The sequence below is a fragment of the Podarcis melisellensis genome, assembly GCF_964234715.1.
Source record: "Podarcis melisellensis genome assembly, chromosome: 17".
Lineage (NCBI taxonomy): Eukaryota > Metazoa > Chordata > Lepidosauria > Squamata > Lacertidae > Podarcis > Podarcis melisellensis.
The window spans coordinates 3,539,250-3,598,980 of record NC_138534.1 but is presented as its reverse complement, the minus strand read 5'-3'; the positions used below and the strand labels follow the sequence as shown (position 1 = coordinate 3,598,980).

Here is a 59,731-nt window from a genome sequence, read left to right as displayed (position 1 = left end):
TGTGTCAGAGGGGGCAGGGAGGCAGGGAGACACGCACATCTAAATTTAAAACAGCTCCTAAGGCAGATGGAGACTTGAGTAGTTGGGTCACGTTGCCATGGCAACAAAAGTTTTCTAGTTTGGGATGGTGGGATGGACTGGAGAGATAAGGGATAAAGAGAGAAAGACAGGAAGGAGGCTGATTTGGCACCAAGGAACTTTATCACAAACTATCACCAGAGCTGTGTGGATGCTGTGATTCTGTGAGAGGCTCAGATTTCCTTTCTTTGTCAGATGGGGAAGATGATAAAATTGCTGCAGGTCAAATGGTTCTTAAAAGCATAGCTAAAGGGACCAGTTCAAAAGTTTTACAACCCAGTACAGATGACTGTATTATTTGTATAGCCATCACTAGACTTTGCATACTGAGAGATTATTGTAAGAAGTGTTTACATGCTTATAGATACAGTTTCATTAATAAAGTAAGTAGTTGGTCCTATGTTGATAGCAGCGCTTCAGTTTTATATTATTTATTTATTTGTTACCATCCTAAATTTGTCTTTTTGCAATTAGCCTTTCTTGAATGTGGACGCAAACCTTTGAACCTTGCTGAGTGTCTTGCTCTGACCCCCTTTATGTGCAGCGTGAAGAAGCACTTTCTTTGGTTTGTCCCGAATCTCCTCCGAACCACCCTCAGGGATGACAACACAAGCATCTCTCTAGCCACTATACTCAATCCATGCCTCGTTTTATACACACCACATACACACTGACTCCCCCTCCCCCATTACAATAACCAAAACACCGTAGCCTTCCTAATAAGGTGTTTGCTCCAAGTCCTTTTACATTTTGGTTGCCCTGTCTCCCTTCTCACTTGCCGGGTGGCCTGGAGAAAAAGGTGTCTTGGTGTTACCTGCAGCACTTAGACTTCCCAGACAGTCTCCTTTCCAGGGACCTGCCTGGATTGCCAGATAGGCAGGATGGGGTCCACTCAGAGTTGCAGGTGCTGGAGAATGGACCTCCTCCAGTCACAAAGGTCAGTGGACCAAGTCACACCCCTCGACCTTGACCTTTATATTTGCCTGCCTCATGATCTCCTTCTTAAAGCTCCCAAAATCAAAAGGAATTTTGGAACAGGTGTTCTTGAGGGGAAGTAATGTGCTTTTACTTCTTTGGTATGGATGCAGCCTCAGCATCTTAAAAAGTAGAGACATCACCTTGCCAACAAAGGTGCGTACAGTAAAAAGCTCTGGTTTTCCCAGTAGTGATGTATGGAAGTGAAAGCTGGACCATAAAGAAGGCTGATCACCAAAGAATTGATGCTTTTGAATTATAGTGCTGGAGGAGACTCTTGAGAGTCCCATGGACTGCAAGAAGATCAAACCTCTCCATTCTTAAGGAAATCAGCCCTGAGTGCTCACTGGAAGGACAGACCCTGAAGCTGCGGCTCCAATACTTTGGCCACCTCATGAGAAGAGAAGACTTCCTGGAAAAGACCCTGATGTTGGGAAAGATGGAGGGCACAAGGAGAAGGGGACGACAGAGGACGAGATGGTTGGATAGTGTTCTCGAAGCTACCAGCATGAGTTTGACCAAACTGTGGGAGGCAGTGGAAGACAGGAGTGCCTGGTGTGCTCTGGTCCATGGGGTCACGAAGAGTCGGACACAACTAAAGGACTAAAGAACAAATGGATGCAGCCTAAGTCCTCCTGTCTCCAAAGAAAGGGTGGAGAATCTTTTGCCCTCTAGATGTTGTTGGACTCCAACTCACATTACCCCCAGCAAACATGTCTAATTGTCAGGAATGATGGGAGTTGTAGTTCAGCAACATGGCCTCCCCCCATGATGTAAGGCCCCATAATACCACCATCTTTCTTTGCTCTTTATCCTGTGAGTGGGCAAATCAACACTTACCTTTCCTCTGCACGTTACAGGCACAGCCTGCGCTTTAAAGCACCCTTTTATTTTGCTCCCAAAATGTTGTTCAAAGAGCTGGTTTTCTGGGACAAAAAGAGTGCTCAGACACGAAGCTTTAAAGCACGGAACCAAAGCCAGATTTTGGGAGTGACGGAGGTTCCCTTGCACAGGATGCTGATCTGAGGGGGTAGCCATAATTGAGAAGATCCATTTTGGGGCAGCAAATTTTGGCCTTGCTCAGGGTGCCAAACTACCAAAGATTACCAAAGTCTGTTCCTGGAAAGAGCGGAGCAAGGGAATTGCCAAAATAACCTTGATGCTTCTTCTTAATGTCCCTGGTGAGTTTCCTGCAGAGGTAGAGCCTGAGGGCTTATTCCCCCCCCCCTTCCTCTTCTCCTGAGGTGTTCAATCAGAGCAAGTGGGAACTGGGTTTTCTTCTGTCTGTTTTTAGGAGACTGCTTCCTCGTGTATTTGAAAATTATAAAGGCACCATGATTAAATAACTACAAGTCCTCTCTCCCCCCATTCTCCCCCCCTCTCATATCCAAACTGTAGCCTTGTCCCTAGAACACCTCACCGCTCAGAGAAGTGGGCAGTGTGTACTGATATTCTGTGATGCCCTTTGAAAACTGAGATGCTGCAGTGATAATAAGTCCTGCAGCTTGGCTGCCCCCTCTCCTCCGCACAGAATTCACACAAGGCATCAGAGGTCCTGTTCCACACCCTTGCTGTAATTATACAACCCCCCCCCCCCCGCCTCCAGAATGGCCTCCTGGACCCACATTCCTCCCATTGCTTCATGTCAGCATCATCACTTACTGCTGCTGCTGTCTTTCTTGGTGATGCTGTTAGAGCCACTTTGAGTCCAGGGAGGGGGAGGGGAGAAAACAATTATCCTCTCTCTGTCCTAGAATGGACTGCTCCCAACAATGCTTTTCCCTTTGGCAGGCAATAAAAATCCCCTTCCCCAGCCCTGTGAAGGCATTGGCTCAAATCCTTCCACTTGCTTCTGTCTAAAAAGCACCCTGGAAGGCATTAGCTACATGTTTTAAATTATAGACGCCTCTTCTTGTAAAAGGGAACGTTGGACCAAGTGGACTCACACTGGCAAATTCAGGTTGCACAATTGTAGTTGACTGTAAAGACTTGAGATATTTCTTGTGTGCAAATGTATCTTCAGTCTCTGAGTCTGCCCCCTTGTGACAGACACTACCCAAGCTTTTTGTCTCTAGGCAATAACCCAAGCCATATCCCATCCTAGTCTAGCTAATTTCCCTATTGCAGCTGACACAGTAGAGGCTTTCCTGTCTGGGAGCACGAAAGAGCCAACATTCTCCTGCACAAACTCCACTGGAACAAAAGAGGAGCTGAGCTGATCAAGAGTTCTGCTGTGGACTATGGTCTCTGATAATGCCAGGGCTGGCCCAAGACATTTTGGTACCTGAGGCAAACCACAAAATGGTTTCTTCCCCCCTGCCAGGGAAAAAGGGGTGAGCATACCCTCCAACATTTATTCAATGAAAATAGGGATATCCAATTACATAATGATAATTTTTCTATTTATACCCCACACATCTTACTGGGTTGCCCCAGCCACTCTAGGCAGATTCTAACATACATAAAACATAATAAAACATTAAACATTTAAAAAAAAAGCTTCCCTTCAGATGGCTCAGGGGTCAGATGACTCCATACCCTCCAACATTTCTCCAATGAAAATAGGGACATCCTAAGGAAAAGTGGGACATTTGAGGATCAAATCAGAGACTGGGACGGCTTCTCTAAATCAGGGATGGCTTTGGAAAATAGGGACACTTGGAGGGGCTGAGTGGGTGAAGATCTACATCAGGAACAAGGTGGGAGTAAATATCTACATTGGGACCTGTTGCTCCTGTGGATCCTGCCACCTGAGGTGGTTGCCTCACCTTGCCTCATGGGTGGGCTGGCCCTGGCTAAAGCATATCAAAGAGGCAACCTCAGAATTCAGTTTATGAGAAGCTTTAAGTTCTTTCACCCAGCATTACATGCTGAGCAGGCAAAGTGAACCAGCCTATCCTAACATATCCACATTCAGAATGCTTATTTTGGTTCCAGGTCCAGATAAGGGCAGAACTCCTATTATGTCTTCAAAACTATGCACACAATATGTAAAGCCAGAATGTATCAAACACAGATTTCATATATATTTATAGCAAGGATAATATTTTCATAATCATGATAGAAGAATTGGGTTCCAAGAAAGCAATAATTAATTTGATAATCATAAAGTTAACTGGGATATGTCCATCATAACAGTAAGGGAGAAAATGAAGAAATGAAATTTGACACACGCACATGCCAGTCCCACTCACTGAACACAGTGCACTCCCTGGAAACATAGAAGCCAACTCCTAGGGGCTTGAGGGGTCTTCAGCCCCCCCCCCAGCAAATCATTTGATGGGGCTGTCCTCCCAAAGTTGATGAGCATTGCCTTCAACTAGTGTGTGCGCGCGCACTGTGTCATGTGATTGATTATGCAGGGCAGGGCTTACCTGCCACCCTCGCCTCCAATATTTTATTCAGCTTGGCACCCCTGCCTGGAAATCATTTGTTTGGCAATTGTTCACATAACGAGTTGACCATTTCCATTGATTCCTATGGGGAAATTTCTAATACGTTTCTGACTGTGGCATTTTGTCCCTGAAAAGTCTTCCCAACCGAAGAAAACTTAGGGAAAAAATGCTCATTTTTCCAATCCCTCCCTCCATTCCTCAACCAATCAGTAAAAAGCAAAGAAAAAAGAAAAATAATGCTCTCTGTTTGGATATCTGAATCTCTGGTTACTACCCTGAGGTTTGGGTACTAATTCCTCATGTTTGGATAAGTGAATTTTTGCATAGAAAAAGTTTGTAAAGAGGGACCTGTGTGTATATAGAAGCAGGTGTAACAGATTTGCTTCTAATAAGGAAATGAATACACATATACACATTTTTAGAAGAAAACACTTAAATATTTAAATATTTGATATTGAGATTTTAGTAATAATTTGTACATTTATGGAAGAAAATAGATTTGCATTTAGCAATAATTGTGAAGTCAAAGGTTTTCTATTACGAAATCACAGAAATATTGAATGGGTTCTATAATAGGTGTTACATTAAACATCAGTAAGAACTTTCTGACAGTTTAGCAGTGGATTGGACTCCCTCAGAAGGTGGTGATCTGTACCCAAATCAGTCCAGAACAGACGTTTCCATGTAGGAAAGACTCTATTCACCTCCACAAAATGATCCACAGCCATTAAAGGTTAGCAATTATCACTAATTTTATTGGACACCTTTACAGAAGTTAATATTGCACATGGTTTAAGAGAGCGTTTAAAAAACAACAACCCAAAGAGATGTTTTAAAAAAGAGAGCAAAGACAGTCTTACAAAGACATTCCCTACATCCAGATAGAGAGCCAAAGGCTTAGAAGTCAAATTCACAAGAAGGCCAGAGGTTCCAGCCTCAAGACTCTGAAGGAAATGGGTACCATTATCCATTAAACGGTTTTTATTTTCTACATAGGTCACTGTGGGAATGCAAGTTATCTGTAATAGCAACCACCTTCCCGACATTCCAAGTTTCATCCCCCTCCTCACTTTAACCAAATGGCTAAGCAAAGCAACAGATCCGCCTGCTGACAGTTTAGGAAATGGAATCAAAGGCATTGTGGTGGTGCGAAGTTAATTTTAAGGCACTAGGGAAGACGCCACAGGGGTTGCCAGGTGCTGTGTAAATGGCTGCCAAGTGGCTGTGCATAGGAGAGACACTGCAGTGCTCAGGGAGAGCAAGTGGAACCAAAACTGGAGTTCCTTTAATTAAAGAGAGAACTCCACCATGCAATACTGGACTAAAGGAAGTGAGCGTAAACTGGGGTTTTCATCTCCAAAATTATTCTCCTGTAGCCCCAATCAACTGCCATTCTTTGTATACGCAGGCATCACTTTTGCTGGGTCAAAAACAGATATAAGAAGCCATGCAAAAAAGGTAACTGTGACATAAGTTCCTTCATTGGTGGGGCATATATATATATATATATATATATATATATATATATATATATGCAAGTGCACACACCCTTTCCCTTCTATTCTGGAGCTGCTGGATCTTGCCTTAAAATCTAGTCTTACTCTTCTAAGAACATTCCTTCTATATATATTTAAAAATACAAACGGCTTCAGACAAGCTTTGTTGCCACACACACCCTTTTCTCCAGGGGGTGTCATGTGTTCTCCCACATTGATTTCCTCCCACCCCCTGCAGAACTTGGATGGGGAAATTCATTTGTTTTATTTGTATCTCCAGTCGTCCCTAACCAACTTCAGCATCCTCTCCAGGTGTGCCTAGCCACACCCGGCAGCGATTAGTGCTTGGGCCTGAAATCTGTGCTCTGCATCTGGTTTGGGGTTGCTTGGTGTCTGAGAGTTGACTTGAAATGTCAGGGTCTCCAGCCTCCTTCTCTGGGTCTCTGGGACAGCATTCAGAGAGGGAGGTGGGCTGTCCCCCACCCCCTTCCCTCTTGTCCTTCAGGCTTCCCTCCTGAGGCACCAGGGCTGCACAGGCAAGCGCTGTTGCCCTCTGTGGCCCCAGCAAGCACTACTAGACCTCACCTCCACCGTATCAGGCTACACCCACCTCACGTCTACCTGGCACCACCCTCTGAGCCTCAGGGAGCCTGGACACTGTCCTTGGGGTTTGGGTCTTCAAGGCGATCAGCACTGCCAGCTTCTGCATTTTGGAATGGCTCAGGGAAGTTGGCCTTTGGGAGCCCCTCAGGCACCCAGGTAAGCAAGGGCAAGGCAGAGGAGGGGTTGGGAACTGAGGGAGCACCTCCCTTCCCCCTGCCTCAGACCCCTGGGACCTTCCCCAGGCCGCAGCGTCTTGGTCTGGCTGCAATGTGCCCTGGCTGCAACAGCTCTTGTTTGCCTGGATGGTGGTTGGAGGAGGTGTCTAGCCTACTGTGCAAAGGAAACATTCTGTGCAAAGCATACTGTGCAAAGCATACATGTCTAGTCTACATTCGTTGCTTGGCCGGTTTTTGCCTCTGGCCCCGACTGGCACTGGCATGTGGCCCCCAGAATGGGAAGGCAGCCCCTGGGCTGAAAAGGTTCCTTGCTCCTGCCCTATCCCACCGCAGGGGACTCCAGGGCAGCCTCCCCCTCTATGCAGAGCCTGGGCAGGTTGGAGGCAGCACATGCTGTCACTCACTTGGCTGGGCTTTCCTCATTGCAAAAGGGAGTGAAAATGGGAGCGGTGATGCTCATCCGCTGGCTCCCAGCATCTGCCCAACCCTGCCACAAACGTGGGGCCAGACGTGGCAGTTAGGAGCTAGACTGGAGGAGGAGCTGTGGGTTTGAGCTGAACGATGCTCTGTGGTCACACGGGGTTGGGTCACACTCGTGTTATCCTTTGCATGTCCGCATAGGGCCAAGAAGGCCGCAAAAGGTTTGTTCCGATCTTAACATTCTTGTACACCCGCCATTTTCAGGTGCCATGTGCACCCAGAAGACCCCTATTGTAGATATTTTTCTACAATAAAGATCTCAATGGGAGCAGAATAATGGTTGTCTTGGATCACTCTGATTTGGAAGCCAAATTGCTAGGGGCTGCCACTCAGATTTAAAATGGCTACACTACAGCCTGAAACTGATTTTATGGTCATTTCCTTTCCCCAGAATACCCTGGGAAATGTATAGGAGGAGGGAGCAGAGAATTTTCAGTTTTGCTCACCAAACCTCACTTTCCAGGATTGTGTCAGAGGAAACCACCGTGACTAAGCTGGTATAAAACTGGTAAACATTTGTAACATCAGCAGTGTTTCCCTCTTCTTTCTTTTTTATTACACAGAGGCTGTTTTTGAATTTTGAGCAAATGCAGTAAAAGATATGCAGAATTCACATAGGCACTCAGTTTTCAGCACTTCCTATAATGTGCACAGCTGCCCAGATCTAGAGGTTGGAGTCTGGAAAATGGCATCCCCTCTGGAAACTGGATGGTACAACTGCTTTACGGGGGTGGGGGCGGGGGGTGGGGATATTCTCACATAGATATTTGCCAAGAGCACCCACAGCCATTTGGGTAGTCGGCAAAGGACTAAATCTGTGCATGAAATTCGGGCATCATTCCCATGTTACATTATTGTGCACATACAGCCCTACACTTTTATGTTGAGATACATGCACACTGTAATGTAGGAATGGCTGTAGTGGATTGGGAAAGGTTCACCTCAATGTATGGTGTGTGGGGAATACACTGATGTGGCCATTGCCTTGTTTACCAATACATGTGACCCCATGGATTCATGGACTTGAGAGTGAAAAGCTGTAATTTGTGAATCTGCCTTAAGAGCATCTGATAGAAAGAAGCACAGGAAACTGCCATATACCGAACCAGACCATTGAAGCATCTAGCCAGTGTTGTCTGCACTGACTGGCAGTGGCTCTCCAGTATTTCAGACAGGGGACATGCCTAAACTGACATGGAAGTGCCAGGGGTTGAACCTGGGATCTTCTGGATGCAGAGCATGGGTCCTAAAACCAAGCCGCTGCCCTTCTCCAACGACGGCAACTTCTGGTGGTGGAGAATCCTCTGCATCCCCACATCCTGCCCCACCCCAGGGCAGCAGTAGTGATCCTTCTCAAAGGAACAACCAAGTTTGTCTAGCACAACGAATTCATTGAAAATGCAGCGTTATTGTATGGGCTGAAGGTCTGAAGCTGGTCAAATTGTAAGATCTGTATCTCTTTCCCTCCACATGTCAACTCTTCCCTTCCCTTCCCATCCCATCCCTTTCTCTTCCTTGGGCATTGGCTGGTATTCTGCCAGGTCTCTTTAATTACCCCGACTGGGTCCTCCCCACTGGCTCCCTCCTCCCCAGAATGGCCTTTGCTTTTCCACATTCCCTTGCTCACCCCCCACCCCTACCCCCAGGTTTCCCAATGGCTTTCTCTGTCCCTTCATCCCACCCTCCCTCCCCATCACCCTCCTCTAACTTTTTTATTTCTTGTAGTTTCCGAACTGGATAGCCAAGCGATTCGTAGCGCAGCGGAAAGTAGCTGGTTGGACCTCCCAGTAGGGCACAGGGTTGGAAAAGAGGCTGATGCCGTGGTACGAAGCCCGCTTTACCCCAAAGCCTACGGGACAGAAGTCGTTCACACCAATGTGAGTGATGTTGTTGGAGTGAAGGTACACAACCTGTGGAAGGAGAAGTGAGACTTGGTTACCCAGAGGTGGGAGATTCACTGAGTTTGCGTCTGTCAGCTGGTGAAGCAGCTGAGACCTGGGAAAGAGCTCTCCTTTGATATGACAACTCAGATCCTGCAAGGCTCCTCAAGGTAAGCTCAGCTGTGTGCTGTGGTTTCATAGGACTGCAGACAATATGCTGAATGAGCTGTTGGCGTACATTTTTTTAGCATCTTGGGAATCTCTACTGTTGATTTTCTTTTCTTTTTAAAGAAGTGGATGTGTTTAACTTCAGGACAGCAAAAGAAACCCCCATTTTATTTACCTAGCCATGACGGTGCTGATTTCAATGAGTTTTTAAAATGCAAAAACTTCACATGCTCAAACGGTGTTTTTTAAAAATTATAATTATCAAGGTTGGCAAACTGTATTTGTTTGGAAACCTCTTGCCTTCAGGCCTACGTAGACCCACCAGGCCTCCACATTTGCCTGTTTTGACCAAGCCACGCTCACTTGCCTGACACCATATATAACATCAGTTGGGGGGCAGATAAAGATGCAGTTGGGCCAAAGGGAGCACCAGAGCAGGCATTGGTGACTGGTCTGCAGTCCCTGTAAAGCCTTGTGCTTTGCAAGTCCCAACACTTACCTGATGCGCAGCTGGTGCGCAGTGCTGTGGCTTGCATAGCTCTGTACAAGACACTTTGTGCCAACTTTGTGTCTGCACGGGCAGAAATAGTTCTCCCGATGTCATTGTGAGATCAAGTGATTTAACTGATGGGTGGCCTCGCCCACTGATCAAACTTGACCCACAGGCAGTTGGGAAGAAAAGGATCTGGCCAGATCTAGTTCACCCCTACTGTTAATATATCAGGAATGTAGAGGCGGTTGCAAACCATGAAATGATGGTTGGGGAGAAGAAAAATGTTAATTGTTTGTTTCACAACTCAAGCAAAACACATGCCAGCCTAAAGAGGAAGCTGCAAGATGACCTATCTGCAACACTGATGGTCCTGGTTCTCAGTTGCTGGATACCTTCATGAATGTAGGGTCCTACCAGCTGCCCAAACTTGCCTACTCCTGAAACTGGTCCTGCATTTGCTCACCTCTGCCACAAACCACCCCCGACCCCTCTGGTACCTGCAGAAACTTGAGGCCAGGCAGTCCTGGAGGAACTCGTGACAGCTTGTTGTTATCCAAGTGCAGCTCACGTAGGCTGGGCAGGAAAGCCAGACTGCCGTTCTCAATCATGCGGATGTTGTTGTGTCCCAGGCCCAGCCTAGCGGGAAGAAAGGAAGGGGAGGTGACAAAGAAAACAAAGGGAAAACAACAGTGGCTTCCAAATATCACCAAGGTCAAGTGAATCAAAATCTGTCTCTTGGAAAAGGGCTGGACTCTTGAAGAGTAATGGGGGAGAAAGGAGGGTGTTCAGGGCTACAGCCAAAATTAGGATGGATAGCTTTACACAGGGTGGTCCTCTGTTTTGTAGGGTTGCTAGAGGACAGTCCGTTATTTGAAAGGATCCTCCGTTTTGAGGGCTGACCTCAGTCTGTTTTTTTAAAAAAAGGAACCATAAACGGGGGGGGGGGGGCTAGGGGTTTCTATCAACAGTTAGCAGCACCTGGTCAGCAGACCAAGTAGGCGTACAATACATATGCACATTGTAGGCAAATTGATATTCTTTCTGCCCTCCTTTTTTGGTGATGCATAACTGGCTGCTCTAGCCCAAAGCCCCGTGCATCTGTGACTCAGAAGGTGGGACCCAGCAGAGTCTCATTCAAGCCCCAAAGCGTATGGCTGTGCAACATTGGGTCCCTGTGGTTGGCAGAGAGGCAGCATGAAACCTCAAGCTTAGCCAGGCCTTCTTTCCTTGCCTAATCAACTGAACAGTATCTTCCGTTTGGCCAGTAGGGGCCTGGGGTTGGGAAGCCCCCATTGCCAAGTCTGGATTTGGAATATGGCTGCCTGTCACTCTGCCTCTTTTCTGCTTCCTTAATGCCCTTCCTCCAGTTCTTTCTCTGATTGCTGGAAGCTTCACATTTCAGGTGTGTAGAGAAATCTGTTGCTGATATAAAATGGGGCTTAAACAGTTGCAATTACAAACCATTACAGCTACATGCAGCGGTCAGCCAGTGTCCACCTAACTATAAAACAGGAGAGGATGACGTAGAGAGGAATCAGACAAAAGAAAGCTATCTTGTTTATTGAGCATTCACCCTGGTTTGTTTGCATTTATGGTTTAGGCCAGCAAATGCAAGGCTCAACATTCCGGTCAGAGACAGAGTTTGCCCCTGGCAGCATTCCTTTAAGTGTGGAAGATGGAGATAAAGCTGTCGTGGGACCTCTGCAGATCCTCCTGCCTGATCCCTCCTGCCAACTACCCTGTTCCTACACCTGCTGTGGCAGCAGGTCTCCAGGTGTGGTGATCAGGAGGAAAGTGGCTATAACTAGGCCAGGGCGAGAACAGTCTCTCTTCCTGCTCTGGCCTGCACCCTCTTCCTCCACAGAGTCCTCTGACAGAGAGTGTCCTATGGGAAACAGCCTCAGGTGCAAGAGCCTGGGTCTGGTGGCCTTGGGGTAAACAGTGTGGTTCATGGAGCATCTGTTGTGTGAGAGCCACTTTCAGAATGGTAGTAGAAAAGCAGGATAGAATTGTGCTTAATAAGCAACCAACCAACCTACCAACCAACCAAAAGACGGAAGGTGTATGTATGAGGAGCATCACACTGAAAAGTGGCCTAAGAATCAGGACTAATAAGTATGGCTCTTTCTCCCTCTACTGGCTGAGACTTGAAAGGGGAGGACTATTTAGGAGTTGATGGTTCTGAGTGCAAGTCAATGCTACAAACTCATACCAGCTTCAAACCTGCTTTACAAAAAGCTCCAGCTGCCTCTATTTTCTTGTGTCTATTGCTTATAAAGAACTGTACCTGCCCTGTTTATATATATTTTTTAAAACGGGCAAGGGTTTACACTGGGAAAGAGGCGAACCCTGTCTACTTGCCTGTGAGGTGTGCTCACTCCATCCCGAAATTTTCTGCTCCCCCTCCCCTGTTGAAGACCTCCTACTCTGTTTTTGAATTCATGAATAGGGCTCCCATTTTGTTCCTATTCTATCTTTTGGAGGAAATATTAGATATCTGAAAAGCTAAATGGGAAAGTCATCTATCTGCATGATTTCATGAACAAAATATTTGCCTCAGATGTTTTCCCTCGTTGATTTCTGTCCTCCCTGCATTCCCTGCCACCCACCCACCACATTTTTTACAAAGAAAGCTTTGGAAACTTAACACAATAGTTGTGAAATTTCCGCAGGTGCAGATGGCTTATATTATGCAGCTATTCTGGCTCTTAATGGTCTGTGCATGTTGTTCTAGCCAAGGAGTTATAAACATGGTGCTTGCAGGGACACAGGTGTCCACACCCGGCTCAAATACCTAGTTTGGCACATACCTTCATGCACATTTGCGTACATGCACTAACACACACACAGGCTGGAGTGCCCCTCTGGAGGCTTCACCCGGGGCAAAAATACCAACAACTGTCTAGCCCCCCTGTAGCTAGGGCTCTGGTGGGTGCATGTGATTTTGCCAGTATGCAAATATGCCTGGGGGCTCAAAAAATCTGGTGACTCCATTTCCTAGGTTGCTCTAACTTTATTTCTCTAGAGTCTGTTTATTCTCTCCAGGAATCATTCTATCACCTTTCTGAATAGAGTTGCCTTTATTTTCACCACCCTCTCCCCAAAATTCAGCGGGGAAGGGATCACTCTGGACTGGGAGTGCAGTGAAGGGGGAGGGAATATTTAACAACAAGCCCACCCCCATTTACACTTGCCCCCATCCAACACTTGGGGCTAAGGAAAGGAGGCTATGCTGTGCTAGAAGTCTAGAAGCAGAGTTGCTATTTCACCTCCGACTTAAAGCAGGACAGGAGGTAACAGCTGCTTCCAATTGTCCACCTCTAGAAGAAGCCTCCTTGCCTTTGGCCTTCGGGCTGCTGCCCTCCCAACCTTTGGCCCACCTTCCCTTGCTGAGTACATTATATGAACAATTAGCTCCCTCTAGTATGAATGGCAAGGGGCAAAATACATTTTGTAAATGTTAAACTTCACTATGAATATTTCCCTGTGTTTGTGCTGCATATAGATGCCACAGATCTTTATCCATGCCTGCTGCCTCTCACAGTGCAAACTTAGCTCCAAGACAATATATTGTTGTTGGCGTCTATCCGTCTTGAGAGACAATGGAGTGCACCTCCAGGGGTAAAGCCAAACTGCTGGATTAGCAGCACCAAAGTGGCTTCCCTGGGGGACAAGCCTGGGCAGTGTGTATGGAGGTCCTGGGCTACCCAGATGACAAAGCCACACTCTTGGCCCAAAGGAAAGCAGAGTGATATGTTTGGCCCCAGCTTGGCTGCAGGAGTTGCCAGAAGGAGGCACACAAGGCGCCATCCAACCATCTTAGGAATTCCACTCCAGATCTGTGTAGGGTTTACTCCTAAGCTGTTTCTTCTCCCAAAGAAGGCAGAAGAGGTTCAGGACCAGAGTTTTCCTTCTCCTAGATGGGCGACAAGTACCTCCTTACCTCCTTTCCCTCTCCCATGCACAGACAAAAACATACACACAGTATGTTTTTGTCTGTGCATCTTCTACCTGCTCTCTGTCACACCTGCAAACTCACACAGCCTTCCAGGTCCCACTCGCTCTTCTGGTGCATTGGGAACCCATTGTGCCTCCCCAGCTGGTTGGTGCTGGGAACAACTGGGCAGCAGGCATGTCTGTGCCCTCCTCACCTGTTCCTAGTGCCAGTCAGCTGGGGAAGGGGAGTTGTGTGATGGGACTGCGGAGGAGCAACCTGGTCAGCACACACCTCTGCTATTCCCAGAGCAAATCATCTGGGCAGGACTGGGAAGGCTGTGAGGAGACAGCTGAGTGGCAGCATGCGATTGCTGGTTGGTGCTGGCCATTGTGTTTCTTTCCAACCTCCAAATAGCTGCTTAGCAGACTGAGGGGAATGCAGTTGTGGCAGGGAGGAAGGTGCACAGGTACAGATGTACTCATGTCCCTTACTTCCCATGTAAAACAGACTCCATGTAAGCCCCCATGCAGCTGTTTAGTTAACTGAGGACAGAGAATTGCCAGGGTGGGGGCAGAGTGTGAATTGTTAACCTGCGACAGGTTGCAGGGAAGGCTTGTGAGGGCCCCATGTGTCCTGCAGGCATCTTAGAGGTCTTGGCTTGGCAATGGACTGGATGAGAGCCAACAAACTGAAGCTTGATCCAGAGAAGGCTGAGGCCCTGTTAGTGGGTGGTTCCCTAGACCAGATGGATGGGAGGCTGCCTGCTTTTGTTTTTTCTTTTTCTTTTTTTAAAAAGATTTTTATTGATACAACAAGAAAAAAGAAAAAAAACAAATACCAAATTACACACAAGAATAACCATAGACACATTATTTTCTTAGCAAACAATAAAACATATATTGGTCTTAACACTAAAGACCCAACCTCCCTTCTACTCCATATTTCAATTTCATATTACTTATTGCCAATACACACTTTTATCATAATTAAACTTATTCTTAATAAATCTAATTTCTCATACCTACCTTGCAACTATTACTGAAGTTCCTCGAATGCTGCAACAGAATTTAAACTACTATATTTATTTTTCAGATATTCTTTGAAAACCTCCCATTTTGAAACAAATTCCTGTTTTGATTTATTCTTTATTTTTTCTGACAGACCATCTAATTCGGCATATTCTGTCAGCTTTTGGATCCAATCTTGTACAGAAGGGATGGGAGGCTGCCTGCTTTTGATGGGGTTGCATTCCCTCTGAGGCAGTGGATACATCGCCTGGGGATCCTCCTGGATCCATTGCTGTTGTTTGAGGTTCAGGTAACCTCAGTGGTCCAGAGTGAATGCTGAATAAACCGGTTGGATGCTGAATAAACTGTCTACAATAAGCCTGCAAGTTACACACCTTTAACGTGTGTGCATTTACATGCATGGAAGAAAATAAAAAATAAAAATAAAATTGGGGTGGAGTTCCAAGAAAAATTACTTTGGCAATCCCACCCACCACTGAACCCAATCTCTGTTGACTATACGTGGTTTTGGCTTTAGGCCTGATTCCCGGAAGGCAACTCTTGCATAAGTTGCGGACCTACTGTGCTGTAAACTGTCCTGTGATTCTTAGATGAAGGGTAGTATATAAGTTTAATAAATGATAAAATAAATAATAATACACAAGCCATCTGGAGGAGCCCAGCTCACACTACCTGTAGACTTTGGAGTACCGGATCAGATCCTCTAATTCAATTGCCTGGATCTTGTTGTGGTCCAGATGTAGCTCATTTAGGGTTTCAGGAAGATCTGGTTGTGGAGGCGGAGAGAGATTATTTTTATACATCTATGTATTGTATGGAAAGAGTGGTAGGATTACATTTCTGTACCACTTGCCCATCCCCGCAACCAGTGCTTTTTTCTGGGGGGACACAGGGGTACGCATAGCCCTAAACATTCTGTGAATCTAAGTACTGCCCTCTCATAGAGGGGCAGTATTTCAATGAGAGCAGGAAAATGAGAGTACCCCTAAACATTTTTTTTTAGTAAAAAAGCACCGCCAGCAACAAAATTCCATTTTTTTTTAATGAAATCATGTCCTAAAGCCAGGAGCATGCATTGGTCTTACAGAGCAATTGGCTACCAGAAAATTACATTAATAATAGCCAAGTAAAGCTGTGGCTAGGCATTGCTATAAGCTATGAGAAAGAAGTCACGCACATTACCTTTAGGCACCCCCGTGAGCTTTGCTTCTGAGATCCTCAAGTAGTTCAGCTTCAGACCATCAAAGGCACCAGGTTCAAAACCGCTGTTCTCCAGGGGGTTCCCTCCCATCTCTGTGAGGAGAGAAAACATGTCAGCTAGAACAAAAGCATCCCATTCTTATCAGACCCACATTTAATGCCAACATTTGGCATCTTTTAAATTGTTTTATGTCCATTTCTCTCTAGGGTGGCCAGATGCAAAGGAGTATTGTTAAGCAATTTGTTGATCAGCTTTATGCTCACATTATTTTCTCTGATATATTTAAAATGAATTATTGGATACTTAGTGTTGTATTTTAGTTATAATATAATTTTTATTTAATATGGTTACTGTACTATTGAATGCAAACACATTATTTTCTATAAACTGCTTTGAACACAAATGCGTCTGTAGAAAATATACTGATATCGACCTGGTTTGCAGGTAATGCAAAAGCCAAAACTGTGGCTTAGTGAGAACTAGTGACTGTGAAGACCCCCAGAGGGAAGATCGTGGCCATGGGGCTCTCCCCCCCCCCCCGACCTGCTGGTGGTGCTAGGCTGCTTGGGCTAAGCCATGGCTTGATTTAAGATAGAGTCTAAATCTGGTCTCGTCATATGCCTCACTCCTCTATACAAACCATAAGCTGTAACTAGGGGTGGGGGGGGGAATCCATTTCAGATCACATTTAAAGGCACATCTATCCAATCCACACCTTCCAAAACAGTATGAGAACCTAAACCCAGCCAACCTTCAAAATTTGCACTTATCTGAATTTTGCAATGTAGTTCTCTAACCAACCAACCAACCCACCAACCAACCAACCAACCAGTGTTTACAAAAATGCACATATCAGGGGAAAGTGTGTGTAAAAATGAATATATTGATGAAAAGAACATAAAAAATGCATTCTGTTAGCAGAAATGGCTTGCAAAAATGTGTACATTAGTAAAAACTGCATACAAAATGTGTTTATCAAGAGAAATTTGCACTAAAATGCTGGCAAATTTTGATGAGGATAAAAGAAAATGAAACTGCAAATTGCTGCAGAAACATGGAGGGTTGAATTTAAGATTGGAGAAAGTACAAGAGCCTGATGGAGTCAGGTCCTTCCATCCCTAGCAGTACCAGTGCTTATTCTGACCAGTTTCCTAAGTTCCTCAGAAAACTCATGGAATGGGACAGCTCACAAAGCATGTCTAGGGAGGAACAGCACCCATGTCTCACCAATGCAATTCATGTTGTTGAGCCCATTGAAGACATCCTTGGAGACCTTCTTGATCTTGTTATCATGGATGCGGAGTTCAACCAAGGAGCTGGGAAGGTTAGGAGGGATCTCCACCAGGTTGTTCTTGGAGATGTAGAGTTTCTGCAGCTTGTGCAGTGGGCTAAAGGCCTTTGGGTGGATCTTGGAGATCTTATTGTTCACCAGGACCAAGGCCTGCATCCACAGAAAGAAACTGTGTGAGGGACAGGGTATGTGGGGGGTGGGGGTGGGCACAGAACAGGGAATGGAATCCATCCTCCAGGTAACTTTGCCAGTGGCCAGGAATGGGGCAGTGAGAAAGGAAGAAACCTTCCACCATTTCAGTCCAGAAAGGGATATATTAGGGAAGGGAAACCGAAGCTTGCATATCAGAGGTTCCAGTCTCAATCTGTTGAATTTCACGCTCAAGAATCTTGGGAAAGGGTCCTTGCCTGAGACCTTGGAGAACGGATACCAGTCAAAATAAACAGTACTACCCACCCAGGGGACTTGCTCAGTGCAAGGCAGCTATTTATATCCTTAAGAGTGGGTACTTATGTGGGGAGATCCTGACTCTGATTCTCACAATGAGGGATAAATGCAGGAGGATTGATGGGGCACTGACCTGTTTGTTGAGCATTCATCCTGATTTATTTGTGGGGAAGTAAGATTATGTTGCATTGAAGCAAGTGTTGCCCCACACTTTCTAGTGCATTTCCCCATCAGCGCTTATCCACACTTACCTTTCCTCTGCTTTTCCCAGGCACAGATCCACATTTTAAAGCTTCGTGTCCAAGTGCCCTTTTATTTCCTCCAGAGCTTTCTTTACACAAAACCTACTTTTTTAAAGCTGAATTTAAAACTGGAATTGCTGTTAGCTCTGATTCAGCTTTAAAGAGCAGGTTTTTGTGAGGAAAGCTCCAGAGGAAAAGCAAAAAAAGGGTGTTTGGACACGGGGCTTTAAAGCGCAAGCCATGCTTGGAAAGAGTGGAGGAAAGGTAAGTGTGGCTAAGCCCTGTGTTGACAAGGGTGAAAAATGCAGGTGCACACCCTAATTCTACCAGCAGGGGGTAGTGCACAGATAAGGTCAGGAGGAGGAGATGGAGATCAATGCTGTCTTTTTTAAAATGTGCTTTAAGGGAGTGCAGTGAGAGTTGTGGCGATCTCTCCACAGGCAGAGCAGAGAGACAGGGGCTCAAAGCCTTTGCACAAGCCTCTTTCACAATAAAGGCTGAGGTAATAGGTTGAGCAGAGGAAGCATTTGCCATACTTACATACAAGTGATGCAGCCCCTTAAAGTCATCTTTGCGTAGTTCAGTAATGTGGTTGTTCTGCAGATCCAGCAATTTTGTATCTCGCGAGATCTCCTTAGGCACTTCCTTGAGACCTGGATGAAGCAGGTGAAGAAGGATGGTTAGGAAAAGTTAATAGGGCAGGTTAAAGCATTGTGGCAGTTGCTAAGCAGCCCAGAAGGACAGAGCCAGGACTGGCCCAAGATAATTTACTGCCCAAAGGGATATAGAATGGTGCAAATCAAACAGGCATTTCCCAGAATTCTTTGCACTGTTGCAGAGGATTCTGGGGGTGAAACTCTTGCACTGCAGAGATAAATTAATGACCAATGTAAAGATAAAGGTGAAGGGACCCCTGACAGTTAAGTCCAGTCGCAGACGACTCTGGGGTTGCAGCGCTCATCTCACTTTACAGGCTGAGGGAGCCAGTATTTGTCCGCTCTGCAGACAGTTTCTCTGGGTCATGTGGCCAGCATGACTAAGCCGCTTCTGGCGCAATGGAACACCGACACCAGAGCAGCACACAGAAATGCCATTTATCTTCCCGACGGAGTGTTACCTATTAATCTACTTGCGCTTTTTTTGTGTGCTTTCAAACTGCTAGGTTGGCAGAAGATGGGACCAAGCAATGGGAGCTCACCCCGTCGCAGGGATTCAAACCTCTGACCTTTTGATCGGCAAGCCCAAGGCTCAGTGGTTTAGACCACAATGCCACCCGCATCCCATAATGACCAAAAAGCAAGCCTGCAAAAAGCAAGAGAAATGTCATCTTTGCAGCAAACAGGATTCTAAAATGTGTTGCCACTGCAGGAGGGGAACCGACTAGTCTGGACGCACGTGTTGCCTCTCATCTAGCCAGGCCCTCCCCTTGAAGTAAAAATGCAACGGCCCCTGGCTGCCAGCTCTTCCTACTCAGACGGCATGATTTTAAAAGCACTGCTGAACTGGGAGACGAGGGAGCCAGTTTCTCCTGGGCATTTGGTCTTCCTCTCTTTCACCTGCCATGCAAAACACCTGTACAGGTCTGTACAACATCTATGGAGTGTGGGATGGGAGGTTGACAAAAGAGCCATTGTATGTGTATAGAAGGTGGGAGAAACTGCCTCATATTTTGATTCAGTGGCAGATTTGAGAGTGTGGGGGGATCTCCAGGCCTGCAGAACCATGCCCAGAATCTGTTGAGCTATCAGAGCCACTAGTCCTTTGAGGTATGTGGGGTTCCAGAAGGCTGTGCAGGCTGAGGATGCTGTGCCCACCCATCATGTCCTGCCTGGAAACCCAACAATACCTAGAACCACTTCTGGGTTAAACATGAGTTTGTTAGGCATGGATTGGGAACGCTGCTCTAACTTGTATCCTTCTTCCTGTCACTTCTGCCAACCTAGCAGTTCAAAAGCACGCCAGTGCAAGTAGATAAATAGGTATGGCTGCAGCGGGAAGGTAAATGGCATTTCTGTGTGCTCTGGCTTCCAGCACAGTGTTCCGTTGTGCCAGAAGCCGTTTAGTCATGCTGGCTGCATGACCCGGAAAGCTGTCTGCGGGCAAACGCCAGCTCCCTCGGCCTAAAGCGAGATGAGTGCTGCCACCCCATAGTCGCCTTTGACTGGACTTAACCGTCCAGGGGTCCTTTACCTTTTACCTTTACCTCTACCTCCCTCCTGTTAAAACGCACATGGAGAGTTTCTCTATCTCTCTCATACACAGACCCCTTGGTGCTCTCCAGGTTTGTACCAATATGGGTTGCTAGAAATAATTTGGACCAAAACCAAGTGTAGGTCTCTCTCAAGCATATAATACTGTCATATTCTGACACACAAGTTTGAGAAGAACCCTCAAGTCCAAAACTATAATCACTCCTGATAAATGGGGCCATCAACATACAGCTTTCAAACAATGTCAGGAAATATTCAGTTCCTTTTTTCTTTTCTTTCTTTCTTTTACAATGGTTGATCAGTTACCTTTATTTTATATGTCTTTTTTATATAAGACCTTGCATTTTACTCTTAGTTGGCCTCCTAATTGCTATTTTGCATAACCACCAACAGAGGGTGATAGAGCACCATTAAGACCAGGCATGTGTTGCAAAATATAGGGTAGCCTAAGAGCAGGGGTAGGCAACCTAAGGCCCGGGGGCCGGATGTGGCCCAATTGCCTTCTCAATCTGGCCCACGGATTTTTACATGAGTAGAATGTGTCTTTTTATTTAAAATGTATCTCTGGGTTATTTGTGGCGCATAGGAATTTGTTCATCCCCCCCCAAATATAGTCTGGCGCACCACATGGTCTGAGGGACGGTGGACTGGCCCACGGCTGAGAAATGTTGCTGACCCCTGCCTAAGAGGGTGGAACTGAAGACTGCAAGATGGGGGCGGGCAAAAAACCTGCGGCCCTTCAGTATGGTGTAGTGGTTAGCATGTTGGAATAAGATCTGGGAGACCAGAGTTAAAACTCAGCCATGAAGCTCACTGGGTGACCTTGGACCAGTCACTGCTTCGCAGCCTACCCTGCCTCTCAGGGTTATTGTGGGGATCAAATGAGGAGCCAGAGAACCATGCGTGCCACCTTCAGCTCATTGGAGGAAAAGGTGGGCTATTAAATGCAAGGAATAAGTAAAATAAAATACAGTTTGACCACAACACCCATCATCCCTGACCATGCAAGTTGGAGTCCAATGGGATTTGGAGGCTCCCCTTTCCTTGTGTATAAGAGGCAGTTGGGCCCCGAGTGTGTGACTGAAACTTGGACCACGATAGCAGGCTCCATGCGCTTCAAGTTCCCCAACAATAGTTTTCAGAGTAATATGTTGAGCCCTTTTGTTAGCTCTGTCTACCTCATCCAGTGGCACATCACCTACTCCCTGTTTGCAACAGAACTGAGGCCCCCAGAGTCTTCGGCTGCTGTTTTGCCCCCGTGCTCCTACTCACCCAGGTCAGAGCATTGCACCACCCGGAGATGGCAGTGGCAGCCAAAGGGGCAGAGGCCCGGATAGAAGGGCACGGTGTCCTCAGCCTCAGCCCCTCCTGACGTAGGGAAGATGCCAGACGCCTCTTCCTCTTCTTGGACGTTAGGATCATCCATGGAAAAGTCCCAGAAGCCTCTCTGCACAAACGGCAGGTCACCGCTCACCAGACCCAAGAGGGGCATCAGCAGAAGAAGGTGTTCCATAGTGGGAGCGGCTAGGCGAGAATATGAGAGGGAGAAAGAATGACAGAAGTCAGATTGTGCTGTGAGGGACCGAAGATGTGAGATCCACAAGGCCTTTAGAATCATGGAGCGTCTTAGTGTTCATAATCAGCAGGGCCAGAGTGGCATTGTCTGGCACCTGCTGTTCACTTACCTCATTGCCCACTGCAATCCTGCCCCTCCCTCCTGAAACTCTGGCCCTCTGGCACCTCAGACTGGGCTTTCCCCATTTTCTGTCTGGCCCAGAGAGTCTCTGTTAATGGTTTTCTTAATGGGTTAATGGCGTGGCCATTCCTGTCATGGTTCTTCCGTCAGGCGGTTCCCAGGACACAGGAAAACTGACTTAAAATCCAACCCCTACTAGACCCATGAATTTATGGGTTTACTTACATTCTTACCCTTTACTGAATCAAGATATTTTAGGGGAGCCTTGCCTCCCCAACTTATAATAATATTGTCCTCCATATAACTGTCCTTAAACTATGTTAACGCGTGGAGAGCTGTGCCCTGGCCTGCCTTGTCTCCCTTTGGTCTTTTGTACAGGCACTTCCTGCTCTGGTACTGGAAGTGAGAGGGGCAGGGGATGTCTCCAGAAGGAACAGACGGTATGGATGTAAAGATGAGAGAGAACGGGCTTATCCAGACTTTCTTTTGTGCTGCGTTTCCAGGCACAGATCCATGCTTTAAAGTTCTGGGTCTGAGCTGTGGAAAACCTGAATTGCCTAGAAAGTGCAGACCAGAAGGTAGGTGTGGATGAGCCCAGAAAAGAGCGTTCAGCTCCTCTCCTGTTTACATAGGATCAACCTGCTGCTCTGTTTTACATGGAAGCAGCACAAATATGGCTTCTGACATCACATCTACGTAAATTTGGCCATTTCCTTACCTACTTTACAAGGTTGTGGTGAAGATAAAAATGCAGAAAGTACCACATATCAACCTGCAAACTGCTTGGAGGAAGGATGGGATGTGTACATGTCTGTGTGTTCATGCGTGTGTGCCTGCCTGTGTTTCCAGATGGGGGTATTAATGTATAATGTATTTCAAAGCGGGGTCTCAATACTGTAAACCTGTTGCTGGAACATTGCAAATGGATCATTGGCAGCAGTTTGCTTCTCAGATCTGCTCCAAAAAGGGTAACTTAGGATCAAATAGAGTAAGAAAAAATGCAGGCCTGCATTTTGGTGACAATGACGTCATGTAGATGCTGCAACAAACTGCATGCATGAGAAGCACCACAATAAAAGCACCCTGTTCCTATTTTTGTGGCCCTCTTGTTCCACACCCTCCCTGCACATGGTAGGAGATTATGCTCTAGGCAAGACTAGGCTGTATGGTAAATAACAGTGCATGCTAATGAATATATAACGATATAAATCCAGTAAGTAAATGGTTGAGGGAGACATGAATTGAACGAGGCACTTCCTATTGACCTGACCATGTCAGGAATTGAAAAACAGGGTGGGTGAGTGACTGAACCATGAGGGATTGATGAGGGAGCCATGAATAAGTATCCATAGGAAGGAAGTGTGTATGCAAGAGTGTGGCCAGTTGCAACAAACTGACTGTGCACAAAGATCTCTCGAATCTGCCCGCAGGGGCTGCATTCACAGCCTGGATCCTGGCCTGTGGTCCTGGCCCACCAGGACTCTCTCTGCGTGTGTGTGTGTGTGTGTCAGTGTCAGACCCTGCAGTTTGCAGCTGCATTTTGTTGCCCTCTATTCAGTCTGCGACTTGGAACAGGGCAGCAGGCAGCTGTAACATTGCTCCTCTGAGGATGCCAACTGGTTTCTGCCAAGACGCATTTGAAAACATTAGTAGAGAGGGTTTGCCTTTTTCTGACTGCACAGGAAACATTACTGGGACCTGGGGGCGATGAGGGGGAGCCTCTTGAGAAGGCTAAATGCCAGCTGCGGAGGTTTAAGTGCGTGTGTGTGTGTGGTTTCAATGCATAGCCCACCATATGCTAAACAAAAGAAGGTAATAAGGTTACGGTCACTGCCATGAACAGCCCACTCCTACAACTCTCAAGCTCATATCTCTTATGGAAAACAACGCATTTGAGGGAGTACCTTTCCCCCAGGCTTCCTTTGTATTTGGGACACTATCTCGATCTCTACTCCAGCCTTCGCTAACCCCTCCAGATGTTGTTGAACTACAACTCCCAACAGCCTCAACTAGCACAGCCACGCTGTCTGCAGCTGATGGGAACTGTAGCTCAACAACATCTGCAGAGCACCAAGCTGGTGAAGGACATTCTACCCTGAGATTCTTCCATAGCGCCAGTTGTTTCTCTGTGCTTTTGGAGACCCCTTGCTTCAAGTCTTCCACTCCCCACCTCTGGTTTGTGGTCATAGAAAAAGGCAATGTCTTCTGTGAAGAGGTTGCTCCCCCCCTTGTATTTTTGTGTTGTACTTTTATGTTGTGAACCACCCTGAGACCTGCAGATGAAGGGTGGTATACAAATAATAATAATAATAATAATAATAATAATAATAATAATAATAATAATAATGTGACCGAAATAAGGCAGTTTGTTGCCACATGGTTTACTACTGGGCTACCTTTTCATTCTTCTCTAAGACTCTTGTATCATCAGGTGTTTTGCCTTAGCAGAACAATATTTGCAGTTCGCTTCTCCCAGCTCCAAGCAACCTTTAAACAGATTTTTCCTCTCTGTGGTGGCTACTATACTGTGGTGACCTAATCTCACATCTGGTCTATGACATCTGTATCATCTGCCTTGGTGGCCTTCCCTCTGCAGTCAGCTCAGGAAGCTAAACTAATATTTCTTATTATTCAGCTGTCATCATGTTAAGTCTTTCCTTGAATCCTTACGCTTGCTGCCAGTCAACGTCAGGAGTCCAGTCCTCAGGGTGATGGTGCCAAATGTGGGTTGCACAAAGGGCTTTTTTCCAGATGGACCTTAACTCCGGCACCTCTCAGGTGGGCGCCGTTGCCTTTATAAGAAAATAAGGGAGGCACCTCTTTTTCTAGAAAAATAGCACTGGTTGCACCACATTCCTTCCTCTGCCCTCTCCTCTTTATTTTTAGAGCATTTCTACAGAGATTTTCACTTTGATTCAGCTTACCTTCAGATATGTTACACACCTTTGCCGTGATAAACTATAGAATGCGAGAAAGGAAGATACTGAACGAAGGAGAAATTGTAGTGCTTTAAAGCTCAGTAACATGTGTGTTTCAAATCTTAATAAACATGTAAGAGAAAAATATTCTAGTCCTCACATTTACTTTTTTTAAAAATCCCTCTCTCTGTCCCTGAGAATAGTTGTCTCCAGTGCTTTCTTCTCTAGAAAAACAGGTGCTGGTACTCACCATTAAGTTTGGTTACAGAAAGTGTCACGCATTTTAACAACAAAAAAGATGTGCTGGTACAGAGTACCCTTGAGTACCCCCTGAAAAAGAAGAAGAAGAAAAAGCACTGCTTGTCTCCATGCTCAAGCCCTTTGGCACTCCTGAGACATTGCTTCTCTTTAATCAGAGGGAAATGAAATTAGGACAGAGGCTGCTTCCAGACAACCTGCTTATTGGGTGTTCATCCTGATTTGTTTACACAGAGTTTGTGAAGAGGTAAGATGACACTGGTGCTTATTGAGCATCCATTCCTATATATTTCCCCATCATTTTCCATATTGCAAGAAGTCTGTTTTTTGTTTCGGAGGAGGAAGCATTTTTTGTGCATGCAAGATTTCTGAATCAACTTTAATTGGTTTGTGTTGTGTTCTTAAATTTTGTGTGGTTGCATGTCTGCTCAGAGTGCCTTTTGGCAAGCGGACAGAGTATAAATGGCTGAAATCACCCACCCCTTCATTTGCCATTTGGCTCTCCCCTCACTGTTGTCAATTATTGAAAATTGTTCTTTATCCAAAGCCCTCTGGGTGGGGAGGGATGTGACCTCTCTGTTCCATGCAGCACCTAATGTACCCATGGCTGGTAATCATTTTGAGCACTGGGATTTGGAGAACTTTATATGTTAAGTATGGGGGGCCCACCCAAGACATTTTGCTGGCTGAGGCAGAAAAATCCTGAAATGGCAGCACATACCCTTTATTCTGTTTAATAGGGAACTTGGTCCACCAGGAAGGTCCCCTGCACAAACTCTGTCAATGATTAGGAGCAGCACAAGAGCTTTCCTGTTCAATTTCAATGAGGTTTTGCTGAGATAATAGAATCACAGAATTGCAGAGTTGGCAGGGACCACAAGGGCCATCTAGTCCAACATTTGCTCCTTTCCTACCAGAGCTATCTCCATCAGAAACCACTCAAGCTGGTGCTTAGAGAAGCATTACCTAGCATCATATAAACCAGAGGTGACTGACTTGCATCTTTTACTCCATGGGTAGGCAAACTAAGGCCCGGGGGCCGGATCTGGCCCAATCACCTTCTAAATCCAGCCCGCAGATGGTCTGGGAATCAGCGTGTTTTTACATGAGTAGAATGTGCCCTTTTATTTAAAATGCATCTCTGGGTTATTTGTGGGGCATAGGAACTCATTCATTTTTTTTCTTTCAAAATACAGTGGTACCTTGGGTTACATACGCTTCAGGTTACATACGCTTCAGGTTACAGACTCTGCTGACCCAGAAATAGTACCTCGGGTTAAGAACTTTGCTTCAGGATGAGAACAGAAATCATGCTCCAGCAGCGCGGCAGCAGTGGGAGGCCCCATTAGCTAAAGTGGTGCTTCAGGTTAAGAACAGTTTCAGGTTAAGTACGGACCTCCAGAATGAATTAAGTACTTAACCCGAGGTACCACTGTATAGTCTGGCCCCCCACAAGGTCTGAGGGACAGTGGACCGGCCCCCTGCTGAAAAAGTTTGCTGACCCCTGTAAATCTACTCTTTTGTGTATATGTGTGCTTAAAACATTTTAGAATCCTTGTGGTTCACCAATGTGCTGTAAATGTACGAAGCAAAAATGTACACCTTTTGAAGATGCAAGGCAAAGTGCATACAGATAGAAGTTGTTTCCATATCTGTGGGGCTTATAAAGATCCACTGTTCCTGCTTGCATGTTTGGCAAGTTCGCTTCCACACATTCCCATTCCTGTGTTTGCTACCAGTCCCCAGGCACAGTGATTTCCCCTCACCCTCCAAGTACATATAAGAACCTTATGCCAATTCTGTATGGCAGGTGCAGCTCCTGACAGATGGATGGTGGGCAAGTCATCCATGTTTAGGGTCACCATTGCCAAAAAAGAGGGTGCAAATTTGCATATGGTCATTTAGATATATTTAGAAATAATAAATACCGTATTTTTCACTCTATAAGGTGAACTTTTCCCCTCCTAAAACGTAAGGGGAAATGTGTGTGTGTCTTATGGCGCGAATGCGGGCTGCGCAGCTATCCCGGAAGCCAGAACAGCGAGAGGGATTGCTGCTTTTGCTGCGCAGCGATCCCTCTCGCTGTTCTGGGATTCAAAATATTTTTTTCTGGTTTTCCTCCTCCAAAAACTTGGTGCATCCTATGGTCTGGTGCGTCTTATAGAGCTAAAAATACGGTACATCTGGAAAGGATTACTGTCATTGAAACAGAAGCACATCTCACCATGGTAGAGGAGATGCCACACAACTGATATGCCTGCTCCCTTTGCTGACCAGGTGCTGCTAACTGTTGATAGGAAGTTTCAAGGCTCCCTTTCTATTGCTCCTTATCTTTTCAACCAGACTTGGCGCAGGACAGCCTTCCCAAGGGAGGACACCTTCAAAGAGAGGCCTGTCCTCTGGCAGCCATTCAGAATGGAGGATTGTCTTCTGTATAGCAGCACACACAAGACACCCTGTCCGCATTTCCCATTGCATATAGTTTCCTATAGCAAGCCAAATCAGCACTGTTTATAGCTATAGAAGTTTATAGACACCCGGTCCTTAAGAAAGGAGCGTTCCTTTGCCTAGGTTGTGGCGTCCTGTAATTCTCTGGGGCTGAGAATAGCAGGACTGTAATTTACCAGCTATTTTCGCCTGCCTCCTGGCCTGTAGTGGTCAGAAAGAGACACATCCCTTACCTCCCCACCCCCACCCCCCACGAGGGTTTCTTTGGACTGTGCTGAACGGGCAGGAAAACGATGGGAGCCTGCCATGGATTTAGTTGGCACTTCTCTCTCTCTCTCTCTCTCTCTCTCTCTCTCTCTCTCTCTCTCTCTCTCTCTCTCTCCCCACACCCCACTCCCTACCAATTCCCCCAGGTCTTTAGATGTGGAAAATTATAACAAGTCATCATGGGTTTCCAGATGGCAATGCCTGCCGAGAGGTGAGATCATTGTGACTAGCTTGCGCAGGTCCCACGCCCGCTCTCTTACTGTAAGGAAGTAGGACTCATGTGAGCTGATGTCATGCAGTGAGTGTGCTGTGCAAAGTCTCTCCACTGTCAAAGCAGGCTTGCCTGCTTTTCATTTCTATTTGGACATGGGGGCTGCTTATATGTATATGTTTTAAGCCCATATTGGTGGACTATTTCTATTGCAGGTGTGAGCCAGGGGCAGCCAATGTGGCACTCTCCAGATGTTGCTGTACTCCAACTCCCATCAGCCTCTCTTTGCAGGGCCAATGGTCAGGGATGATGGGAACTGTAGTCCAAAAGCATCTGGCTCCCTGCCCCAAGTGAGCTGATTATGTTTCTTTTTCGTTTTGTTTGCCCCCCCCCCAAAAAAGTACTAAAAGATAGAGTTTTCCATTTTTTATGTCAAGATATTTGGCTCTTATAGGCAGCAGTGTATTCGGTCAAAGTCCAGGTCCCACAGTTCAGGGAGTTGGGGGCACCAAGAGTGGAGGAAGAGGGGCAGCTAGGCCTGTCCATAGTTACTGGTGCTCATTTTATTATTTTCACTTCTAAAATGCACAATAAATTGTGTTTATTCTTAAGGAAGCATGTTTAGCAGGAGGGCAGCAGAAGCCAACCCCATTTTATTCACATAGCCATGATGGTAGCAGGATTTAAGTGAATTTAAAATGCAAAAGCTGCACATGCTCAGAGTATTGTTTTTAAAATAATCAGGGTTGGCTAGGGTTGCCATATTTCAAACAGTCAAAATCCGGACAGATTTCCAAATTACAGTGGAAACATTGTGTGCTTCCCTTCAGTACTGGAGACTAAGATGCAAGAAGTTCTTTCAGTGAGGATGACCACCACTTAGGATCTAATCTTAAAAGCCATGTTCATGAAGTATCTTTTCCAGACCTTGGCGAATACTAGATTTGGAAACTTCAAGCAAAAGGTCATTAATTCTTCCCAGCCCAGGGTCCTAGATTTCACCAGGTGGAGCCTCCCTATTGTTACTCTGTGTCATGGACACATCTGTGTGAATGCTGCAACTCTGCAGGGGTGCAAAAAAAGTAGAGTGTGTGGCACTTGGCGGACTAAGATTTCCAGCAGCCAAGAGTTCCCCACTTAACTCTTTGATCCTCACCATCGCAGAGAATACATTATGGGGAAAGAAGGAAGCTTGCAACATGATGTCAGGTGACTGGCAGGTTGGCCCATGGAGGCCTGGTCACCTTCAGATCCAGCTCTCATACCAAAAGTGATTCTCCACCTTTGTTTTAAGAACTGGTGACAGGTTGCTCATTTTCTTCCTCTGTTCCCTTCCCCCTTTTCTTTTCTTTTGTGTAGTGTTTTTTACATTGTAAGCATTAAGGTAGGGACTCTCTTGTTTGTTATGTACGGTAAGTGTTATGTACTGAGCTGAATCCTAGAACAATAGGATCCAGAATGCAGCAGTCTGATTGGTCCGCAGGAGCCACCCAATCCAGCTCCAGGTGGAAGGGAATCAGCGACTTGATTGGCCTGCAGGAACAGCCAGTCAGAGACCTGGATGAAGTGAATAAGCAACCTGACTGGCCTGCAGGAGCAGCCTGAAATTAGCCAATCACGTGGGCCCCATTGTGTAAATAATGTATATTTAGCCAAGACAGTTTTGGGGAAAGTTTCATTCATTGCTACTATGAGCTGAATAAAGAGCATGAATTTCACACTCGACTCTGAGTATATTTCAGTAAGCCACTCTGGGAAGTTTTTCAGCTTCAAAATGGGGTAAAAGTGCTTTAAAGAAATAAACCCAGAAGTAGGTAGCAAAAATGAGGAGGGAGGTTTTGTCTCAGTCCCTGGATTCTTGTATAGTAAGATGTAATGGTTTGCTCAGGGCTGCGATTCCCAGTTAGGGCCTCTGTCTGTCTCACGATGCTTCCTTTCTGACTGCTGAAGGGTCAGGAGCCAACAGTGGAGACCTAGCCAAAGGTACGCCTGGAAACTGCAAATCCTGAACCGGCGTCTGAAATTAGCAGAAAGTCTGAGCAAGGAGCTGTTACCTTTGGAGAGGAGGCTGTGCTAACATACACTGCTCTGCTGATGGATCCCTTTTTTCCTTGGACACTTGCCTTTCTGCAGAGTGTGCTTTTATTTTCTCCACACACACACACACACCCTTAAAAAATAATAATACTGTTTAAAGAGGCAAAGGTTTACAACATTACTACAGGTTCCAGAGACAGGGAATTTTCTGTACAGAGCCAGAGGCTCAAAGTTTCCTGGATGCCTCAAAGCTGGAAGTTCTTTTCCTTAAACCCAAATGTATGGCGAATTTGGGTTGTGAGATTGCCCAGTGCTTAAAGGGACTCTTTTCTTTGTCTGGGCTTTGCCCTAACCCTTTCCTCCTAATCCTAAATCTAAACCTTGGCTCCCACAGAGAGTGACCAGCTGCGCAGGCTAGCAGATTTAAGGCACCTGCACCTTAAATCAAGGATGGGGAACTAGATGGTCCTCTTGCACACAGGCCTCAGCAGACGTTTTGAGATTTTAGAGGACAGTGTAACAGAATGCTGGTGCACCTGCCCATTCTAAGAAAATCTTCAAATCAGAACAATAGCCTCAGCTTCAAGACTGGGCAGAGATTGTTTCTCATCAGCTGAAGTCCAAAAGATCTGGAGGATACCAGGTTAGTGAAAGGTGGTTTCCCATATTAAATAGTGCTACTACCAATATTTGGTTCCCCTAAATTATACCTTCAGTTTTTCTTAGAACTGAAAACCCATATTCTAGAAACAAAATGGCAATTGTCGCTTTTTTAGTTTCTGGCTCAAACGCACGTCTATGCCAGGAAGGTCGATTATCCAAACTCTAGGCTGGTTTGGGACAGAGGCTGCCATGAAGCAGGCTGCTTCAGGCAGCAGGATTTAGGAGGATAAGTATATGATGGCAGGAACTGCTGTCTGACACTTGAAAGCAGGAGTTTGAACTTTAGGCTGGCAGGGTCTGGCTTATTTTTTTTTCCTGAGCCCCCAGAGCCAACAAATGGAGCAGAGGACAAAATTTCCCTATGGAAAAATGTGCTGGGTATTAAGAATTAAAGAAAATGGTACCTCTGAGCACATATGCAGGCCAGGAATTTGTAATCAGTACCAGAACCAAACTCACATCCTTCCACACCAAATTCCACTCCTTTCCAACCAAGCATTCCTTTTCAATAATCTTTCTTTTTGGGAAGGGATCTTTTTAATTGATATTGTTAGAAAATTGGAACACAGAAATACTTTTCAATCCACTGCAAATCACCCAGAGTTCTGCCAGTAGATCCCAATCTATGTTCTTGCCACCCCCGATTTAAAATGTTGGCTCTAGAATAGAGGAAGGTGCCATTTGGGTTCTGCTTGGGCAGCAGAAAGTCCTGGACAAGCACAGCTTTGATATTTTGCAGAACAGAATGGTTTGGCTGATCCATTCTTACAGCTTCTATGGAGTCAAGAGGTCTTTCGCCAAACTAGAATTTAAGAACAAGCTGAAGGAAGTCTATAAACAGTATTGTTCCCTGGTACACCCCAACTAAACATCAGCAGAGCCTGAAAAATTATTTAATAGCTTTGCCAACAAATTCCCTTTGAGGAAAGCTCATACCCTCTTTTAGTTAACATAATCTGCTGTTTTAGATGGAAGATTTACCAACAGAATAATAGAATTGTAGAGCTGGAAGGGACCCTGAGATTTTTCTAGCCCAACTCCCTGCAATACAGGAATCTCAGCAGAGAATCAGCAGGGCTGCAATTGCAGAACAGGATAAATAAAACTAGGTATTCACAGAATTATTTCATTGTCCTATATGTGAGGATTATGAGGAGTGAGAGTTTGGGTCCAATTTGCAGAAAATTGATTTTCTGTTTTCAAAGAGAAACAGAAAATAGATCTTTCTGTTTTCAAGCAGCGATTGTCAACAAAGTGGCTAATTTTGTGTTAGCCTTGATGAAACCAAAGGGAACATTTAACGGCTATACCTCTTTCCTTTGGATCAATTATATTTTGGTTTGTGCAGTTATGGATCAGTTCAATTTTATCTTGTCTGCTTTCTATAAGTATGATTTCTGTCAGTTTTGTTATGGACTACAGCTGAACAAACACCTTTCTAAATACAAAATATCACAGGAAACTGAGCAGCTTCCAAATTGAATGGATATGACTCAGAATACAGGGTTTGGAGGCATGTGAAAACAGAGCTGATCTGAATGTACTTTGGGAAACATATTTGGTTTGAACCTGGAGATGGGGAACATCTTCTGTTCTGCCCTGTATTCATCGCATGCAGCACAACTCTGTTCTGCTACAGTTTGTCTTCCACCAAAAACTATGTTATTTGACTTGCTGTCTGCTGTGCCAAAATAACTTAACTTGTGCAATTTACATACTAAATTACATAAGTAACATTGTCATCTCATTATTCTATCCCATTCATTTCAATGCAAAGAAAATGCAACACAAATGGGGAAGAAAACATAGTTAATTTTCATTTTCAGACCAAAGGCAACAAGAGCAGTGGATCCCAATTGTATTTGCTGGATTGATTTAGGTTCTGGACATTGGAGAAAAAGGTGAATGTTGGCGATTTCCACTCCCTTTTCTGTTTTATTTTTCCAGAATTATCCTGCATCCCTATTGCCGGGCAACTCTTAGCTGGCCAAAATGTTCGTTCTAATTACACATTGGTGGTATCCAGACACCCCTCCTCTCTCATTTGTGCAAAGAAGGCATGCAGGGAGGGGGAAGGTCTTGCAAGGGCAGCACAAGCGAGTCCTGCCCTGTACTGCCGGTGTGTCAGGAGGGAACCGTGCATCCCAGTCTACAAATTTAGTGCACAGAAGCATACCTTTGATCCTTTTATAAGAAGCCTTCTGTTGACACTCATCACGAGCCCCACCTGCCCTGCTCACTGAAGCCACTAAGGAGAGCCTTCCTGCATGCCCCAGCTTGATCTCCTCCTTCTCAGGGATGTTCTCAGGTGGCAGGGAGAACGTCACATGCCTGAATGCTCCTCCACATGTCAATCACTGTACATGAAAAGTTAACACTGCCACTTCCCGTTCGCAGACATGTCTAGTGCAAATTATTTTCCCCATTATAACTCAGAGCTTTAAATTTTAGGCCAGCCACCTCATTTTACTTGTATTGGCATAGCAAGCAGGCATGCCAGATAAATTGTACACAGGGTGACAAAGAAGATGTCAAAAGTGACATCAAATGTTATATTTCAAAGGTCACGTGTACATGCATGAGATGGCTTGGGCTGCTTTTGGGGAAACTGTCACAGCTCTCCAAATAATGTTCCTTTGGAAATGTGTCACACCAGAGGTGGAGAACTTGTGTGGTCTTCCAGTTGTTGTTGGACTACAACTTCCACCATCTTGGACACTTAGCCATGCTGACTGAGACTGATGGGAGTTGGAGTCCAACAACATCTGGAGGGCCACAATTTCCCCATCCCCGCAATACACAAATAAAGTGGCCACATTCAAACATCACAACAAACTAGAGTCAAGCCACTGTCATCAACTTGTCCGTCATTACTAATTTTTTCATCATGCTTAATTGAAATAATGACCCATTTTAGAAATCTTTTGAAGAAAATCCAAGATTTCCCTGGAACACTATTTGAAAATTATTGTTGGAAATTATGATGGCCCACTTTTTCTTGGATCAGCAGAAGCTGCAGAGGGGGTGAGCTTGCTAAAAACTCCCTTCCCCCACTGGTAGGCTTACTCGGTTGCTATTGGTGTCCTCCTTCCAGGGTTTGTGGCTGGTTGGATCAGTCAGGTACTAGGGCCTGACAGGACTGACCTGCCCCTGCCATTCATCTCTGCCTCTGGGTGCAGTAAGAAGGAAAAGGGCTCAAGCAGCATGTTCTAGCAGAGGGCAAGATCCTTAGGTGTTTTGCAGGCCCAGCAAAAAATTATGAAGGCTCTCCTGATGAACAGGGTGATCCTGAAGCCTCACGGCACAAATGTCACCTCCTGTAAATATGGTAGGTACCACTGTGGCAGGAAGGTAAACGGCGTTTCCATGTGCTCTGTCACTTATGACAGTGTTCCATGTGCCAAAAGCAGTTTAGTCATGCTGGCCACATGACCCAGAAAAGCTGTCTGCGGAAAACAATGGCTCCCTCAGCCTGAAAAGCAGAGATGAGTACCACACCCCAGTAAATTTGACTGGACTTAACTGCCCAGGGGTCCTTTACCTTTACCTTTACCTTTAGTTGAATGGCATGTTAGAAAAAGAAAACTTTAAAAGCCATGCTCTTTATTTATACACATAAGGATTTGACCATCTTAAGTGTGTGCACATACACACACCATGAGCCCACAAAGTGTGGAGTGGCCATTAGATACAGATGAACCTTTAATCCCTTCCAGTTATGAATCTGAAGTAAGCAGTGGAGGTGAGGGGCTTATATCTGAGTCGTCTGCCTTGGGAATTAAAATGTCTTGGGCCATCCCTATGCTCAGTTTATTTTTATTATAAATTTGTATCCTGCTTTCCCAAAATTGTTGGAGGTGACTTTTCTAGAAGTTATAACTTTAGAAAGAGGCATTCTCTCTCAGTCAGCCTCCCTCTCTCACCCACTTGTTGTTTTGCACTCAAACTGGTGGTGCTGAAGAGTGCCCCTCAGGATGTTGGGACTCAACCCAATAGTATTTTGCACACCTGGAAGTTCCTTTCCTTCTTTTACCTGGAAGGGCCCACTATTCTTCTATACTCTCAACAGCAGCCTGCCATAACAGCTCAGGTACGATTCCCACCCCCCATTTTACCTTCATGCTGCGAAAGGTGGCTTGATTTTTATTTCTTTTAAATCAAGCTACTGTTGTGGGCACAGGAGCAAGGCATGGGGGGAAAGGTGGCCACGCACTCAGCACAGCAGATTGTCTCTCTTGGAGCAGCCCAAAATTTGAATTATGGCCTTTCCATGTAAGAAAAGAGCTGCTTCCAGTAAAAGCTGCTCTCCGCACAGGCCACAGCCAACAATTACAGGAGGCTGGCGTCTCTGCCGAAGCGCTTCACATCCCTTCCAAATCCACAGCCCCCTCAGAGCCCACAATAGAAGCCTTTATATCCCAAGATCCGAGTGTTTGCGATTACAGGCGGGGTCACACCCAGTTCTCCGTTCCAGTTTTGGAGCAGACGCCAGGATGGTGGAAAACTCTCCCTCCCTGGCATCTGGGTCCGCTCATGCAGCACTAGGCAGAGACAAAACACAAGCAGGACTGACCAGTGGAGTTTGGGAGAGAGAGAGAGAGAGAGAGAGAGAGAGAGAGAGAGAGAGAGAGAGAGAGGATACTAGGTAAGGGAGTAGCAGGCTGGCCCAGATGCCTTGATCACTGCGGCAGAAAATCCCAATGCCATCATCTCTCTTCCATTCATTATCGTGGGCAGGATTCGTCAGGATGTTCTCCTATGCAAGCCTGACTGACATGGGGAGTGTCATGACCGCATGATTTAGTTATTTGTACAGAGTGAGAAAACCTGTGCAACTCAACTTGCACAATTTACATAAATCAAAGATTTCAGCTACAAATTGAGTCCACCAGTAAACAAACACAAAAATTCTGAATATGCTTGTCATTATTGTTAAGCATTTAAGGTACCCCTGCCCGTACGGGCCAGTCGTGTCCGACTCTAGGGTTGTGCGCCCATCTCACTTAAGAGGCCGGGGGCCAGCGCTGTCCGGAGACACTTCCGGGTCACGTGGCCAGCGGGACAAAGCTGCTCTGGCGAGCCAGCACCAGCGCAGCACACGGAAACGCCATTTACCTTCCCGCTATAAAGCGGTACCTATTTATCTACTTGCACTTAGGGGTGCTTTCGAACCGCTAGGTGGGCAGGAGCTGGGACCGAAAGACGGGAGCTCACCCCGCCGCGGGGATTCGAACCGCCGACCATGCGATCGGCAAGCCCTAGGCGCTGAGGTTTTACCCACAGCGCCACCCGCGTCCCTTGTTAAGCATTTACTTGACACTTAAAAAATGCAGAGCACCCTACTATCTTGGCCTGTTGTTACAACAGACCCTGGAAGTAGAAATTAATTAATATTATTGTTTTACAGATAAGCAATTTAGTTTTAGAGAAAGTTACTTATTTACCGGGCATCGGAGGTTGTGAAGGAAGTTGAGCAATGGTCTTCGAGCTCAACTGAATGAATCAAGTCTTCTTATTAACCTACAAGGGGCTCACTTTGAACCATACAACAATGATATCCTGTTGCTTCACTCTTGTGCACCAAATATGGTTCCTCCTCAGAAGGTAGCCCAATCCTGCTCTGAGCCACTGTGGCCTTTTTCTGCGAGGGTTGCAAATTTGTTGTGGGGAGGGGCATTGACCTGCCCCAGTCCCTTTCACAATCTGAAGTGTTAACTTTTAAGCCCATTAAGATTTTATTGGCATACATATAACATGATGCTTATTTTTTGCATGTTAAGCTGCTGTTAAAGGCACGGGAGCAGCCAAAATGTTGGCTGCCTTTATCCAAGCTAATACTCCCATCCGTCACCTGAGGTCTTTGCTGTAACATGGATGTGTCTGCAATCGAGACCATTGGCAGTAATTTGGGAAGTAAATATCTGAGGCTATCTCTGAGTGCTACAAGCACCGAACTGAAGATGCTGGCAAACAATTACTTATTTTTTAGGTAAAGGTAAAGGTACCCCTGACCGTTTGGCCCAGTCGCGGACAACTCTGGGGTTGCAGCACTCATCTTGCTTTACTGGCCAAGGGAGCTGGCGTACAGCTTCCAGGTCATGTGGCCAACATGACTAAGCTGCTTCTGGCGAACCAGAGCAGTGCACGGAAACGCCATTTACCTTCCCGCCGGAGCGGTACCTATTTATCTACTTGCACTTTGACGTGCTTTCGAACTGCTAGGTTGGCAGGAGCAGGGACTGAACAACGGGAGCTCACCCTGTCGCGGGGATTCAAACTGCAGACCCAGGCAAGCCCGAGGCTCTGTGGTTTAACCCACAGCGCCACCTGTGTCCCTTACTCATTTTTTAGTCTTGGTCAGTTTTAGTCTTGGTCCGGAAAGACAAACTCAAGCTGTGTACTGTTAGCACTCATCCGTCCCAAGAAGCAACTGCTGCATTAGCAACACCAAAGTGACCGTCCCAGGACACAAGCCTGGGCATATGGGGTGTTAGGGGAGGGGATAATACCTCTGATGGAGAACAGATCATGCTCCTTCTGGGGTAGTTTGTCCACCTTTAGTCCCCACTCTCACCTCAGCTCTCACCTATGGTGCCTAGAAGCTGTCAGCGTGTGACAGTGGCCAAAATCCCAGCTAAACCAGGTGAGAGCCGCCGATGATTTGGGGACTTTCCCTGCATATGAAGACAGGCTCTGGCAGATTGAGTCCACAAGACCAATAGTGGTTCAAGAAGGCAGTTTCTATGCTGAGTACACACTATACAATTAAAGCACATTTGAAGCAGGGTTTTCCCCCCTGAAAAAAACCTCTGATTGACGTTTGGTCCAATTCTGCTGTAAACAGTGGGTTTTCCCAGGGGCAAGTGGAAGTATGGGTGGGGCCTTGCTTCTACAGTGGTGATGGGATCGTGTCCTCCACAGTGGGGTAGTGGGGTTACCCACAGTGGGGTAGTGAGAGGGCCATCGCCCCGGGCACAGTTTTCGGGGGGTGGTGCATCAAGGCACCCTGCCCCTTCATGAGCAATTGCATCCTCGGCTCCCTCCAGGTGGAGAGCAGGTGAGAAGGACGCAGCAGGCTTGCCCCCTGGCCTGTGAGCCCAGCTCTGCTTTTCCAAGGGGTGCTGCTTGCAGGGAGGGCACAGTGGGCTGTTGCGTCCTTCTCACGGTGCCCTCCTTGCGACCCCAGCACCCCTTCCAAAAGCAGCGCTGCAAAGTGACAAGGCTCATTGGGCACCCTGAGCATGCCTCGCTTTGCAGCAGTGGGCAGAGGACTGGCCATGTGGCATGCCCAACTCTGCCTTCCAACAGAAGGGAATGGCTGGGGTGGAACAGCTACGGCTTGAAATGCTGCTTGAAATGGCCTCCTCCATCTGCCTTACGAGGTTGTGCAATTCACACCCCCCAGAGGCCTGGCTAGAGTCCAGGCCTGAGCACCTTTTGGAAGAGTTAGAAGCACTTCCTGCATTTTGAGGCTGGTTTTTTTGGGGGGGGGGATGAGGGGCTTATGCCGACAGGTGATGGGAGACTTCCCAGGCATTTAAATCTGATTATATTTTATTCCGTCTTGTTGGGAGGTATGCTTTTGTTACCCACCTCAAACACCCAGGATGTGGTAAATAAGCTTTAAACCCAAACAAACTTCTAAAAAGACCGACTCCAGTTGGGACTGAAGCCAGTGTGCCTCTCATGCCCTCCAGCAACCTAATAATCCTAGAAATGTAGAACTTTGTTCCAGGGCCAGGGTTTTTTTTCAGCCGGAACGCGTCGGAACTGTGTTCCAGCGCCTCTCCCCATGCCATGCCTCTGGTTCACATTAAGATTATCCCTGGAGCGCAAAGAGGACATCCTCTGTGGGCACTGGAGAGGGTCTTCTCGTGAGCCAGAGGTGCACCGGGGCTTTAATGAGGCTCTTCCCAGGCTAACAACTGATGTGGGGGGGGGGGGAGCTTCCCCTGCCTCTGCTCTGTAAGACTTATGCAAGTCTCTCTGGCTTGTGCAAGTGAGCACAAGGGAGAGGGCAGCTTGCAGGGCAGACCTGCAGGGGAAAGGCTTCTATGCGCATTAGCTGTGCTGTTCACAAAGCAGCCCTCCTTCTTCCGCTGGCCGGAAACAGGAGGGACAGGGCAGCATTCCTGCACCGTTTTTTCTAGAAAAAAAGCACTAGCCGGGGCATAACAGAAATTAGGGCTCACCTGCCCCAGTCTGTTTTCAGTGCCAGAACTTTCACCCCTGCAACTTATTTATTTTATTTATGGAATACATTTACATCTTTTCTCCAAAGAGCTCAAGGCAGCATGCATGGGTCTCCCTCCCTCCCATTTTATCCTCAAACATACTGATTTTTTGGAGGAAGCAGATTTATTGTGCAAGACCACCCAATCAGCTGTAACAGAGCCATGTAAATTTGCCGGTATGTGATTGCATACTACTCAAAAATAGTGAGTCTGGAAGAGCCCTACGTTCCCCAGTCCTAATCTGACAATGCAGCTACTACATCACACTGCTCCAAGATGGGGCAGGAGGAAGTGGTTTCATGACATCACAGGCTCTAACCAATCAGGGCAGCCCTCAGTTGGCTCATGCTGCAAGCATGCTCACTTGGTTTTCCCTGAACTCAGTCCTGGAGAAGAGAAAGTACATGTGATACACTGTGTTTTGATGTGCTTCCACAGCACCCGCATTGTTCATCATATTTATATCATATTTATATACACTCTGGAATGAGAGTGGGGCAGTGTTATCAGAGGAATTAGGTTCTGGGCAGGATGTAGCCTGGGCACCTCTGTTTTTAACCACTGGCTGCAAGTAACCAGAAGTGAAGGAAAGGCACTCTACACATGCTCAGAGGCCCACTCTGCTTAACTTTTTCTATATCACCTATCTCTGTTAGCCACAAAACCTGCCAGTTCTACCATCCACAGCACTCTGCGACTCTTAATTTATCTACCTTTTTGCAGTATTGCTTTTCTGCTCCCCAGTTTTTCTTCCCCAATCTGCTCAGTGTTTATTTTGGCCTTGAAATTTCCCAAGTGCTACCATTCAGCAGTTAAGGGTTTGAAGCAGCTGCATTTGTCTAGAAACTCCTTGCAAGAACTCAGCTGGTCTGTGTATTAGCTAACAAACCATATGGGCTGCATGTTGAGAATATACATTTTACATCCACAAAATCAAAGTGAAACCAAATAAGATCTGGAACTTCTTTTCAGCCTTGATGACTGTCAATATAAAATTCTCCACATTTTGCTTGCTTTACTTCTGCCTTAAAAGTAATATGGATGAATGTTAAAAGACTGTGCTGTGCAGAAATGTGAATTACCATATTTTTCGCTCTACAAGACGCACCAGACCACAAGACGCACCTAGTTTTTGGAGGAGGAAAACAAGAAAAAAAATATACTCTGAATCTCAGAAGCCAGAACAGAAGCCAGAACAGAACAGTGAAAGCAGCAATCCCTCTTGCTGTTCTGGCTTCTGGGATAGCTGCGCAGCCTGCATTCGCTCCATAAGACACACAAACATTTCCCCTTACTTTTTAGGAAGGAAAAAAGTGAGTCTTATAGAGCAAAAAATATGGTAAGTTTCTCTGACTTTTAGCCTGGGCTGAGAGGGAGACCTAACTCACAGCCTGCAATCTAACCCCATTAATTTTCCACAGCAGTGTCCATTCACAGCTCCATTGCATTCCAGTGAGACTTGCTCTGCAGAACTTCTTAATGGGTTGTGCCCTCATGGTAAGTAGAGAGGCGGGTGGCATTTAGGAAGAGCCTTGCTAGATCAGGCTAAAGGCCCATCTAGTCCAGCCGTCTGTTCTCACTGTGGCTGTCCATAGAGGCTGTCCAGGCTGCCTACCAACTGGTATGCAGAACCGTATCATCTCTGGCCATGGAAGCACAGCAGAACTTTTGTGGCTAGATTTAGATTTCTTGCCACAAGAAAGTATTGCACCAGCCCTGACCGTGCTCCTATCCTGGCACTTTTACAGTTACCCGAAATGTAACTGCCCAGATCCACACAGCTCCCTCTGTGTTACAGCATTCTCCCATGCACTGGTATCCAGCCAGATTTTGCTGTTTATGAAACAAACGTAGGAGACCAGGCTTTCAGTCATCTGTACTCTTTCAGCTCACCAAACTGCCCTCCCCTTTACCAAAGGGAGGCATCAAAACTCCACGCCTTACATTTGTCTCTAAACCGCAAGTAATTTGGCTTCTGTCCGAACATGTAACCATTTTGGGACGGGATTATATTTTTAACAGCAATGCCAATGAGAGGACATTGTGCAACATAAGCCTGCAATCAAGCAACCCTCCAGATCCCAAGAGCAGTTCTGAGTGATTCTGTCTACAATAGAGTCCTAAATATTCCAGCTGTCAATATTTTCAAAAGTAGGTTTCCAGCCCTCATGGTTGTGATGGCTAAAAGCTATCACAGAAAGCCCAAGTCAAGTTTGCTATTTCAGATCTCCTGAATCAAATTTCTTTTATAAGGGGAGGAATCTAATTAATCAGAGTGAGGATAAATGTTTCGTGATCATATAAATCTCAGATTTAAGAGTCAATAGCCACGTTTTCACATAAAACTAAGCCAATTTATGACCTGGGGCTTGCTCACACTTCCACTTGTCCTGCTCGTTACTGTTGAATCACAGCAAATGTCAGATTGAAGTTTACCTGGTTCTGCAGTAGACAGAAGGTTTTCTTGGGGCTACGGCAAATGGAAAACTTATTGGACCCAAGGACAAGTGGGAAGCCACCCAGAGCTGTGCTTTCTAGGCACAGAACAAGCCAAGAGTGGGTGAGCCCTTAAAGGAATGTGCTGGAGGAGCATAGCAGCTGAGTAAGCCAAGTCTTGCTTAGCATGTCATCAGAGCCTCAGATCATGGTTAAGCTCTCTCCTCATTAACCACCATCTATAAAAGGTGAAGGTAAAGGACTCCTGACAGTTAAGTCCACTCACGAACGACTTTGGGGTTGCAGCGCTCACCTCACTTTACTGGCCGAGGGAGCCAACGTTTGTCCGCAGACAGTTTTTCCAGGTCATGTGGCCAGCATGACTATGCCGCTTCTGGCGAACCAGAGCAGTGCACAGAAATGCCGTTTACCTTCCCGTCGGAGCGGTACCTATTTATCTATTTGCACTTTGACGTGCTTTCGAACTGCTAGGTTGGCAGGAGCAGGGACCGAGCAACGGGAGCTCACCCGGTCGCAGGGATTCGAACCACTGACCTTCCGATCGGCAAGCCCTAGCCTCTGTGGTTTAGACCACAGTGCCACCCGCATCCCTAACCACCATCTATAGCCAAGGCTTATTCTTGGCTGCAGACAATGCTTAAGGAACCTTGGCTTAGCTGCTGCGCTGCAAGCTGCCTGATGGGAACCAGCATGTTTGAAAAATTCCAGTAAACCATAGTTTGCCTTACTGTGCTAAATGAACCTGGTGACTGTGGTGTAGTACAATGGGGAGTGACTGTAGGGCATGTGTTTGGCATGTAGAAGGTGCTGGATTCATTTCCTGATATCTCCAGTTTTAAAATGAACAGGATACTTCTGCTAGAGGTCTACTGGAGCTCTGACCATTTTTCACTTTACTATTTCACATTTTAACTTTTGAGCCATTTCTGCACACATTTGAGAAGATGCCATTATATGCACTTTGAGCTATAGCAGTTCACCTTCCTAATCCACTACAAAGGAAGTGAGTACACTGCAATAAATAACAATGACTAAATAGTACTCTTTCACAACAAATCTGCTTCCTGCTCCTATAACTACAATGGAAAGTAGTTTGATGGTGACATTGCATAACCTCCAATACTGTGAAAAATCAGAATGACTGCTCAATATTGGGGGGGGGGGGGATTCAGTTTTGTTTGCCTTCTAAAAAGAAATTACCTAATTTGCATTTCTTGAAATGATAGGTGAATCAAACACAACTAGCCTTCAAAATTTGCACTTGTCCAAATTTGGAGCTGCAAATCTCCAACAGAAATACATTATATTAGGGGAAGGTGTGCATCAAAATGCATATATTCATGAAAATAGCATACAAAAAACATTATATCGGGGAAATTATTTGAAATAATGTGTTTTATTAGTCACAACTGCATACAAATATGTGTTTTTTAGGAGATGGTCACACTGAAATGCTGACAATCCCGCACCCAAAAGAATGCAATTTCAGTGGAAATACAGTATGGGGAACCAAATTCAATATTAGCAAATGAGAGAATGTTGACATTGACCAACTCACCCATTCCTACCTAGTACTGTACATGCTTTGTCTATCATGCAGCTGTCATTCAAAGCAGGCGATACTGAAGTTAATGGAACAGTAGTCTGACCTGGGGCTTGCTCACCTTTAAGAGTTACTTAGCTGTTAATCTACTTTTCCCACATTCAAATTAGCCAGAAGAAATATCAACCTCAGATATGCAGAGGACACAACCTTGATGGCAGAAAGTGAGGAGGAATTATAGAACCTTTTAATGAAGCTGAAATAGGAGAGCGAAAAAATTGTCTGAAGCTCTACATCAAAAAAACTAAGATCATGGCCACTGGTCCCATCACCTCCTGGCAAATAGAAGGGGAAGAAATGGAGGCAGTGATTTTACTGTCTTGGGTTCCATGATCAATGCAGGTGGTGGCAGCAGTCACGAAATTACAAGACGCCTGCTTCTTGGGAGAAAAGCAATGACAAACCTAGACAGCATCTTAAAAAGCAGAGATATCACCTTACCAACAAAGGTCCGTATAGTTAAAGCTATGGTTTTCCCAGTAGTGATGTATGGAATTGAGAGCTGGACCATAAAGAAGGCTGATCACCAAAGAATGGATGGTTTTGAATTCTGGTGCTGGAGGAGACTCTTGAGAGTCCCATGGACTGCAAGAAGATCAAACCTCTCCATTCTGAAGGAAATCAGCCCTGAGTGCTCACTGGAAAGACAGATCATGAAGCTGAGACTCCAATACTTTGGCCACTTCATGAGAAGAGAAGACTCCCTGGAAAAGACCCTGATGTTGGGAAAGATGGAGGGCACAAGGAGAAGGGGATGACAGAGGATGAGATGGTGGGACAGTGTTCTCGAAGCTACCAGCATGAGTTTGACCAAGCTGTGGGAGGCAGTGGAAGACAGGAGTGCCTGGTGTGCTCTGGTCCAAGGGGTCACGAAGAGTCGGACACGACTAAACAACTAAACTACAGCAAGCTGTTAATCCACTTTTCCCACATTCAGATTAGACCAAAGTTGTCCACACCCTCACATATTAGAATTTGTATATTTGAATTTGCATAGCCTTTCCCCTTTCATGCCAGCAGGCATTCCCTTTTGTGTTTGTCCCTGCCTTCTAATTAGATTCTGTTGTGCCAATTAAGTACCAACATGGCATGTACATAGAGAGCTGCAGATGTGCCCTGTTATTGTTGTTGTTTTAAAAAAATCCCCACCCAAGAAGCAGGCAAAAACACACAGCTGTAAATTTGCTTGTGCAGTTTTCTGGTTGTGTGCAAATCAGACGGACCAAAATAAAATTATTCCTCCATTCAATAGCACCTCTGAAATAGTTACAAGTACAGCCAAAAAAGAAATGAAAGCATTGAGGAAGGTGTGGGCGTGGAAAGGGGAATAGCAGAAAGTGACAACTGAGCCTTTCACCCCAAAAGACTGGAAAAACCCAAGTGATGTGGTCTGGAGCCTGCTTTTTCCCAATTTATTGGATTATCTCCATATCATGTAAACCCTAATGTTCTGGTGGGAAGCATGAGATTGGTGTTGTTTGAGAATAATTTCATGTGGACTATGCAGATTAAATGGGAACACAAACAGCTGCAAACACATAATAAACTCCACTGTGGGCAGTCCCCTGAGTGTATGTTTCGGAGAGCCATGTGGAAGCTTATCAGGGATTCCTCAGTGATAACAACAATAAGAGTGACAGCTTGAGTGACAGCATGCCTACTGCATCTTCCAATTTTGAGGTGGGAAGCTTTTGGTTCAAACTTTGCCTTTGCCACTGTTGCTCAGATTTAGCCACCCACAATATCAACCTGCCATACTGGATTGTTGTAAATGTTATAATACAATGTATGTGCTTTGAACATCCTAAACCACAGTACAAATGGTTAATGTTAGTAGCAGATTTTAGAAGCCCTAGAAATAAAACATGATTACATAATCATTCACACAAACACACATGTGGAAGTAGGACCCCTTTATTGGACAGATGTTCTGTCCTCCTTCGTGTATAGTATTTCCTGGTATATTTGATTAAGTATGAACCAGGGGAGCCAGTGCAATCAAGGGAGCTCAGATTCACAACAGACAAAAGGACCCATCAAAGTGCAGTGGACTGTGGGGTTCATATAGGTATTCTGCCTCTAGAGGCAGACTGAGAGTTGTGATGCTAATAAAACCAGCCATCAAGGCACTTCCAGACTGTCCCTGCTTTCAGGTGCAGTCACGTCCCAACAAATTTTGGTTGCACAATTACAGTTGATTGGGAGGTCTCATTCAACAAGCCTTCTTCCCCAAAAGACCAAACATTTTGCAATATGAAAAGTGACAGGAAAATGCGGGGAAGTGTGGGGTAACATTTGCTTTGATGCGATGTCATGTGACTTTCCCACAAACAATCAAAATGAATGCTCATTTAAAAGCAATGTTGTCCAATCTCCCTGCAGACAAAGCAGGATGAAGCTCAATCAGCAGGTTGTCTGAACCTGTGTGATATATCTGCATCACTAGTGTGACATAGATTGCACACATGGTGTTGGTAGAACCGAGACAAAGCTTTCGCCAGCAGCGTGCCATATCTCTAATGGAGGGTTAAGAAGCATTTGAGCTCAGCTCAGAGATAGGGTGGTGAGGAGAGGTTGTGCCTGAATGCCATGTTCCGTGGCTGGGAGCAGCCTGTGGGTCTTGGGCATCTGTGGCTCTGTGGAGCCAAGCTGGTGGTTCTGTGGCCGGCAGTGCGCCATGCCTGCCAGCTCAGCAGCCAGCGTGCCAAGAAATCCGCACGCTCCACAGGCAGGGGCTGGCACAAGGAGGTAGAGTTGATGAGCATGTGTGGGTTTTTCTCCCAGCCCTCCCTGCCCTAGCCTGCTGGACCTCCTCTCTCAGATATGAAGTTAGGAACCATGATGCCTCTCATTTACATTGACTACTTAACCCTTTCCATTGCCCCCCCCATTCCCTGCAAAATTCTGACCTCCAGTGCCATTTTCCTCCACTCGATGATAGCCACCAACTCTCTCATAATACCGCTTAGTTGGATGCCTCTCCCTAAAAAGTATAAGCCTTTGATAATCCAGCTTCCTTCTCTTTTTTGCATTTAGCATCTTCTCTTTCGCAGGACTCTTTGAAAGGATCAAGGAGGCTTTGCTTAAACTAGCCGGTTTTTGTGGTTTCCTATCCCCCTTGGGGCCTCCCCATATAATTGCTTCCAAGGGTGGGATTGGATGCTCCTGGAGACGTTGCAGGATTTGCTGTCCCAGTTTGCAAACATTTATGCTGGCTTTGAATGAAAAGCTCTTCCAGTCTGCTCTGCTCATGTTTCATTCTCACTTTGGACAAACAAGCCAACCAAGTACCTTATGCCATCCATAACTAACAGCTTTGCTCAGATAAAAATAAGATAAAATAATGCAACGCTGGCTTGCTGGGCCACAGGCACAGATTTCAGTGGGCACCAGATCCAATCTAACGAGGAACTTGAGGGTCTTTGAGGTTAGCAGACTGAGAAGAGGGGTGGGAATTAGGGAGGGGCTGTAAATGCCACAGGATTCTATCTCTAGCTAGGGGAGAGAGGTGGATTCCCCATAGTCAACAACAAGGGAAACAGGAGAATGAAAGCTTCTAAAAGAGGAGGTAGCGTCTAGCAGTATGGGATGGGAAAACGAGGCACAGTCCTGGGACAAAGGACAATGCAAAAAAAACTGATGGGCAGTAGGTTCAGAATGGGCAGAACAAAAAGTACTTTTCTGCACAACCTCTGGTTAACTTAAGGAATTTGCTCCCATGAAGTATGGCGATGATGGCTCAGACAGCTTTACAAGGGGATTAACCAAATGCATGGTGTAGAGTACTAGCGGCAACGAGCCACAAGAGATGAGTGGCACCTCCACATCCAGAAGCAACATACCTCTGAATATGAGATATGGACTTCATGTGGGATTTGGTTGACCACAGGATGCTAGATTAACTCCACCCGGCCTGAGCCAGCAGGGTTCTGTTTATGAAGATCTTTTGTGATACCAGGTTGATGCTGTGAATGCAGGAGTCAATGAGGAGGGCTGTGTGTGTGCAACAAGTCCATGGAGCAGAGGGATGGGGGTCTGGTGGCATTGAGCTTCCTAAGAATCTTGACCTTCGCTTCTCCTTTTTTTAACCCCAATATTTTTTAATTTGTGGTGGGCAGGAGTAGAAGTGCACCGAGCCATCCGTTAGGAACGTGCACACAATAAACATTTTCCTCTCTGCCCACTAGCAGGTTCAAGTTTCCTTGGGCACATGCAACATGCAACAAATTAACTAGGTGAACGCAGTCCACCAGCACCTCTGCTCCAATTCCCATACTGCCAAATGCTGTGACCAAGGGCATTGCCCATTATCACCCAGTTCGCACATTTACATTTGTCCTCCTGACAAAGATGTACCTAGGGACCCTAAGGAATATTCACAGGACTGGCACAGTTGCTGGCAAAAAATCCAAACACACACATACAGTCCTCCTTTATGACCTCCAAGGACCCTTCTGACTCTGGAACGTTGCCCAACCCACCACTGTGTTCTTACACCACCAGTGTTCCCTTCAATGGGGCTTTGTGCAAGAGAGCTCTCCAGTGGATTGGGCCCTGCATCTTGGATCTCATTCCACCAGCCTTAATGATGGAGAAATCCACTGTGTGAGGTCCCCCCATGCCTCATGGTGGCAGGACCCCCTCCGCATATCGAGCAAAGAGAAGACCCCACCGAGGGAACCACCCCTTCAAAGGAGTTTGGAGACCCTGGTAATGGTGCAAGAATAACTGGAAACCTCAATGGATTGTTATGGCTGAGGTCAGAATGTGGTCCCAGCATCTATAAACTTCGCTACCAAGGAGAAGAAAGCCAGCAGCAACAGCCTGGGAACCCTGAAGATTGTTTGAGGGAGTGAGAGCGAAAACCAAGAAATCCTGTCTTGTTCTTGCAGGGTTAGGCAGCTGCCAAGCAGATGAAAGTAACAAATGGAAACCTGAGAACTACAGAGTTTAAGAGCAAGCTGTTAACAGCCCAATTCTCATCAGCTTGTGGGGAAGGGGAGCAGAGTTGAGGGAAGTGGCAGCGACAGGCAGCAGATAAGAATTCCACTGTAGATAGATAGATAGACAGACAGACAGATACACACAAACACACTGCAGTGGAATTCATATCTGTATGAGGCTTAGGGCAGAGGGAGGGTGCCAAGTGGACTTCTCCCATGGTTGGAGGGGACGTCCAGGACACCTGGGTTCTCTTCCCCATCACTAGAAAGAAACTAGTATAAGGTTTTAGGGCTTTAGGGAGGGGTAAATGAAGTAATAGTAAATATGGTAAGGGTAGACTCAGAAGGCAACATTCCTAGAGGAGAATGGGATCTCATGAATTATGTTCTAATGGTTAGAGCAAGGGAGCCCTGGAAGTGAAGGTTTAGTGATAGCAAGGGAGTCTAGAGCACAAGTTCATGGCTTTCATTCCCCTGACTGCAATCCCTGTGTGGTCCATTCATTAACTCAACCACCACAGGGACAGTCTGTGTGAAAAACTTTGCCAGACACCCTGGGGATGGGGGGAGCAGGGAGCAGAATGAAAAGAAAAGGTACCTTTGGGTCAGAATGTGGTCCTGGGTGTCACAACCTGGGGCAGACTTTCTTCTCTAGCCAAATGCCTGCTTCCTTCTGCCTTTAAATCCCCTTCTTCTTTCTTCCTCTTCCCTGACGCTGTGGGTTTTGCTTTTTCTTCTTTGCTGCTGCAGACGGGAGCTGTGTGTGTCAAGCCCTTCTCACGGGGCTGGAGGAGACTGTGCTGCGCTGGAGGGAATGTAGAGGAGTTGACTTCCCTTGTAGGCAAGCTGGTTTCAATGAGGTACAGCGCGCTCTCTACGCACACAAACACTCCCTCCCTCCCAAAAAATGACTTCAGGGGCTGAACCGTCATGTGGTTTCCATCAACCACCTGCCAAAAGGATGGGGGGGGGGGAGAATTAAAAGAGAGAGAAAACCACCCAGCCTCAAGGATGGAAGTTTTCAGCCACCCCCTCCTCTGTCCAAAATGGCAGGCTTTCTTGTCAGTTCTTTTTTTCAGAGTAGCCACATGAGTGAGTGGGCCAGGAGGGTGGCGAGGAAACAAAACTGACACCCCAGCCCACCCCCTAAAAAATAATAATAATGGGGGCAGGGTAGGATTTGGTCACCAAACTCTGACTATGTGGCGCCAGAGAGGATGGGCTTTTGTGTTGGTTTAAGGCCATGCAAAATATTTGTCTTCCCCTGAGTGGAAGAAACTGACCAGCGATAAAGATGAAAGGGGGGAAGCCATTTTGTTGGTAAGGAACTGGGCATATGCTGTTTTAGGCCTCTGAACAAACAATGGGCAGAATAAGACAAAGAGACAGAGAAACAAGATTGCGATACGAGGGGATAAAGGAGATCAATAAACATGGGGAGAGGCAGGAATGCTCTTCAGTTACATAGCCCTTGGATGAATGGCTTTAGAGGGAGACAGAGAGAATGTGAGACAAGAATGGATGGATCAGTTTGCAGATCCGTCTAATCCCAGAGAAAGGAAATTTATGGCCGCCTAGATATTGTTGGACAGCCACCCTGCCAGTCCCGGCCAGCATGGCCAGTCGTTAGGGGAGATGGGAGTTATATTCCCAACAATATGTGTAGGGCCAGTGTTATCCCTTTTCCAGTTGTGGGCAGTTGGAGGATCTGGAAGTTCATAAGCGGAGCAGCGGAAGAGACTCCCTTGGAAGGCGGTGGATCCTTCATGGGATCCTTCATCCAACAGGGGTTGGATGGCCCTCTGTCAGGGATACTTTGGCTGTGAATCCTGCATTGCAAGGGGTTACACTAGATGGTCCTGGGGGTCCCTTGCAACTCTACGCTTCTGGGATTCTGAGAAGGCTGACTCAGCCAAAGAATGGAACACACTGGAGAGGGAAAGCTGTAGAATCAGGAGGTTTAAAGGATTTTCCTGCCCTGTTCATATCAAACCACAATGCTGACCCAAAGAGTACAATTGCAAGTTGCCCACATCTTGGGCAATTGCCTATTTTCAATCTCTTGCTCCTTCCTTAGGAGGAGAAGGTCTTCCCACACCAGCGATCTTGCACAGCTCCCATTTGTTTCAATGGGGCTTACAGGGGAGAGCCTCTTGCTGGGTCCACCACTGCTAAAATGGCACCGTACAACTACAGTTGAGTACATCAGGCCATTTGACTGATGTCTGGGTGAAAGAGCAGCCCTTTCAGGTTATCTTTCGCTGTGGCTTGCTGTCAGTTGAAGAGGAGCAAGACAACAGGTCAAGGGAAGTGCTTGCATCCAATGAACCTTTGATGCCAGTGCCCCTCCAGCCCAAGGATGTGGCACAGCCATCCTCAAACTTGTAGGACTCCATTTCAGAAGACCCAGAGAGGTCAGAGTGAGAGACTTTTACCTCCCCCTCCCCCTCTTTCCAAGTACAGGTCTGTGCTTAAAAGCTCCATGTCTGAGCAGTTTTTGTTGTTGCTGCTGTTGCCACAAAGCATTCCCCACAAAAATCCGCACCTTAGTGCTCAATCAGAGCAAATGTCAATTTGGGTTTTCTGTGGATTGCTGCTTGCTCCTATTGTATGTTAAAAAGCGAGTCTTCATGGGGAAAGCTCTGTGGCAACAAAAGGACACTCGGATACAAAGTTTTAAAGCACAGATTGTGGCTGGAAACAGTGGAGGAAAGGTAAGCGTGGACAAGATCTTAGAGTGGGCTAGGCCCAGCGGGGGCAAGGCTAGCAATTAGGACAGTGTTTCCCAACCGGTGTTCCGTGGCACACTAGTGTGCCGCGAGATGTTGCCTGGTGTGCCGCGAGCGAGTCCAAAAAAGGTTGGGAAACACTGGTTTCTCTTTCAAAAAGGAAACGTGGGTTAAAGCGGCGACGCCGCCTCCCACTCACTTTCCTGCTCTGGCTTCCCTAACAGTTTTCCGAGTTGCGTCACTGGATCCAGCCCCCTTTTCCACATGTGACACGGGGCTGGAGGGAGGGAAAGAGGGCTTTACGTCGCGCACAAAGGCAGCCTCCTAGAAGCGCTCTGGGCCGGCGCCGTTTCACCGAAGGCGCCGGAGGACCCCCACCCTCAGCTCCTTCAGAAAGGAAGCCCCGCCCCTCGGCTCCCTACGCCGCCAGGCAGCTCAGCTGACTGACGAGGACGTTCTGCGGCGGCGGCCGCCGCACAACCACCGCAGTTGCTGGCAGCGTCCGCAGCGCAATAAGTAACAGCGCCTGGTGCTGCCAACTCTTTCTCTCTCTCTCCCGCCCCGCCCCCAAGCTCTCGCGCGCCCCGCGTCAACATCGCCGCGCGCAGCTTCCCGAGCTTGAGGCCAGCCGCTGCACGCACGCGCCGGCTCGTAATCGGCTCCGGTTGTTGCCTTTCTCCGCCGAGGTCGGTGGACCCCGAGCCTAGGCTTCCTTCCCGCACCCCGCTTTCCGAAGACCGCACACCAGTTGGGCCAGTACATATTCCCCTCCCGTGACTGGAGCGGAATAGCCCTTTCTCTTCTTCCCCAACCCTTGTCGTTGGAGGAGTCCCTCAGTCCCTCGCTTTGCTGCCTCCTCCCCCCCCACCCCCAAAGCTTGGAGGTTCCCCGGCAAGGGGGAGGGGAAAAAAATTGAAAGTTACACTTTCGTGCGTCCCTCCCGGCGTGACGCTGCGCGCTGACGTCACGGAGCTGTAATGGTGGTGTGCCTCGAGATTTTTTTCATCAAACAAGTGTGCCTTTGCCCAAAAAAGGTTGGGAAACACTGAATTAGGATACAGTTGTTGTTGTTGCTGCTGCTGCTGCTGCTCTGTAAGGCTCAGTGTCAGGTTTTTTCCTGATGAATTAACCACCTCAGCTCCATGTTCCTAAAGTCCTGCCCAAAGCTCACCTTTCCCCAGCTAGTCTGCCTTGCACCTAGCCTGGACAGAATAGATCAAGAGACCAAATAATATATTCCCTCGCTGCAATTACTCACACACACACCCCACCTACCCTGCAATCTGTGCATTATAAACTACACCATTATTTATGTGTTATTTCTATTTCTAACCATGCCCCGATTCACCTTATGGTCCTAGAACAAGGTACAGACAAAATCACTATAAACATTACATTCAAATGTACTAGAGCACAATCAAAAATTAAAAATTAAAAAATTATAATCAGCGAATAACACTTGTATCCTCCCTCCACCCAAAGGCCTGGGTGAGAAGGTTCATCTTAACCTCTGGCTGAAATATATATTACGATGGAGCCAGATGCACCTGGGGGGCAGGTGCTCTAGCCTGAGGCCCCCACTCAGAAGGCCTTCTGGTGTCCTTAAACAAGCAGGCATGAAACTGCTCAGAGATGCTGAGGAACTAGTTCCAGGTGACGGAAGCAACCAAACCATATCACAGGCTGCAGGCGAAAGCAAGTCCTCCCTGAACCCTCCCATGAGGTACAGTAGTTGAATCCCCTCAGGTAATGTAAAAGGGAAGCAAATGTTATGTTTTTTGTCCCTGCTTATCCCATATAGTCTAAACCAGGGGTGGGCAAACTTCAAGTCTGCAAGATCTACTTCTATTCTTTACTACAACTCCAAGATCCACCACCTGGAGCTAGTTGCAAAAGAAGTAGATTTGGAATTACAGTGGTACCTCGGGTTAAGTACTTAATTCGTTCTGGAGGTCCATTCTTAACCTGAAACTGTTCATAACATGAAGCACCATTTTAGCTAATGGGGCCTCCCTCTGCCGCTGTGCCACCGGAGCACGATTTCTGTTCTCATCCTGAAGCAAAGTTCTTAACCCGAGGTACTCTTTCTGGGTTAGCGGAGTCTGTTACCTGAAGCGTATGTAACTCGAGGTACCACTGTAAAGAATCCTGAGCCCAGGGATTTATTTTGCGTATCAGAGCCAAAAAGATCAATTGTCTGACTTGAATATAAGGCAACTTACTACGAACCTATGAAAATCTACTCCTAGTTATCCCTGTGTATATACCAAACACTTAAAGCACACTCCCGCCTGCAATGAATCCTGGAAATTATAGTTTACCCTTCACAGACCTACAATTCCCAGCACCCTTAACCTGCAGTTCCCAGGATTCTTTGCAGGGGTTTCTGCTTTAAATGCATAGTATGTAGGCAGCCACAGACTGTGGAACAGTTTACATGCCACTGGGGGTGGGCGTGGGGAGCTGCTTAGGTTTGCGTACTGGTCCCGAGAGAAGATTAGAAAAGCAATTTTGTACATTTTGATGCTAAATTCCTGAATTCCTTAATGTGTCATGCCAGATTTGTTGAAAATACTTTCTCTTACTCCATGTAATATAAAATCTTTATTTTATTCATACACAAAAGTATATACTGCCTAATAAAGAATACAGCAAACAGCACAAAAATAGAACATAAGAATAGATTATGTATCTATGTCTGTATGTGTATATAGATATAGATAGATAGATGATAGATATAGATATAGATAGATGATTGATGATAGATAGATAGATAGATAGATAGATGATAGAGATATGAATAAAATGAATCACATAAAACAATTCTATATGCACTCAGGTAAAGCCTATGCAATGTAAATAAGTTATCTCCCCATATCCATTTAGATCTACATGCCATGGGGGGTGGGAATATCTGCCACCAAATGTCAAGTGCAGAGTGAGAGAGGTTTACATAAGTGATTTTGGCCCATTGCCCCTTCTCCTCTTCAGCTGATGTCCTTACAGTGTGTGTGTGTGTGTGTGTGTGTGTGTGTGTGTGTGTGTAAAAAATTTTAAATCCTCACTGGGTCTTACGAGATGCTGTGGACATGAGTTGTTCACCCCACTGAGCTCTTCACCCCACTGAGAACATTTCCCCCTAATTTTGTGACTTTGTTTATAGTTCATTTTGATTTGTGGAAAGAGGGCATTCCTAGAGCAGCCGTGTGCCTGGGAGTTCAGGGCTCTTTTGGTCAAGAGCTTTTGATCTCTGGAAGCCCTGGGTTGAGGGTTCAGAGGCAAGGCAAGGGGGGCTGGGAAATGGGGCTTTGGGAAGGCTTTGGATTTGTTGGTGGCTTTGCAGTTTTTAAAGCAGCCCCATTAACATCTCCCTTTGCAATCTTCTAAATCATGCGTATGTGTGTGCTGTTGCCCATACATATTGTTACCCACCACCCTTATCTCTGAGATTCCGGGGGTTGCAGGCATGCTTACCCAGGGCTAGTGTTTCCTTGGGGAATGAGGCACAAAGGGGCTAGGGTGTCTTTATGATATATGGTTTTATTTACATATATACAACTTGAGCCTACCTATGGAGGGGCTCACAGCAGCAGCAGCAGCACCCCAAAAAGGGCCAGCTTATTCCAGAATCACATCAGCATCCCTTCTCTGCAGCCTCTCTTGCTCTACAGCAGGGGTCGACAAGGTTTACCTTGCCTGGGCCGGTTCACTCCAGCGGAAATCCCTCTGTGGGCCAGATTGCGGGTGCGTGATTTCCAGCGTCTGCATCTACGTCTGTGCAGACACAATTTCCAGCATCTGCACATGCGCAGACGCAATTTCCAGTGCCATGGAAGCGAGTTCCCGCGCCGTGCTTCGCCCATGGGCCTTAGGTTGCTGACCCCTGCTCTACAGGGCACATCCAGCTAAATTCTTCCTCTCTGCTTCCTGGTTACATCACTTCCACTCCCCTTCCCTAAACTATGCTCTCTTTATCTACAGAGGGAGGAACTAAAGCAGGGGTCAGCAAAATTTTTCAGCAGGGGGCCGGTCCACTGTCCCTCAGACCTTGGGGGGGGGGGCGGACTATATTTTTTGGGGAGGAAATAAACGAATTCCTATGCCCCACAAATAACCCAGAGATGCATTTTAAATAAAAGGACACATTCTACTCATGTAAAAACACGCTGATTCCCGGACCATCCACAGGTCGGATTTAGAAGGCAATTGTGCCGGATCCAGCCCCTGGGCCTTAGTTTGCCTACCCATTAACTAGAGGGCTCCATTCATTTGTATTCTGACACCTACTTCCTTTTTGCTTTGCCCTCCTAACAGTTAATCCGCCCAGGCAGTCCTCTCACAAAGAAGTTTGTTTGACTTATTGACACTTGTTGATTTGGCTAGGATTACCATGTCCAATACACAACCCAGGAAAGGTGCCTCATGTATTTATCTTTTACATGTGCATGACTAAACCACTTCTGGTGCAATGGGACACCATAAAGAGTGCCAGAGTGCACGGAAATGCCGTTTACCTTCCTGCTGCAGCAGTACCTGTTTATCTACTTGCACTGGTGTGCTTTCGAACTGGTAGGTTGGCAGAAGCTGGGACAGAGAAATGGGAGCTCTCCCCGTTGCGCGGATTCAAATTGCCGACCTTCCAATCAGCAAGCCCAAGAGGCTCAGTAGCTTCCTTAGAGTCTAACCCTGGATAGTATTACACATAGCTTTATAACCCCCAAACTTGTTATAATAAGAGCTCACAATATTTTCTGGCCCTTGCATGCATTGTGGTGGCCTCTTCTTCTTCTTCTTCTTCTTCTTCTTCTTCTTCTTCTTCGCTGTGGGAGCTGGTTCCAGCTGCGTTTGGATAGCAGCTGCAGGAATGTAGGCCAGATTGGACATGACGCCAGCAGGAACATTCCTGATGTGATCTTTGATCCCTGCAGGGTTTTTTGCTTTAGTCCCCAGGAATCTCATATTCTTATGAAGATATTCTCTATCCCTCTTGCCTTGCCCCTCCTGAACATCCCTCATGAATCTACTGCTGTTTTGAGTTGAGCAAACTAACAACTGGGCTGGGGTGCCTCAAGGCCAAACGAAACGTGACGGTGGCAGCCACGCTTGCCCCTCACGTGTCTGCCTTCTCCGGGTATAAAGGGCTGGGGTCTATTTTTAATATCAAAAGGGGCGTAAAGGAAGGGAACCACCCACACCCCTTCCTTACATCCTCAGCTTGTCTCCCCTACCCAGCCCCATTTGGTAGGCATGATGCTCTTAGAACAGGGGTTCCCAAGCTGTGGTCAGGGGACCACCAGTGGTCCACGAGCCTGAACTCCATTGTGTACACTGTATAGCATCACAATTGCCCCAAGTGGTCTGCAAAGATCCTCAGCAATCAGCAATTTTCAACTGGTCTAGGGAGGGTGGGGAGGAGTTCAGGAACCATTGCCTTAGGAAAGCCTGTAGCCTGCCAATATCATTCCACTCAGAGTTAAAAATCACAGGCACCGTAAGGTGTGTGCATGTCCAATTGCAAATAATGATTTACAAAATACAGATTGAAATCTGAAATGACTAATTCCGAATTGATTTAATACAAAGGAAAATTTAACAAAAGTAATAAATTATGCAAATAATTTTAATCTAAAAAATGAAAGACAAAATAAATATTTCCGCCCCACAGGGCCTCCACCCCATATGAGCCTGCATGAGTGGCCTTCCCATATGGAGGTATTCAACTCCGGCACCCTATCCTGCTTACGCAACAGGACTTTCCTCCTCTCCTCCCCCCCATGCACACCCCATGTTCTCTCAAATATTCTCTGCATAAGTTTGGGGAAAACCCTAGAATGGATTTAGAGAGCATGAGCAGGCAGAAGAGGGGGAGAACGTTGCATTGCACATGCAGAAGTCCTTGTGGAATCTATTCCTGGGCTTTGGAAATCGAATAGGGTGGGAGCCTGGGAGTTTGCTCTCCAATTTTATTTAGGTTAGGAACAGCCTACAGGGTATAAAGCTGGCATTCCTGTTCTCTCAGGCAAACTAATGACACTGCGCCCCCACCCCCATGTCCCACATGAAAATGTTCCTTCCCTTTCCTCTCCTCAGAATTCCTCAGATGTTTTCTTTAATTAAGAACTTCCCGATTCTCCCTTGAAATTGCATTATAAGTGAAATTCCCTGGCACCTCTGAAGCACCCTGTAGGGGGATTGTGTGGAATAAAATGACACCTAGTTGCTTGACTTCTTGTCACCTGGGATGGCACAATGATTGGATACTGGGACCGAGCCCTATTGGTAAAGAGTTAACCTTTATGGTGGCAAGCAACTGAGTTTGGTTTGAGGTTGCAAATGAACTCCTCCTGAGTCACCCAGATCCCTTTCCGTGTGGTTCTGCTCCCTGTCTATCTCAGCAGCAACAACAGCTCTGCATTGTTTGCATTCTGGGATTGCTCAACCCCTCCCCAGCCCTTGGTAATTAGCTCTTGGTAATTAGCTGCACCAGCTTCTTCCAAATTTGTTCTCTTGCTTTTTCCTGCCTCCCCCCCCCCCCCGGCGGCACAAATCTAAGAGCTGCATTCGGGTGGGTTAGCACAGCCTTGGTCCAAGCAAGAGGCCTCAAAGGAAGGTGTTGCTTTTGGGAAACCAGGCGTGAGGAATCGTACCCACAGCCTTGGCCAGGACTGTTTCACTGTAATTACAGAGAAATGTCATTTTGGATAGAATGTCTCTAAATTCGGGTGGGTGGAAGCAATACAAGCATAAGGTGAGCCCTGATGGATCAGACCCGATCGGCATCCTGTTTCCCAACAAAATGCCTATGGGAAGCCAACAGGAAGAGCCCCCCTGTGGCGTTGCTCCCCAGCTATTGTATTCAGTGGTAAGTGCCTCTGAAGATGGAGGGTTAATATAGCCAGCCCTTTTCCTTAATCTTTCTGCTCCAGATGTTGCTGGACTCCCACCAGCCTCAGCCAGCATGGCCAAAGGTCAAGGGTGATGGGGGTTTTATCTTGTGAACCACCCTGAGATTTTCAGATGAAGGGTGCTATATTGTCAATAATATTAATTAATTAATTAAAAATAGACCAACAACACGAGGGTCACAGTACCATCCCCATCCCCAGTACCAGGTGTGCCAACTCTGGGGGGTTGAGGTGTCTTCAGCCTCCTCAATATGCACCATTTTACACAGCGTCAGGAGACGTCTGTGACGTCATGTGATGTGTGTGTGACATCACACGTGTTACACACGTTGTCCCCCCAATCTTGGGGGCAACCCGGCACCTCTGCCCAATACATCCCCATATATCCTTTTGGCAGAACTGAGCATTTAAATTTTAAACATTTTCAGTTTTTGCTAAATATGTACATAAATTAGAGAGTAAAGAATATTTGAAGAAGGAGTGCTAATCACATATGTATTCATTTATCATGGAAGTTATGATATACATAACTGGGTTAAAGATTTGGGAGCAGCTCATTGCAATTTCAACAGACTAAATGAGAAGCCATCACCCTTTTAAGGCTTGTGGCTCATTTCCAAACAGGGGTAACTGTTGTGGGTATCACACACACACACACAAATTGTATTGAATGCTAGTTAACTCCGCTGAAGTTAATGGGCATGCCTAACTTAGGTTCATTATTTTCAATGAATCTACTTAGAGCTTAGCTCAATACAAGCCACACAGGTTCTATGGCTTTTTTGAGCCTAATTTCAGAGGGGGGGGACCCAGTGGGAGCCAAGGGAGACCCACAGGCACTGCATTGGCAACCCCTTGGCTAGACAGTTTTTGATAATGCTTTTCTGATAATGTTTTAAGGGAAACTTTAAAAAGCGAGAAATAACACATACTGTATATTGTTCCAATAATGTTAAGCAATGTTAAGCAACAACTCACCATTCTCATTATCTTCACATCTTGGCTGCTCCCCAAAGAGCTACTTTAGGCTGCCTCAGGGCATTCCCTGTGCTCAGTGGGATTTTTTATCTTTGATGAGTAGATTTTCCCTCTCTAAACCCCCCAACTAATTTGGAAACTCACTCAAATATAAAAGCAATCTGCTGGGCAATGCTGGAAGAGCAGTGGTGTGTGTGGGGGGAAGACTATTGTTCAGTAAACACAAACTCATTGCCTGGTCCATCCTTCCTTCATCCCCCCACCTCAGTCATAAGCCCTAAGGATAGGGTCTTGTGGCCCTCTTGGAGAACTGTGTGTTCCATAGAAGTACACAGTCTTCTCCTTTCCACCTTGCCTCCATTTTCTAATTCTCTCCCCTTCCTCAGTTGTTTTCTCTTTGTTGAATTCTAGATTGCAATCCCCTTTGCAGCAGGGACCCACCCTCTGTCATTGGTTCTGGCATCAACAGCTGCTGGCCTTTCTGCCTTCCTACTGGTCCCAAGGAACACCACCAGCCGCTGCAACCACCACCTAGCATACATTTGTAAATAAAAAGATCCTACTAATGTGCCTCCCTCACAAGAAAGTGAGAAGTGCAAAACACTCCTGTGCTGGAAGGGCAAAACAGCAGAGAGTCCCTCTGTCTCCTGAGCCACGTTTGCTGGGAAGCCCCTGGGCTGTGGTCTGGGGGCTTCTGAGACTCCGTGCTTGGGATCAAGGGCCTTTTACACAAGTAGAAGTAGAAGAGTAGGAAGGGGAGACTTTCCGCTTCCACCAAAATCCTGAACTGTGAAGAGGACAATGGGTGTGGGAGGCACCAAAGGGGAGGCTGGCACTGCTGCTGCCCCCAACAAGACCTTTGCAGTAATAGTGTCCAGATGTGCCTCAACTGCATTTGCTCAGGCTGGGGTCTTTCTGCTCTTGAGTGTAGGCCTCTCTGCCAAGGACACAGACCTGCCTGGTGAGTCCGGGATGCAGCTGTGGGTGGCCCTCATTTTGATTGCACTCAAAGGCAACCCAAAGGGAGCTGTGAAGGACACCTGCGTGAGAGATGAATGGATGGATTGGAGAAGAAGGGAAAAGATTGGGGGGAGGGATTGCTGCTTGAAATGATGCACTTGAAAAGTCAGCACTTGGAATCAAACATGCCTGTGTTGGAGATTGAAGTTGTATTTTAAAGCTTAGAATAAATGCGAAGGGTTTATAATAGAGTTCAGCTCCAGTGCACTCCCACTGCTGGTGTTTGGAGCCAAAAACACAAAACGTTAGCCACAATCCACATGT

General features: G+C 46.4%; 1 protein-coding gene and 1 long non-coding RNA gene across 2 annotated transcripts; one reads left to right on the top strand and one right to left on the bottom strand.

The window, feature by feature from the left end:
• Positions 1 to 5,175: 5,175 nt before the first annotated feature.
• Positions 5,176 to 48,677, bottom strand: BGN (biglycan). Its single transcript, XM_081894606.1, has 8 exons — positions 48,435 to 48,677; positions 21,373 to 21,622; positions 18,431 to 18,543; positions 17,138 to 17,351; positions 15,892 to 16,002; positions 15,382 to 15,475; positions 10,242 to 10,380; positions 5,176 to 9,113 (listed from the first exon to the last, which is right to left on the bottom strand). The coding sequence occupies exons 2-8, from the start codon at positions 21,611 to 21,613 to the stop codon at positions 8,916 to 8,918; spliced, it is 1,110 nt and encodes a 369-aa protein (XP_081750732.1). The 5' UTR covers positions 21,614 to 21,622; positions 48,435 to 48,677; the 3' UTR covers positions 5,176 to 8,915.
• Positions 48,587 to 59,018, top strand: LOC309360338. Its single transcript, XR_014164008.1, has 2 exons — positions 48,587 to 48,695; positions 58,859 to 59,018. It is a non-coding gene; the product is annotated as an uncharacterized lncRNA (long non-coding RNA).
• Positions 59,019 to 59,731: the final 713 nt, after the last annotated feature.

Excerpts from the sequence above, each read along its gene's own strand:
- BGN (XM_081894606.1), bottom strand. The coding sequence starts at position 21,613 with ATGGAACACCTTCTTCTGCTGATGCCCCTCTTGGGTCTGGTGAGCGGT. Across the intron at positions 16,003-17,137 it reads CAACAACATGAATTGCATTG|AGATGGGAGGGAACCCCCTG; the intron begins GTGAGACATGGG and ends CTCTCCTCACAG. Across the intron at positions 9,114-10,241 it reads CTGGCCTCAAGTTTCTGCAG|GTTGTGTACCTTCACTCCAA; the intron begins GTACCAGAGGGG and ends CTCCTTCCACAG.